Here is a 72,089-nt window from a genome sequence, read left to right on the forward strand (position 1 = left end):
GGGTATATTGCTATATAAGTAAGGGAAGTTGACAATAGAAAAGTTGAGATTATCACGTTTGTTTTATAGTTTTCTTTTTAGGATACCATAAACGTCTCTTTCATAGTAAAATATCCAAGTATGAAAACAAATGTGTCAAAGTGTATGGTTTCTTTTATTTCAAGTTCACTAGGATGTCAAGTTGACGTATGAATTGAAGTTACTATTTTTAATTGATAATACGTCGTCGATATATCTCAATGTCGAGTTGACGGCCACAGCAAGTGTCTTCTTCAAAATAATGTCCTAACAACTTGTATGAAAAAAGTAAAAATACTAAAAGATAGATTGTATTTGTTAACAATGTCATAATTATAAACAATACTTTACTCATTTTGTTTTATAAAATGGAAAACAAAGGTGTATTGCTTCCTTATCGGCAATGTTACAAATTCAGTCAAAGAGTAAGAGGCTCATTAATGCCAATCATTAATACGATTCTTTTAGGTGTTCAAAAAGTGTGTGAAAACATAGATATTAGCTTTATATATAGCTTTATGTATATCTTAAAAGAAAGGTCAGGTGGTGATCTAAGGTAATCATTGGATAACCTAGGTTCTTCGGACCTTCCACATACTGATCATGTATACAGTGTCTATATCTAAAGCGTGCAATTCATGATCTTAATATACATTGCAATTTAAATTTGAGATGTTTGACATGTCTAACAGAAGAGTTCATTATTCAAACTTTTCTAAACATCGTGGTTTACGTAAATATTATATGTACCAAGTTTTGCGGATTTTCTAGTTCTATGAAGAGCAATTCAAATATCTAATACCTAGTAATCAGTAAGGTTTTTGCATTTTGTATATAGAAATATTTGTGTCCTTAGGTTAAATTTTTAGGAAAGGGAATTTAAACATTGCTATTACAACCTTTATTTACACACACTATTATCATGAAATCCAAATATTGTAAAAGTTTAAGTAAACTGATGTAATTTATCTTATTTAAATGGGTTTGTTACAAGAAATTTATATTGATTATTGCCCTGCGTAGTCGTTTTTTAATAAACATCCATCATTAAAAGTAAAAAACGAAACCATTTTGGAGCACGTATTGCTCATTATTATAAGATAAAGGAGTTAACCCCTATGGCCTGTACCTATTTATTGTGTATACTGGATTTATGAAATCTGTCACTGTTCGTTAACTTTACCTTTTACATTTAAATTTCTTGATAACTTTTCACTGTTTTCATCTTTCTATCATTATACATAGACTGTCGATTATTTCTTAAAAAGGGTATGTAGAATTTTAATACAGCCATGGCCAATTTGTCCAGTCCCACAGGGATTAGGAATAAATAGTGGATGAAATTTAACTTTCTTATTGTTTCCACACACTTTGTTCGTTGTTTTGTTATCATTAGATAAATGCAGTTGTTGAAGCTTACTCAAATGAAGCAAAATCAAGAGCATGAGTGGTAATAACGATTTCCGTGGCAATTTGAGTGTTGCAGGAAAACGCTAAATACAGAAGAAAACACCGAAATCAAAAAAGGGCTCCCTTCTTAAAACTGAGTGATTTTTTTTTATCAAGACAGATTGATCAGAAAAATTATAAGTACGGATTGTGGATTATGTATAGACAAAAACTTACACAATAAAAAGTAAACAACAGGGGTTAACCAATAGGTGAGAATATTACAATCAACACTCCATATGCCAATTTGATATAGATACACTTTACAGAAATTAACTTTATTTACAATATTTTATAAACATCTTACCCTCATTAAAATTTTAATTGATGGTGTACACAGTGCTTTCAAAAGATTATTTGGACATTTTACAGAAATTCCAAATGTTTTATCTATGTCTGATCTTTAAAGAATCAAGAGAATAGACTACATTAAAGGATTCATATTCTTTCACAAAAATAGATTCAATATGTGCTTATCATGTCTTTAAATTGTTTGTTTGAATTTCTTGAATGCAAATACTTATTTGTTGTAAATGTGTTAAAGACAATACAAAGACGACAGGACCGTTCCATCGACTTTCTACCGGACTTGAATGATTATAAGCTAGGATTTGAAGAATTTTCTGAAAACTTCTTTTTCAGCAAAAAACTGCAGAGCTGAAAAAATTAATAATATCTAGTTACGTGATATTTCCAAAAGAAGTAAGTTAGTTTGGATCATATATATGTTCAATCAGTATATATTTTATAAAAGAAACAGAGACAACGTATCATAATGCATCTATCATTTCTTTAAAAATATGTGGTTTTTGGAAGTACTCCAGAATTTCATAAATCTCTTAATCACAAATGATTAATAAAACCTCTTTATATACTATCGAGGTAATTAGTGGGAAACATGAAACTCTTTTGGTACTCATTTTTATTTAAATTACGTGATATTATAGTTATATAAAATCATTTACAATACCTGCTTTTAAAACACTTTGCTCTTTAGGGTCCAGCAGGGGTCAAACGTTTAATTTACAATGGCGAAGATACATGTATTCTCCTAAATAAATATAACCTACTATTTATGCTTGAGAATAAGACAATTTTGTAAAATATATCTCACCAAATACTAAGAAAAGTTGATTTGCTGTTCTGAAAAATCTTCTGCTATTACATGTATTTGGAAGAAAAACTTGGATTGACCACAGAGGTATAAGTCGAAGAGGTTAATAAATAAAAGATGTGAGAAAACCATAACGTTTCACATTAGAGAGAGAGAGAGAGAGAGAGAGAGAGAGAGAGTCGTTCTCAATGGTTCTCATACATGTAAAAACATAATTAAGTAAATAAGGCCTCTCCTCCTCTGATATCTTTTTCAATTACCAAATTTTATATCATATTTAAACCTTACGATTTTTTTTTTTGCAATTATGACCTAGTAATCATGCTAGGGCATTTATTTGTAATTCACTACGAGATAAGATTTTCACTTCAAACAAGTATTAATTTTTAATATGAAAATAATCATGAAATACCCGTCCCAAACATTTCACGGGATTGTCAAGAACTGTTTCATTTAGATTTAAGTTTTTGATGGAATTTGATAAAAATTAAATTTGTTGATAACAAATCAATATTTCAACTTTCATGTTTTCAGCGATAAACGACTTAATTACCATAAACTTTATATACTGCTTAGATTACCAACAACCGGTGCTGCACTATATAATAAACAGTTCTCTTATACATCTGGAAGTACCGACAGGATGAGAGCCTTACAGCTACTTTATTTAATTTTCTCTATGCACATGTATGGATCCTTTGTCAATTTATCTTTACTTGAAAACAAAGCTTCTGATAAAAATGGTTTCATGTCTAGTATTTTAACATATAGAGCGTCCAATGTCCTACGTGACATTCTGAATCAGGAAAGTTTGGTGCGCTTCTCTATGGTACAAAAAATGCAAGATTTAGTGATGGATGCAATCGACAATAAAAACAATAGGCATGTTATAAAGACCAGGCTTAGCGAATTGGCAAAGGAGTTACAGGATCTGGAGACTAAAAGCGAAAAAGTGAGTGAAGAAAATGTTAAACAGAAAGAGAAATTAAATGTAGTTTTCGGGACAATGAATGACAATAGAAACTTTACAAAAGAAGAAATTCAAAAGCTTAATCAAACGGAAATATCTTTTCTAAGAACCCAAACTTTGGATATCAAAGAGGAATATCATCAGTTAAATATAACCAACTCAGACATTCAAAAACAGTTTTTTGTTCTGAATAAAACTATAGGTCTATTAGATGTAAATTATAAAGACCTGAAAAACGAATTTCATGAAGAAATGCAGGCATTGAAGAGAGATATTGCAAAAAACAGGAACAATACTCAAAATGTTAACCAAACACAAAGTGGCTTTAGAAAAGTTTTACAGACGTTACAGACAAGCGTCAGGAGCACAATGGAGAAAATGAAAACATTAAATGAATCACAATTAATTTCCGTTAAAAATGACGTCCAAAAACTTAAACAGCTTGATGAAATTCGAAACGATAGTTTGGCCCTTAAAAGCCATGATTATTCACTGACTAGAGAAACTGAGGTTCTGAAGGACCATCTCAGGGAACTGAATGTAACTTTGCAGGAAAGCGCAACAGACATCACCAAAAGGGTTAGAAAGACAGAGGAAAAAGTAGAAAGATTATTTCTCTCGGTAAATGACTCTCTATACGATGTTTGTAAGGATCTCAATGAATCAACTATCACTTACAACCTGGTGAGAGGTATGTTCAATGTTTCTTCAAAATCTAAAATACTATATCATTTATAAAAAGTTTGTATGATGTTATATTTTTCTATATTTTTTCCTTTTTAAAAAAAAATTTTCATACAATACATATCAAATTGTCGATTCTCGTTATGAACATATGATAGAAACTATTCATTCACATTTAAAAAAAAATACTACGCATATCTTTCAGGTAAAATGTGGAGATTACGAACAGTATTCAAGCTCAAAGTCCATTCAAACAATACAAATCAGGAGCAGAGCAAACACGGAGCTCTTAAATATCAGAGCTGGGATCAGGGGTCATGGAGGAGTGAGCATCCCCTGCCGACTAGTCACACCCGGCATATAAATCGAACTATTGTTCTGTGAAATACAAAACAATACAATTCGAAAAGTTTGTCGACGGTGTCAATTTTTGTTATATTCAAGACCACCACATAATCACATGTAAAATTATATTACTTCATTGATGTGTGAAGTTTCATTCTATATGATTAAATGAAAATCATCTCGTGTTACTTAATTTCAAATAAACATGTTTTGTTACAACCGAACAAACTTATAAGCATCGTAAGGTCCAAAACATAATGTAATGAGTTTCTCAAAAAATCTTTCCATATGCATGAAATATATGAAGATAACAAACAGTATTCAAGCTCAAAAGTCCATTATACAATACAAAATAGGAGCAGAGCAAACACGGACCTCCAAGCATCAGAGGTGGGATCAGGTGCCATGGAGGAGTGAGCATCCCCTGCCGACCGATCACACCCGCCGTGTGCTCCTTGTCATGATCGGAAAATAACGGAAAAATCCGTCGACAATTCAGTGTGTAAATAATGGCCTAGCAATTAGTATGAAAAACGTCAGTCAGCATTTGACTCAATGAAAAATTGTATTTGCTGACAAGGTCATTGTATCGACCATAGAACTTACGAAATGATGACTTTAAACGAGACAGCTGATATTCTTAATTCATCAACTTATTTGTCAATTATTTACCTCGTTTTAGAAATTGTACATACGTAGAGCATGCTCTTGCGTATCGAATCAACTGAGAGATATATACTCCGTATGCAGGTGATGAAGGTATATTGATGCATAAGTAAGGGAAGTTGACGATTGAAAAGTTAAAGTCATCACGTTTATCATAAAGCTTGGTTGTTAGATTACCATTAACGTCTTTTTCAAGTAAATTATCCAAATATGAAACAGATGTTTCAGACTCTGTGGTATGTTTTATCTCAAGTTCACCAGGATATATCGTATCGACATAAGAATGAAAATAGCCATTGTTAATTGACAATACGTCGTCGATATATCTAAATGTCGAGTTGAAAGCCACAGAAAGTGTTTTCTTCTTTTCACGTACAAGATTTTGGACAAATTCTGCTTCATATGAATACAAAAAAAGGTCTGCTAATAACGGGGCGCAATTGGTAACCATAGGAATTCCAATAGATTGTTGGAAGACCTGGTCTCCAAAAACCACGTAAATATTGTCAATCAGAAACTCAAGCATCTTTTTAATGTCAACTTCAGAGTACTTGTGTGTACAATCAGAATGTTTTTCACAAAATAGTTTTGCAAATGACCAATGAGAAGGTAAGTATATTTACGAGTTCCATTTTTATTGAAAAAGCAGCTGTCAATGATATCAAAAAGCCTGGACTTTAATTTATCGTGGGGAATGGTTGTGTATAAAGTTGAAAAGTCACAGGCACAGGCAGTACTAATCTGGCCCATACCCACTTTTCAGAAACTTTCCGTATAAATTGCATTTAGTTGTCGTGCTACACATGTATTATTTCGTTTGTCAGTATTTTTATCGATTCCTTTTTTATGGGATCTACTTTCACAAGATCCGCAACAGTGATCAAATTTCTTTCCGTAACGTTTTAAACTCTTTTGATAAGATTTTTACTAATAATCCATTTCCTCACAGACCGTATATAACCTGAATCAGAGTATTCAACACAATAAAAACACCTGTGTCATTTATGCACATCTGCACAGCTTATTTTGACCTATTACTGTTTCCTCCAGCATTTTCAAAGTTTATTCCGGAGTTTTCCCAAGTGTAACACAAAACTGTATTGCTTGAGCATTGTTGCTCTGTGATGTTCTACGACGTCATCGTTTTTGCATTTTAAATATGGACTACATAATATTATCCTCTGAGGTCGTTTCCTTCTCAACGAAGTAAATTATTAAGTCACAATTTGACATATACAATAATGTAAAATTCTTCTAATAAAGATATCTCTCTCTCTCTCTCTCTCTCTCTCTCTCTCTCTCTCTCTCTCTCTCTCTCTCTATATATATATATATATATATATATATATATATATATATATATATATATATATATATATATATATTGTGCCATTTCATAAGGGGGTGACTATAATCATAATCAAATGCATTATTTGTAAACTATTAAATTTTGACCTGCTCCGTGTTCCCATTTCATTTTTTAGATTTTGAAATATATCATAATATCTTAGAAATTTTAAATTTGAACAATTCGAATTTACTGTTTAAACACATCTACAATTTTTAATATAATATGACGATTAGTAAAGAAGTTATGACAGAAGTCAGCGCTTTTCGAACAACCCTTTATATGTAGTTGATTAATTCAGACCGAAAATAAAGATGAAAAATAAAAGAGTAGCGGATGAATGATCATACAAGTCCAAGAACGAATTCAATGTTCATATCGACGATATCTATACTATTATGTCGATGTCATATTGATATCGACCCTGATCAGTGCTATAACATTAAAAATACTGGATACCATATATGTCTCAGTGATCTGTCGATATTGTCGATATAGACAATATTATCACGATATTGCATCAATATCGATCCTGATTTGTACATTTTATTTTCCAGTTGAGGTATAACATAATTATACACGGCGACAAGCAATGTCGATATTGATTCATTTTGGCATGAATCTGTATATAAATAAGGTTGACAAACAAATCTAAGGTTATGGATTGTAAATGTCAGGGGTTAGGGTTATGATAATATATTAGTATGTTGGGCTTTACAAATTTGCTCCAACATAAAGAAAATGCATTACAGATATAGATCCTACTATGTTAGAAGCAGGGTATGTAAAATGTGAGGATAATGAACGATGGTCAATGTCATACATGAAGTACAAACAAAACGAATAGTGAACAGGGCAAAACATACATAAAGTACAAACAAAACGAATAGTGAACAGGGCAAAACATACATAAAGTACAAACAAAAGGAATAGTGAACAGGGCAAAAACATACATAAAGTACAAACAAAACGAATAGTGAACAGGGCAAAACATACATGAAGTACAAACAAAACGAATAGTGAACAGGGCAAAAACATACATAAAGTACAAACAAAACGAATAGTGAACAGGGCAAAACATACATGAAGTACAAACAAAACGAATAATGAACAGGGCAAAACATACATAAAGTACAAACAAAACGAATAGTGAACAGGGCAAAACATACATAAAGTACAAACAAAACGAATAGTGAACAGGGCAAAAACATACATACAGTACAAACAAAACGAATAGTGAACAGGGCAAAACATACATAAAGTACAAACAAAACGAATAGTGAACAGGGCAAAAACATACATAAAGTACAAACAAAACGAATAGTGAACAGGGCAAAACATACATAAAGTACAAACAAAACGAATAGTGAACAGGGCAAAAACATACATACAGTACAAACAAAACGAATAGTGAACAGGGCAAAACATACATAAAGTACAAACAAAACGAATAGTGAACAGGGTAAAAACATACATAAAGTACAAACAAAACGAATAGTGAACAAGGCAAAACATACATAAAGTACAAACAAAACGAATAATGAACAGGGCAAAACATACATAAAGTACAAACAAAACGAATAATGAACAGGGCAAAACATACATAAAGTACAAACAAAACGCGAATAATGAACAGGGCAAAACATACATAAAGTACAAACAAAACGAATAATGAACAGGGCAAAACATACATAAAGTACAAACAAAACGAATAGTGAACAGGGCAAAACATACATAAAGTACAAACAAAACGAATAATGAACAGGGTAAAACATACATAAAGTACAAACAAAACGAATAATGAACAAGGCAAAACATACATAAAGTACAAACAAAACGAATAGTGAACAGGGCAAAAACATACATAAAGTACAAACAAAACGAATAATGAACAGGGCAAAACATACATAAAGTACAAACAAAACGAATAGTGAACAGGGCAAAACATACATAAAGTACAAACAAAACGAATAATGAACAGGGCAAAACATACATAAAGTACAAACAAAACGAATAGTGAACAGGGCAAAACATACATAAAGTACAAACAAAACGAATAGTGAACAGGGCAAAAACATTGACCCCTGGAAATTACAGAGTTGGGATGAGGTAGATAGGAGATGTGTGCATCCCCTATTGACCGCTTACACCCGCCATGAGCCCTATGTATTAATCATGTATACGGAGTTCTCCGTAGTCAAATTTATGTGCTGCTCGATTACTAGTCATTTATTACAATTATTTTATTATATAATCAGGACTTAATTCATTATTCAGTGGGTTTAAGTGTAATTTCCAAAGAATAGTCAAATGAATAAAATCCATCTTCTGCAGTAAGCTCTGCATTTATTTCAAAACTTTTTTTCATTCTTATATACCACAGAGTCTGACACATCTGTATCATATTTGGATATTTTACTTGAAAAAGACATTAATGGTAATCTAACAACCAAGTTTTATGATAAACGTGATGACTTTAACTTTTCAATCGTCAACTTCCCTTACTTATGCAGCAATATACCTTCATCACCTGCATACGGGGTTTATATCTCTCAGTTGATTCGAAACGCAAGAGCATGCTCTACGTATGTACAATTTCTAAAACGAGGTAAATTATTGACAAAAATGGTTGATGAAACAAGAATATCAGCAGTCTCGTTTAAAGTCATCATTTCGTAAGTTCTATGGTCGATACAATGACCTTGTCAGCAAATACAATTTATCATTGAGTCAAATGCTGACTGACGTTTTTCATACTAATTGTTAGGCCATTATTTACACACTGAATTGTCGATGGATTTTTCCGTTATTTCCCGATCATGATAAGGAGCACAGGGCGGGTGTGACGGGTCGGCAGGGGATGCTCACTCCTCCATGGCCCCTGATCCCACCTCTGATGTTTTGGAGGTCCGTGTTTGCTCTGCTCCTATTTTGTATTGATTAATGGACTTTTTAGCTTGAATACTGTTCGTTATCTCCATATATTTCATTATATTCAACTAAGACGTTTTGTTAACGTGCATGATCAGGAAAGAGCTTCAGCTTTAGTCAGAAACTAAACACTGTGTTGATATTATGTAGAAGTCAAATTGTTCAAAAATTAAAAATTTACATTGCATCAACTAACGACACACTTGTTTTTCTGATTAAATATTGTATATTTAATTCAATGCTCTCAAACAGCGCTTTCAAAGGATGACCATGGTTGCTTCGACATTTAACGGAAATTTCCGAGTTTAAAGGGAAGATATGGAGTTTACAGAATATCCGTAGCCTCTGTATTTAAGTCTGTTTACTGTGACATGAGTACTGATGGCGGAGGCTGGACGGTAAGCACAACTAGGCAAAAATTGGGGGGAAAAAAACAAACGAGATTTTACAGAAAGGGACAAAATCAACAATTCTTAAAAAGTAATTTTCTTTCAAAATAAAATGTTGAATTCATGATTTGTAGTTGTCATTATTCGTTTAAAAGATACATTAGTATGTTTTTATTAACTCTAGCTGAGTAAATTTTGAACCTGTAAAATGGATTAATTTGTTAAAGGCAATACAAAGAAAACAGGACGGGTCAACAGACTTTTACAGGACGTGGGCAGAATATAAACAAGGATTTGGTGATCCCTCTAAAAACTATTGGATTGGTAGGATTTCTATTTTCATCGTAGATTTTAACATTACCCCCCCCCCCCCCCATACTCTCTAGTTAAACATCATTTATATAATATCCAAGGTGTGTATTCTAGTGGTGCTCTTTTTTTGACGAAGAAGAATTCCAGTGTCGTCTATTTATTTATTGTAAAATACAATATTCCTACAGAAAAGTACATGATGAATGGAATCGAAGAACAAAAGAAGCTATCCGACCATTATTTATTTATTTCATTTTATTCCTTCTTTTATTTTCATTTAGTAATAATGCTCGAAGTTAAACGATCAATATGAGTGAAAGAGGACATTTTTAATCTTTTATATTTTTAGGGCAAAAGATTGTTTTTACAAGACTTGTCATCAATATCTGCTTTTAGGTATTCAATTTTAAATTCAACAACCTATTAACATTTTCTTTACGTTTAAAGATAATAAAATCATGGAGCTTTAAGAAGATGAAGTTAGCATTTATTTCTAAAGCAATATCACATCCAATCTGAGCTCACCAAACCAGGAACTCTTGAAAACTTATTTGGTGCAACATTGCCTGGTTCTATCCGATGCTAATTCCAGAGAGGAAGAAATTTATTATTTTTGTTAAACAGCTACCCTTTACCACAGAATGGCAGAAAAAAGTAACATGAATAGGATCCAATGTGTGCTCATGTCACATTATTTTTTTTTACTTAGGAATGAATAATTCCATCTAATTACATGTAATTCTTCTCTTTCTTTAAAAAAAAAACCCAGCTTAATATCACCGAAAATCCTGATAATAAAGAGCGTTTAACAACACAATTTGTCAAAAAGTAGCATTAATCATAGAGATAATCTAAACAAATGTTTTGATAAAATGTATGTCCATTAAAAAAGTATGAATAATAAACATTATGAAAAATCATTACCTACGTTTATCGCATTCTATTAAAATGAAATGACGCAATCTACAAGATGACAAAGAACAAGAACCAAGAACTCCGGGTTGAACTACAAAGTCTTTATGGAATTGAAACATACGCCCAGTATTCCACATTTAATGTCGGTAATGAAGGCAGTAAATACAGACTCGCTGTGTCGGGGTATTCAGGAACCGCGGGTAATTTTTTTTATTTATTGCTTTACAAACTTCACACATAACATGCATGTTTTATACGTTTTCACACATAATTTTAACGTTAAGAAATAAACTATATATCAGAATGAATTTTATTATTTCTTATTCAAAACACAACGTATTATGAATGAATAATCTTTAAATGTGGTGTAAATGTCAAATATTTTTTTTAAAAACAGGGCTTTTGATATCACAAATCGTTAAATAATCAACTTTACCTCTAAGTACACGTCCCTCCGTACATACATGCAACAAATTATAATCCAGAGAATTTTAAAACAAGCCTTTTTTCTAGAATGTGTTATATGTTATAAAATGTATAAAGTTGTTACCAATGAAAGTTATTAAGATATTGTACGCTAAAATCCAGATAAATCACAACTACATTGGAGGATATTATTATGCTGCCTCCATAAATTACAGCTAAGTAAACCGTTTTTTATCTTTATTGAAACTCCATAGTTCAATAATGTGGTGATGCATAATACGTACGGTGAAAAGCTACAATAGACAAAATAATAATAAATGTGATGTACAATGCTCAAATTTAAGAAATTTATGAAAAATCTGAAAAATACCTATATTCACATTATATAGAACATATTACTGAGATAAATATGTAAATTAGCATTATATGAATAGAAACACTTTGCAAATATCAGCAAACATGGATAATAGATATGACAAAGTTAGCTACTCTGAATTCCCGGTAAAAATTAACAGTCAAATTTCACATACGATAGAAGAAAATAATAAAGAAATTCATTGCCGAAAATTTATAAGCATAATATAAGTAACTCTAAGAAGATAAATATATGAAATACTTACATTGTGGGCAGTGTAAAAAATTGTAACAACAGGATGACTGTACATGTACTGAGTAAGGCGACGAGTGACGAGAAAATATCTCGTGCTGCACGCACGGAAATAACAAGTGTGAACAAAAAAGAAAAACCAAAGCGTACCGAAAGAAAAAATTCCGGCTTACAAGACGGCACAATTATGTTAAGATAATTCATTGTTTCCATAAGGAATAAATTCTAACATTATCAATATTTTAATACAGGTGTCAGTTTGATATATCCTCATAATGGTATGAAATTTACAACTAGAGATGATGACAATGACAACTGGTCTGGTGGTAAGTGTGCTGTATCAAATCACGGAGCCTGTTGGTATAACGGCTGTCACCAATCCAACCTGAACGGAGAATACGCCAAGTCAGCCGTGACGGGTAGTAGATTCCCGATATGGTATGACTGGAAAAGATATGAGGCACTACGAAAGACTTTGCTGATGATTAGACTCAAAAACTAAATTCACTGTATGATCAATCCTTGGAAGTAATGCTTTTAGGATTTTCTTTTATCAAACAAACGATATATAGAACTTTCTGCCATTAACTTATCTAAGTATACACTTTATTAACGATTAGCAAATGCTTTTCAATAAATATGGAACTAATAAATTTAAATACCTTGTCATTCGACAAATACAAGCCTATTTTGTTAAAAAAAAATCTGATTCTACACACTACTTCAAGGTTGATTTTAAAAAGATACCTGGGTTTCTCATTTACAATATTAATGTGATCTTTGGACAGATCTGCCAAAAATTTGTTGGATTTCTCATGGTACTAATTGTGCCCAATTATCAGCTATAGAAGACTTGTATCTGTATTCCCATAAAGCATTATTTATTTAAAATATTTTACATGAAAAAGGAATAAAATATGAAGATAAAAACAGTGCTCATTCTCAAAAGTTCATTTAAACAATACAAATTCGGAGAAATACCTCTGAAAACAGAGGTTGGATCAAGTACCATGGAGGCGTAAGCATCTCCTGCCGAACAGCCAATCCCGTATCGTACTCTTTGTGATGACGTTAAACGAAAAAAATCCTTTGACAATTCGGTGTGAAAATAATGGCCTAACAATTTATATAAAAGACGTCAGACAACATTGGACTCAAGGATGTACTGTATTTACAAACAAGATCTTTGTATCGATTATTGAATTTGCAAAATGTGGACTTAAAACAAGATATCCTTGAATCGTCAACTTATTTGTCATTATCCTGCCTCATTTTAGAAATTGTTGATACTTACGACATGCTCTTTTGTACTTTTGTATTGAATCAACTGTACGACATGCACCCCATATGCAGGTGATAAAAATGTATAACTACATAAATAAGAAAAATTGACGATAGAAAAGTTAAATTCCTCACAGATACGAGTATCTCGGTATCTCGTTTAAAGTCAAAATTTCGCAAATTCAATGGTCGATACAATGATCCATTTTTTACATAAAATGTGTCATTGAGTCGAATATTGACAAACAAGTTGATGAAACAAGGATATCAACAATCTCGTTTGAAGTCAACGTTTTGAAAGTTCTATGGTTGATACAATGACCTTGTCAGCAAAAGTAATATATCATTATGTTAATGATGACTGACGTTTTTCATACTAATAGTTAAGCCATTACTAATACACTGAATTTTCTTAGGATTTTTCCCGTTTGCTCGATCATGACAAGAAGCACACGGCGAGTGTGACCGGTCGACAGGGGATGCATACTTGTCCAAGACAACAGATCCCACCTCTGATATTTTTAGAAGTCCTTGTTTGCTCTGCACCCGATTTGATTGCTTCAATGGACGTTTGGGCTATATTACCTTTCGTATTCTCCATATTCTATATATAGCACAAAGAGCATATATAGTACCCATATGCAGGTAATAGCGAAGAAACAGATGTGTCAGACTATGTTTTTGAGGTTAATGTAATATATCGATTCAACGTAGGAATGAAACTAAATATTTTAAATTGATAAATCGTCGTTGATATATCTATATGTAGAATTGAAAGCCACGGCATTTTATTATTTAACTAAAAATACACTAATGGTAAACAAAAAAAAATTAACTTAATGTTTTACTTGTAGGATTCAACATTTCTATCGTAAACTTCCCTTATTTGTGTGACAATTTACCAATACAACCTACATATGGAGTTCAATGAAAAATTAGCGGAATATATCGTGCAAAAATAAATACCTTTTTAAGGAGGAGCAGGACCTTAAGGTAAAAAAAAAATACCATCAATCGTTTTTCTTTCATATTGTTTATATATGTCCTAAATATCTAAAGCATTTTTCTAATCAGACTTCTTGACTTATTTAAGAAATATCGCCGCACAAATAGTGCTCCGTAACGTGTCTATTTGAAGTCTTGATTCTTTACGTTTAAAGATCCATTACCAAATCCACAGCGTGAATTTTTAAGTACAAATGAAATGATATCTAAAAGGACATGTATTTCTTCAAATATTTTACAATACGAATTGAGTTTAACATTCTGTAAGCAAGAATTTTATTCCACACTGCATATGGATTGAATAAATTACGGACTTCATATTGTACATTATTATGGAGATCAGAGGGCACCTTATTTTGTTCATCATTAGGGAGACCAGGGGTCACCTTATATTGTACATTATTAGGGAGACCAGAGGTCACTTTACATTGTAATTCATTCGAGAAACCAAAGGTCACCTTATCTGTTCTCCACATTGGTGTCCTCTGGTTACTGTTTTGGAACTTTTGTCTCTTCATTGATATACCATACTAGATGACCTCTGGTCTTCGTTTTCATATGACACATTATTACTAGTATATCATCCCGTATACAAGAGGAAGCTTATTCCTAGACACCTGATCCCATCTCTGGAATTTAGGGATCTGTGCTTTTTACCCTTGTTACATGTAATAGCATTTTTTGAGATCCATCCCTGTTTGGTATCTAAACCTTTTTCATTGTTTAGCATATGTTTGTAGTTGAATATCAGTTATAAAAACTTTTTGAAAATAAATTCAAGATATTAAAAAGTCCAGCTGCGAACAATTTCTGAAACGAGGCGGAATATTGACAGGCAGGTTGTTGAAACGGGGATGACAAGAATCTAGTCTACGATCATCATTTTGCAGGTTCTATGGTCGATACAATGACCTTGTCGGCAAATACAATTTATCATTAAAACGAATGCTGGCTGACATTTTTCGTGCTGGTTGTTAGGCCATTATTTAAACGATGAATTGTCAACGAATTTTTCCATTTACTCGATCATGACAAGGAGCACAAGGTGGGTATGACCGGACGGCGAGGGTGTTTGCTCCTCCTTGTCTTCTAGTCCCGCCTTTGCTGATTTAAGGAGGTCCGTGTTTTCTCTACTCCTGATTTGTATTGTTTCAAAGGACTTTGAAATTGATTACTATTTGTTATCTTCATATTTCATTATTTGTTTATGATATAAAAGAATGAAAGTTGTAATCTTTGTTTATGTAAGGTAAGAAGACATCAGAGAATGAAATAAGTATTTTTTTTCTTCACATGATTAAATGTTCAGATGCTTATTTTCATACTTGTTGCCTTTTTTTGAAAAGTCTTTTAGTTTAGCAAGGTCCAGTTTCTTTGTTTTCTATAGTAAAGAATATACTGGCAAAAGTTTTTTTTTCGGGGAGGGGGTGAGGGGGGATTGGGGGCATTCGACACAGATTCTTATGGGCCTAACCAATTCACAACTTGTCGACTTGTGATTAAACGTTATAAACATTACTTTCCATTTGTGCTAATCTATTAGAAGGTATATAGATGTAAAGTTATTAATATGATTGTATATGAGTAAGATTTTTAAACTATGTTAAATAAAATAAAATTAAAATATAAGGTGACCTGCACTCACCGTATTGATATAGATGAATTTACATTTGTGCCTTTAATGCCTGAAAAGTTCATGTAATATTTTATTACTACGCAAAATGACGAACTATTTGCGGGTAAGCCGAGGTCCTAGTTGAGCGTACGTTTTATCCTCCTGCTTGGAGTACCGGAAAAACAATATGACGTCACACAAAAGCCTTTGGAAGCGATAAATTTTGAAGAGTTCCAATTTTCTGACTGGTTGTCTATAATCAACAAATTAGCATATTTTAAGACGATATTTCGGCGAGTTTGCCAACGGATGATGAGTAAAAGACGAGATCAGCCGTGGATATCCGACGCTGGGGCATATCTAAATAATATTAAAATTTAAATTGATAATATGATTTCTGAGATCTGATAGTTTTTAAAAAGTGCTTTTGCTTTACATAGAATTTGCATGTAATTAGATTTCGTGTAATGGTCCTCCAGTTGAGATATGTGTGATTATTAGCAAATATTAATGTGTTTATTAAGTAATGTTCTCGGTATCAATAAAACAGCACCATCTTTTAAAGTTAAATAGCATTTTCTTTATTTCATTAAAAATGGTCATTATCTATCTAAGTCTTTAACAATGCACCTAGATGTTAAATATGCCATTCCTGTACATAAACCATGATAAGAAAAATTCAATACACATTTCCCACAATAATAAGATAATGGCAAAAAACAAATGTTACTCATTGGTATAAATGGTCGAAAACATTTGTAGATAATATTCTATAAAATGCATAGTTCTCTGTGAAAAAAAATTAATTGATGCGCTTCTCAATGCACATAAAATGCATCAAATTATACCATGTTCACGTATTGTCGACAAGTTCATTTGTAATCAGTTATTTGTTTTGACTTTGTTATGTGGTATCTTACTAGAACAAAATTAAAAGCAGTAGTAGGTTTTGATGTAGTTAAATATTTTTTTGCAGTTTAAAATCGTATATTATTTTATTTTGTTGTATTCAGAGGAATTCTTATTTTTTTGCGTGATTTCAAAGTAAACATTTCCCATATTACCTCACCTTCTTATGCAGCCTTAACAGTGCTATGGATATAATGATCTTGTTTGCAAATACAATTTGTCGTTATAGGTCGAATGTAGACTGTCGTCTTTCATACTAACACGAGGCCATTATTTTTATTCTGCATTGACAAAGGAGCTTTCTGTTTACCCGATAATAAATTAGGGCGCACGGCAGGTATATCTGATCGACAGAGGATGCTTACTCCTCCATGGCACCTGTTCCGACCTTTGATGTTTTCAGAGGTCCGAGTTTGCTCGGCTCAAAATTTGTATGGTTTCTCTGGAATTTTTAGCATGATCAATAAACGACAAATATATTAATATACCTAAATCTATCAATTAGGGTTACCATGAAATAAATTCCACTGAATCAATATGACTTTTTTTAAAAAAAAATTTCATAATTCTATTTATATGATAATATATTGTATGATAAAGTTAATCTTGAACTTCCGCGGAATAACCCTGTTTCTACACAGACAATTTAAGAGAATGATATAAAATCACAAAATAATTTTTTTAGAAAGCGGATGTAAACCTTTAAAAATTTAGGGAACAAATGTGCGTGCATAATATAAGCCATCAGTATTTAAGTAGCACTGATATAGAATCGATGACTTTATAGATTTGATTTAAAATATTTATTGTCTCATATTTAGTCATATACACTCTTGATACTGAATTTGTATGGCTTCTATGTAAAAAAAATCCAAAAATGTAATTTTCAATTTAATATTTAAAAATAACATCATAACAATGTTGAATAATACAACTTTCATGGTAAAGCATTTTTTTTTTAAATCTTGACAGCTAGTTGAGGCTGTCCGAGACATCAATTTGCATTCAAAACGTATTGATTACTTTTCCAGCTCAGTTTTGAATTCAGTATGTTGACTATAAATGTAATACAAACAATTTGCACAAAGGGACCTTTCAAATACAAACAAGAACACATTGATGTTGCCATCAATTCTCTCTCGGGAAATAAATGAAGTAAAATCTTGATCATCAAACCGCTTCGATTTGTGTGATAAAGGCATGCGTCAGAATGATCGAGACTTAAGTCCAGAAGATTTACGGAAAGCTTCTAATCGGATGAATCCGAACAAAAACGATACCTTTTAAACGTTATCATATCCTCAAGCAACTGTTGGCTGCATGAATTATAAATTAGAATCAGACACATGTATCAACTATCATCAAAAATATAGTGTAACGCACGTTTTATGCGATAAGTAAAATTTAATGTTCTAAAAAAGGGACCCGTCGTTTTTTCAATAGTAAATGGTAAGCAACTTTGTACATATTACATATGAAAACATATATATTTTTAAAGATGTACTTCATGGAAGTAAATATAATGTGTATCTCGTAATTTATAAAAGGGAAAGAACATTCTGATGTACACTCTTTAATGAATAGTTACCCTTCGTCCTGAATAACTTATCCCACCTCAATTCCATATAACAAAACTTAAACATATGTATAGTGCAGCCCGGTCCCCCGGGCTGCACTTTATTAACATTTTATTGCGTAAATAAAACTATTGCATCCTAATGTAACCTGGAAAATTGCTTTGGACGAGCCATAGTATTATCAGTGTACGATAAATTTTATGAAAATTTCAATTTACCTTTCACATTGAAGGTTTATGTCACACTCTATCGTAATTTATATCAAAGCGAAGCGATTACACATCCATCCGAAGCAAGATTCCTGTGGAGAACATTATACTCTTATGAATTTTCACAAAATATTTAAATTTAATCTTTATTAATCACTTGCGCCAGACTGTTTACATACTTATAATTTCCATCTCAAACCACGGTCATATTAACGGGGCATTTCGAAGTCTAGCTTTTGCAATATCGTTTTGAATACTCTTAATTTCATTCTAGAGAAATTAAACAAAGTAATACTCTAGTAAGTGCACACCCTCAGGCTTAAAGCTACAATCAAGATCTGTGAATTTTATATTTTTACACTTTAGAAAAAGGGGGTTTCTTATAAGTTCATCTTATGATTTAGTCAATGTATTTAAAACGTAAATGTTAGCAGCGCCAGAAAAAGTCATATTAAATCATGTTACTTTATTTGTATATTTCACTTATAAACAATACATTGTACAAAAAGTTTATGCTGATAAATGTTTCCATTTGTGTTTTTATAGTTACATATTAGAAAGATTGTCACTTTATGACACCTATTGTTGTGATACACAGGGATTATCTTACCTTTTCCTTCGAAATAAGTTACTATCTTATTTTAAAATTATCTCATATCAATCATTATATCTATTTAGAATAGTTTCCATCCTGCGAAGGACGATCTTCCTCCACCGTCGCTATAAATAACACCTTTATTAAATGACGCATGTGTGCGCACAAAGATATCATCTCCTGCATTGACGTGTGCCACAACAGTCCCTGTTCCTCCAAGATTTCCTCCACCACCTGCATTAACGTGAATTACCCCCAGTACATCTGTATTTACCATCAACTGCGTTGAGTGATAATTATCACCAAGAACTCGTATTGTCCAAGTGAATACATAAATCCCAGTTTCTGGAACAATAAATACTCCCGTAGCGGAATGGTAACCGTTTCCAACGTTTGTTTTCACCACATCAAACCTCAAAGAATATTGAACAGATATTGTCGGTGTTTTCTGAGACATGTAGGAGTAGAAAGCTATGGAGTTAATTGTTGGAGGAGACAACAATCTTTCTGAAAGAGATGTGGGGAATATATAATGATTTTATTAAAAACAAATTAAAGATGGTATTTTAAAGCAAAAAAGGTATGTTATAGCTACCGAAGTAAGTTGCTTATAATTTTTGTGAACAAGAATGCTGTTATGAAAACTACATAAAATTATAGAACTGTTTTAAATAGAACATTTAGAAACAACGCAGTGTTAACTTATGATGGAAATGCAGCGCAAAGTCGAAAGGTCGAAATCCCAGTCCAGGTCATTTTTTTAACCCTGAATATGAGAACAATGACCACGGCAACTTAATATAGAGTAAATAGATTGTTATATATTGTTTTTATCTTGCTGTTTCATATAATTTTTAAGGTTATCGCCCCCTATGTTATAGGTTTACTTTAGTTTTAGACTGTGAAGTGGAAAGCTGCAAGCGCAATATCTAGTGCATACATTAATACTAGAGAGATTTCCTTGCATGGGTGATGATTTTTAAACAGTTATGTGAAATTTTCGTTTTCTTGTTGTTTCCAACTTGCATCTGTAGCCATGAATTAAGAAATTTTAATTGACACTACATACGATCTTTTCGTATTTTTAGGTTATGCATGACGTTGTGTAAAGCGTAAGTTAATTTATAATTTTCTTTATCCCTATGTAAAATTTAAAACTTTGAACGACGATAGTTCCAAATGTCATCTTGTATAAAACTTTGATCAGTGAAGCATTCTTGTGATGAGTTAATGATATAAGAAAACATCAAACGCCCTAGGAAATAAATGTGTAAGATCATGATGTCTTTTCTTTCAAGTCTACTGGGATACATCGAATCGACATATGGATGAAAATGACAACTCTAGTTTACTGAGAAAACGTCCTAAATGAATCTAAACATCAATGTGGAAGCAAAAAATTTATTTCTCTAAGTTGGATGTTTTAAAATACATTTGCCTTCACAAGAATAAAGTAAAAATCACGTTGGCTCAGAAAATCCCCGATTTTTTTTTTTTTTTTTTTTTTTTTTTTGTATAAACACACCCTATTTTTACTATCTATCAACAATCGCCTCTTTGAAGAAAGCAAGGTTCATTCTAACGGTCTTCAACACGCTTGATCCGTATATTGCTGTATATACTTTTATTGACATTGGCATTTTGCTTCTGAGGGAGACGAAAATTAGAAAAAGAAAGGTTTTCCCTGGATATACAGGAACAGAAATTCATACCGATATATGTAAGGGGATAAAAAAGATATAACATAAATTTTACTAAGAATTGTTCACGTCTTTTTCGGAGATGAAGTATAAAAAAAAACAAGATATAAATATGAAGATAATGAACAGTAATCAAGCTCAAAAGTCCATTGATACAATAAAATTGGGAGCAGATCAACCAAGGACCTCTAAAAACATCAGAGGTGGGATCAGGTGCCATGGAGGAGTAAGCATCCCTTGTCGACCGGTCACACACACCGTGTGCTTCTTGTCGTGATCGTTGAAATGGAAAATATCCATAGACAATTAAGTGTGAATATAATGGCCTAATAAATGGTATGACAAACATCAATCAACACTGGATGTAACGACATATTGTATTTCCTGAAAAGGGCATTGTATTGACAATAGAATTAGCGAAATTAGGTACATTCTTTACCAATACTAGGCTTTGAATAAGACTAAAAAATCATGAGCGATTCTTTCACTTTATTTATATCTTAATCTAAATTTGGCCTTCACAATGTTACAGTTGTAGAAAAAACGATAACGTCAATCAGGAATATATCTGTCATAATTTAGAGTTTCACTAATTCGATTTATTTGTGTTATCTTTAAATCATGCATGCTGAGCATTTATTGCGCTGTACTGATATTCTATGGGTAACGGGATATGTCTGTCAGCATCCATATCTGCCTGGTCGCTGATGTTCTCATGGGAATATGGGGGTTCATTGTTTAAGGTTGGTCACTATCGGTGCTTTATGATTTTGGCTGGGAACCTTGAAGTGAGGAGTGAGTTTTGCGTTAGAATTTAACGCAGACGGATGTCAGTTCTGCACTTTAACGATGTTTAAGGAGATGGACTGATGTATTGAGTCAACTGAGTATTTGATGTTATACAACATAAGTGTTGTCTGTAATATTGTGTAAATAATTATGTAAATAAACTGCAAATAAAACATCTGCCTTATTCTTGGACATTATTACGTTATTCTACAGCTTTAAATTACAATTGTAATATGTTCCTATTATGAAATTAATCTGATTTTTTGAGGTAAATAAAAATTCAATACATTTATTACTAAAGTTATCAAATTTTTCATAGCAAATGTTGACCCTGTGTAATAAAGAAAGTGTACGAGGGCTGTTCGGTAATTATTGAGACATTGTGTATATTCTTCTTTCTAATGAACGTTTTACGGTGAAAATTTGCATATACGTTTGACAAACTCTAAGAATTCAAAAAAGTAAGAAATATTTCAAAAATATTTTATTTCTTTTTTTTTTCAATGGTATATTCATGTGTCAGTGGTAGGGGTACCCGGTGCAGTCACGAAATCAGATATTGAAAATATGTAACACCAACGTAAAAACTCCCAGTGGACCCATAGTAAGAGCGAAAAAAATAAAAAATTTGTATATAATTTTTAAATTTAATTTTGACTTCATTTTGTGCTAGTTTGTTAGAAATTCGATCAAAAATACGGAGATCATTAAAAAATTTAAGCGCGGTATAGCGATCTGGTAACGACGACAAAACGGATTTTGACGTCAAAGCGGAGCAGCGAGAATACCCCAAATTTTGTGTAGCGGTATTGAGAACTCTTGTCCAGACTAACCGACCTACTAAAACAATAACAATGCAATAAAACATGTCTAAGGGTTTATTTTTTCATTGGTATATTTTTTCTTACAAATAATTCAACCAGAGTAAAAACAAAAGCTCCGGACGACCATCAATTATTTACGGTCTAAATACCGTTGACCCGCGTTGCATAACTCGGTAATGCATGACACTAAGTCAACCTGTATATGACACTTCGTGTATATTTTACATTGGGGTAGCAACGGCACACATTTTATTTTATTTTATTTTATTTTTGTAGAATCGTTTAAGAATTATAAGAGACAGTTTGAATTTGGGAATGTTATATGTAATGACAGAGAAAGTAGATTGAGCGCTTCCCGATCATTTCACAATGAGAAAATATCGGCTGACGTGACGTTAAAATGACGTAGCGATGCTGCTCCAGGTCAATAGACATATGCTTGTTTATAAATTCAGCGGGACTTGTCTAATTGTCCTATAAATTAGAAATTTTGCACATTTATTTTATTCGTTCTTTATAAAATGTTGACGATTTTTCATGAATTTATCTCTGTCCTTTGTGGAGTAAAAGTAATTGTCTCAATAATTTTCAAACAGCCCTCGTAAATACCTGACAATTGTGCAGAAATACTCATAAGTTTTTGAGTAGCGTTATTTTGATCCTGAAGAATACGTTCCATTGTTCGATTGACAAAAGCAGAAAAAGTCATCAGGTTTCCCTCTGCTGTCAGTATCCGTGCGTATAAGTCGTTTGCGTTTCTATCTTCGTTTATTGTTTTGTTCATTTGAAGTAATGTTTTCTGCATTCTTTCGTTTTCGTGTGACAGACCTTCATATATCTGTTTAAGAAACAAAGTTTGATTTTTCAAACTTTCTAAATCTACTTCTTTGATTTGTTCAGTTACGTATTTCCTGATAAAAACCTCCAGTTCTGCTTTTATTTCTGTATTTTCTTGAGTTAATTGGTGATTTTCCTTATGTAGAGAAGAAATTTGCTTCTTAAGAAATGGTATATCTGTCTCATTTAAGTGAAGCGCATTGTAACCTGTAAGATTTTTAGTGACACCTATTGTGGAACGTAAGATTTTTAATTCCTCATTAAGTCTTGAATTCTCCTCTTCACTTTTCCTCTGTCTTTTCTCCAAGACATGAAATTTTTCAGTCATATCGTCCAGCCTTTTCATCAAACTTTCAGAAATATTTCTGTTGCCTATGACATCCATCATTAATATCTGAATTTTCTGTATCATGGAGAGGCGCACCAAGCTTTCCTGATTCAGAACATCCCTAAGAACACTTGAAACTTTTTCAGACGTGTTACCCTGTAGGAACTGGGAATTGTCTGATAAATCATTCCCCGTAATAGAAGGAAGGCAATCAATTCCATTTACAGAAATCAAAATCCCAGCTAATAGCCACTTCACGTCTGTTAATGCCATCGCGCAATAGACTAAGTTTTCAAGTTCTTCATACTTATATAAGAGATTAATTTACATATTGAATGGCAAAATGATTGACCCCATTATGAGGAGTAAAAGCACTCATGTTTAATTATCTAAGACTACACGTTCAGCTTAAGAAATGAAAAGAAAAAGTGTCAAGAGGTATAAGTGGGGATTATAATAAACATATTATGTAACATTGTTTTAATTGTCACCGAGAAAGATTTTTTTTATTAAAGGGGAATACCCACATTTTCCTTGCCGTTTTGTTTTCAGTTTTGAGTTTCTTTGTTTATTAGAACTGTTTTAAAAATTCCTATAATATATTTTTTAGTATTCTATGTTCTTTATAAATTCATAATGATGGAGGATATGGAGACTTTCGTTAAAATACATTCTGTGCAAAACTATTGGTAAGAACTGTTTCATTTGATGTTTCGAACTATCGCAAACAATACAAATAAATAAACAGAAAACTCCCATTTAACTCTTTAAGAACTCGTTCTAAATGATAAAGGTGAAGATAACGAACAGTGATCGATCTCAATAAACATCTGTGAACAGTGCAAAAAACACGGACCCCCGGAAATTCCAGAGGTGGGATCAGGTGCCTAGGAGGAGTACGCATCCCCAGATGACCGGTCACAACCGCCGTGACTGTATCCTTGTTTCCACACATTGTATAAAGAGTTGGAAATACTTCTAGAAGAACAGGATATTTTATTTTATTATACTTTCATGTTAAATACTAAAATCTGATTGGTTTAGACGCATTTAACAATCCGTAATGTTACCCTCAACGTTAGCAACACACTTGACAACGGGTAACATTACGAAAATATCACATGCTTTCAAATCATGCGCGTACGGTTCACCGTAGAATTCGCAAAACGTCGGTTGTGCGTTTGAAAGAAGCCGAATAAACGACGTCAATAAAAGCTTGCGTCCGATATAGCTTACTTGAAAACAACAAACGACAGACGAAGCATCCTTGCGAGTGCAAACTTTAGATGATAAAGGACTTTTTAAGTAGCAAACAAACAATAAAGAGGTTGGTAAATCTTTTCCGAAGCTTTCTTATTGAGAAAAATAGAAGCGGGGAGTTTGAAAGCTTTTTAAGCGTGACACCCGAAATCAATAAGACATTCAGTATAATAAAATAAATAGTGCACGTTTTTGAGGGTAACAGTTGAAATTGACACCCCTCGGAAAACCATTGTCAACCTCCGCTCACGCGTCGGTTGACAATGGTTTTCCTTGGGGTGTCAATTTCAACTGTTACCCTCAAAAACGTGCACTATTTATATAAGAATGACATCGGGTAATTACATGCATAAGCATTTCATACATAGACAATTCAAAATATATGATGCATTGGATGTCTATAATTCGGGGTATCTTTAAATTGCCTCTTTGTATACCGTACTTTAGACAAATAGTAAAATTATAGCCTTTCTTTCTCTCATTGAAACCAGAAACACAACGTGAAAATAATTTAATGAACTCATAGGAAAAAATCCATGTGCTACAAAATGAAATGTTCATTATTCATCAACCTTTTCTAACAGAAGATAAAAATGAAAACAAAATTTAGGTCAAGTATATACACTATAACGGGGCAATATTTAGATGATTCTTTATTGATGAAAATTTATTAGGGAAAGAAGGTCAGTTATAATTAGAGGTTCATCTCTTAGACGCGGATATGAGTTTTACCTCTTTTTATTGAATCTTTATAATCCATTAAATGCAGAGGTCGTCTTTAAATTTAGGAGCGATAAAACATATGTCACTGTAGGTACTAACAAATGAGAAATGTGAAACAAAGGAGAACTGCAGGATAAATTTCAAAGTCTGTTCCACTATACTATTTGTATCGTATCTTAAAATACATAAATATCTTAGCACTTTACTACCTTAAACAAATAGAGAATATTTTCTGAAATTTTCTGCTTGGCAAGTAACCCTTTGTGTATAAACAAGGGACTCAAGATTCTTAAGGCTCACCTGGTTATATAATAGTTATATAATAAAAGAATATAAACTGATAGAGGAAAATTTGTTGTCTAGAGAAATAGGATGAACAGGATCAACAAAAATTGTTAGTATGGTAATCAGCAACAACTCAGAAAGTAGGTCTATTTACACTCTTTCGTTAGACTTAACGGCGCAATAGTGCTTAAGCATGCATCACTACTTTTATGATAAAGAAAAGAACTTCTTCAAATAACGTTGTATCTATTTTGCTCCTATTTTTACTCTGCTTCTATTTAGTAATGTTTAATGGACTTTTGAGCTCGAATTCTGTTCGTTATATCCACATACTTCATCTACGAGGACAAGTTAAAAAATCATATACGATCTCAAAATTATTTTTTGAAAACGGATGTAAAACTTAAAAGATAAGAGAACAAATGTAATCGCACAATCTAAACCATCTGCTTTAAATAGAATTGATATAGAAATCTATGACTTTATTAACTGAGAATATACAGTTTTATAACGTGTTATAGTTATTATTACTCAAATTTGTTTGAAACATTGAAATGATATTTATCGAGCTTTAAGTAGACCCACAACTTCACATAGGTTGTTAACAATATTGCTTACAAAGCAATCAAACAAAGATGATAATTACTCCCAGTAAAAGTACATGACTTTGCTATAAACCGAGATAACTGGTTTAAAAAATCGCCGATTTAACCTTTCAAAGATAAACACACTTTTAGTAGTTACAGCACTTACTAGTTTCTCATTTCAACAATGTTGGATTCTTAGAAAAATTATTTTATTTCATTTTAGATTTTTAAGAATTTTAAGGACTTATATCAGTATTATTTGAAAGTTGAAAGGGAAAATTAAACTGTCTGAGTGCCGTCTAATTACGTAAACTTTTCCGTTTCTGTCACAATTACCGGCTGTTGACCACTTAAAAATGCTCTTGTCTAATTCATGCTACAAAAACACTTCCTGAAATTCTTTCAGTCGACGTGTATTCATTTAGTATCAATTGGTAAAAATATGGCAGTTTCATTGCTCTATAAAAAGCTCTGTAGAATTTTCATTCAGCCGTTTTGTCCACTCTCACAGCGACCAGGATTCCATATTGGTGGGCAGATTATTAGTGTCTTATTGTTTGCATATCTTATTTCCGGTGCTTTTGTCATCATTGGAATAAATGCAGTTGAACAGGCTTATTCAGATAAAGCTAAAACAAGGGCTTGGGTTGCAATGATGATAGCTGTGACTCTTGCATTGATCTCTCTGATTATTCTCATTGTGTCTGGTTGCAGAAAAAGACTTACCACCGAAGGGAACCTCCAAAACAAACAAGCTGATCCATCCCTGAAACTCAGATTAATTTTTCTCTGGATCTTTGGACTAGCCGTTATGGTACATGTTTCCATTTATGCTGCTATTTATATGGAATGCATCGTTTTGTTTTCCTTACGAACAGCTGAAATGATTTTTTCAATGATGAGTAATGCAATTCTATTACTTTTCCTTCTAATTGAGTTGAGTTTTATATCGTATTACCGAAACAAAACGTTTGTAAGAAACTCCCTAGTGAGCTTTTCAAGTATTTTTATTCTTGTGGCAAATTTCGTAATATGGTTTAATATTGTAATTAGTAATATTTATGTATTTCAACTTGGAAACAAAACCTTCCCTAGATATAGCAATGAGTCCTATTGTTTTCGAACATCCAAAATACAACAGGGATTAGCAGAGCAATTATCACCTATCTTATAACCAATGCGAATGGAATTTTGTATTCTTGGCTCAAGTTTCATTACTTCATTTTTGGGTTTGCCATTTGACAATGCAATCACTGGCTCTAATAGTCAGAGAAATCAAACTTTAAAGGAGACTCTTAATTGTAGATCGAATCTTCAAGAAGAAAAACGTCGTCTTATTGGAGGAAATATTTGTGTAGCAATATGTGTGGAGTTTTCATCAATATACCACTAAAAATTTCGACTGTATTGCTTGTATTTGCGTACGAATGGAATAATGATGGTGTCATTCTTCTCCTTCAAATTGGCGAGTGTGTGAGCACGTTCAGCAGTATTCTAACATATATATCCGTAGTTATCATCTGAACAAACACTACAGCAACTCTTCTAGACAAGCAAAGTTGACCATCAATGAATACATGTATATCCTAATTCTGACTTCCACTGGTATGGTGACTTACTACATGTTTGGATTAGTGACCGCTTTCTCGAATCCCTCCACTCCGTTAAAAATGTTTCTCTGTAGTCGTGTATTTTTCCTAATGGAGACTTTTCTGCAAACACATTTTTTAATCAAAGTCAGGCGCTATCCTACGAAAGGAAAATCTTAAAATCTTATTTCCTCTGGAGGAATTATTTTGATGTCGACCAATCTTATTCACTGGTGTCTAAATTCTTATAACCAGCAAAAATTTCATAAAGAATTAGAGCCTGGGCTAGTTGGACGCGAAAGTTGGCTGTATATCCGAAATATACTTGTTCCACTAATGCTATTCTATAGGTTTTATTCTGGCATAAGTGCTTATTCTTTGTATATCACATTCAAGCCAAAATGTTGAAAGGATTATGAAATTCAACACACAAAGTGCAAGGTCTACATACTGAGTATGTTTCTAGATTATTTTATTATTATTTTGGTTTTGTTTGCTTGTTTGCTTTGGTAGGCTACTAACAAATAAGTTAATGCTACGAAGCTTTTTTCTCATTATAGTGATCATTTCGCCAGTTCTATGGTTATTATAACGACCTTGTTTGCAAATAAACAATGTCTTTGAGTCGAATTTTGACTGACACTTTTCCAAACAATGTAATTGTTTCTACATCAATCTGTCAACTGGTCAAAAGAGGATGCTTACCTCTCTTGGGCACTGGTGCCATATTTTGTATTTTCAAAGGGTCGTTGTTTTGCCAGGTTCACAAAAACATTTTAAAAATTTAAGAATTAAAAAAAAATCGTTCCTGTAATTACGAATCTGATCACTGCTCGTTTTCTTTATCTTATTGACTACACATCCTTTCGAAAAAATAAATCACTCATGTAGAAAAGCTACCAAGTCGAATGCTTCAGATTTCGACCTGTACTCGGCATTAATGGCTATTGGTCCTTTTCGTGTCAGTACCTTCTGCGACAGGGGACTTCAATTTACAGGTAAACTTCGGTACATGTACCTCGAACACAGATATGTTTAATACCCCGGATATGTCTAAGTAAGACCTCGGTCTCGGCCTTATTTACCATATACATATGTATTATAAATCATTTAAAAAGCCTTGGACACAGAAATCTCGAATACTCCAGTTATCTCGAAGTAAACTTCAGGCCCGAAGCGCTATTTTGACTTGGTTTTTGTCAAAGTTGGTCAATTTTCAGCTCTGTTAAACGTAACTGTTCGCCAGGTGCATGACCGTCCTTAAAAGCTCTAATTAATCTCTCCGAGGTCGGCTGAATTCACAATTCACACCTTTTAAAGCAGGTAATAGATAAACCAGGTTTATAGATCGATAATATCAGATGAATAAAACATCAAGTTTAATTATGAATTTATTTTTTTTAATTGACTCAAATAATTTCGTTTATAAATGAAATGATAAATGTGTGTGCAGTCTGCTGACTTTTATAAAACAAAATCACAGTCATCACTTTACAACTTGATTAATTTTTTTTTTTTTTTTAAAAAATAAAAAGCACAAAAATTCTAAGTTAAAGATTATGGCTTATATGAAGTTCGTCGTAAAAAAAATGATAAATTTTATCGTCAAATTACACCACGTCACGACACTTAAGTAGTCGTTGAGAGCAATCCACTGAAGGACCAGGTCTAAATTCCGGGGAATAGATGGATTATCTATGGGTTGTAAATAAAATAAACGATACACAAAACTGGAACAAAGTTTCAAGCTCTCTCGGAAGTAAAAAAGAATATGCTGCCTATGGACACCATTGCCAAGAATTACGGCATTCCAATCAACGCATTATCAACATGTTAAAAAATGTATACCTTTATTTATTATCTCCTGTTAATATATACTAATTCTAATGGTTTGCAATGTTACGCTTAAAGATTCATTTCTTGATAAAATAATTTGCATGAAATATTTTTTTTTTAAATTTAATCCGGCATTTAATCGTTTTTAACGAAGGGTATCGTTTCACGTGTAACGACGAAAAGTGACCCCCGTAGAATATTGACCGGGGGGTCAAATTTCTCCGTAGAAAAATGACCCCCCGGTCAATTATCTACGGCAAGTAGAGTCATTTTTCGACCGTAGAAAACCCTTCCAGGCCGGTAAATCTACGACTCCACACACGTTGAAAAATGACCCCCATAGAAATCTGACCCCCTACTTTTTCACTATATTTCATAATTAAACCTTTAGATATGAGGTGTGAAATGAGTTAATCCGATGTTGGGGATGGTCGGTGAAGGCCTAGAGTCTCCTGATTTTTTTCTTTCAAATGTATATTGGAGGAGGAGCAAAGTACCTTCCCCGCCTTAACGCCACTTCTCAATACTAGCATGATATACAATGTATATAGTATGGTTATTTTTGCTTGTATCCCATATATATAATCCGTTTTGTTTTTTTCTTGTTTTTTTTTTCTCACAGGTTTTGTTCCAAAAATGACATGATATGTTTCTGACAACGATATACCTGTATGGAATGGATGTTATCGGAAACTATTTAAAGGACAAGTTTGTGACCCCATACTTCTAGCTTAAAATTTGTGCCCGCTTTCAACCTGCCTCCACCCCAGCTTTTACATGTATCAGTTTCTGGATACACCAATTGCATTGAAACAAAAAACGTATTGTATTATTATTTTTAGACAAGGAAAAAATTAGAGAAAGCACGGCATATGAAGCATCCAATATGGAAATGCTATCATTAACTGTAATTGCTGTTTCATATTTAATCATATAATATCTTTTTCCCTCTTTTAGGTTCATTTATCCTTATTTATTACATGAATATTAATACCTCCGCTTCGAAGGAAATGGGGGTATATACCTTGTACCCTGCGAATCTCTCTGTTGTGTGTGCGGGGTAAGTGTTTGTGTATGTCTGTCCGAAACATTTTTTTCGTTGCAGTTTTCTCTGCAACAACTCATCGCAGATGCTTGAAATTTTAATACACTCTTTGGTTCGGCATGCTATACAGTGATATTCATTTTGGTACAAATCTTCTCCGTCTGTCTGTGCGGGTGGGGTATCACTAGAAAGCACTGGCTCATAGATTTGTTGTTTCCCCTGTAATTTGTGTACTTACAGTTATTGTCTGTAGAATTATATTATCTCTATTGTAGGGAAAAACGAATGTATCTAAATAACGTTAACTATGAAACACTATATATATATATTGTTTGTATCAGGATCGCTATATGAAAAACACTGATAGTCTCTAACAAAAAACAAAAAAAAAACCCTATAGTTTACAAAGTTAACTGTAGTTTAATGCAGTATCAAAGGTTTTACTATAGTAAATCAAAGTATTTTTTTGAAAATATGATTGTGGTATTTTATGTTCTTAAATTTATATGTGCACATTTTTTCTATATTTTAGGGAACTAAGAGGGGGTAATCAAAAAGTTCGTGAACTATCTCGTTATTTACAAAACCACAGTTCAGATCAAAATGAAATATGGCACACATTTAGTCATAAACATGTTCTATAAATAGCAGATATGTGCTACACGTTTGGACGTCACAATATAAATATGACTCAATATGTAGATGACGTAACAAAAAATGGTTTACTCAGTCGTACTTGATCAACGAACGGCTTAACATTTATCTTAGAAATTCCTTTTCAGTATCATATAATAATTTGTACACGATTTATGAAGACAAAAAGACATGGCAGAAGTTCAATCATTAATTGGATTGATTGTTTTAGTGAAGGAAGGGAGGTGGTAAAAATTATTTTGTTCTGGTGCCCAGTGAAAGCAAGCTTGGGCAGAGATGTGTCTTTAGTTGAGCAATCTGTAACGAAAGATCGCCAAATTACATTAAGAAAAATAGTTGAATATCTTAACAATAATAAAATTATTGAATCCCTAAAATATCGTTTACCTTAGATTTTAAACATATCATATATGATTAAAAGAAGGCGCCCATACTTTATCCATAATGGATAAACGACGCACCCCAATATAAAAGAGTCGGGTTGTGATGGTCACTATGCTCATTCTGGGAAAAGATATCCTAATCCACCAATCTTATTTGTGACTAATGGGCTATTCTTGTTATAAAGAATAACTTGCATGGTAAGAAATATAAAACTCGGAAAAATCTATTAATTTCTGTGAACAGAACGCTACGGAGCATGTCACGTGAACGCCTGGATCACATGATTCGCGCATGGGCAGATCCATTATAATAAGAAAACGTGAAATAAGATTTCTAAGTTAAAAAATAAGCCGATTATCCAATAAATAGATACAACAGAAAGATTACTGAAAGGCCACTGAAATGTATATGCCATTCAGTCGACTGAATGATAACTGACAGACCACGGAAAAGTCACTGGAAAGGAACTTTTCAGTGACCCCTCAGTGGCCATTCAGTGGGCATTCAGTTACCATTTCGTCGACTGAATGGTGTAATTTCATCCTGTGAGAACGATAGCAGATGTGCATTCAAATCGGAGAGGACCACTTTAAAAAATAATAAACATCGAAATGTGATTTTATTTCTTTTATGGAAGTTTTTAAATTAGTTCGCGAACTTTTTGATTACCCCTCGTATTTCTTGTTCCTTAACATATCATCCCAAAATTTTACATTACTGATATCAATTTCAGAAAGTTTCAGCTTTGAAATCTCAAAAAAGTTCCAAACAAAGTTTCATAGTTAATCAAAGTATTTACTATAGTTAATAATAGTAAACTATAGTTAACTACGAGGGTTGATCGGTAAAATGTGGACAAGTTGTCTAGAGTAAAAAATAATCATCACTGCGTTCTAAAATTTTCACTATTTTCTAGTACACTTTTCATCAATATACATGGCAAATTTCCATTAGATATGTGCTCAAATAAACTTTATGTTATGTGTGGTATCGCCTTACGGCGCACGTATGATAACGTCAAAGTGTATAAAGCAGCGTAACGTTTCCTCTTTGCTAAAAAAAAGTTAGGTAAGTCTCACTTAAATTCGGAAATTTCATTGGTGCACATACTTGAGTTCCCCTTTATTCCTCCATAAACGGTCAAGGAACCAATCTCTTACTCACATGGAACTTTCTGAAGATTTATAAATAAGTTATGGACAGTACTCTCACTATTATTCAACTAAATAGGCTGTATTATATCGATGGTCTACAGTGACAGCGTCTAGTTCTCTTGCTATTGCCACCGTTCACGGTAGCTCAGTCGGTAGAGCGCTCGCTCCGTGATCGGGAGGTCGTGAGTTCGAATCTCGGCCGCGACAGACCTAAGTCGATAAAAAATAGGTAGCAACTGTTCCTTCGCCATGCGCTCGGCACTTTGAAGTGAAAGTTGTATCAGACTTTATTGTAGATATACATGTAATTGATGCAATTTTATTTTAAAGTTATTATTCATTGACAGCATTTTCAATCAAATTGATCTTTTGCAAATGCATCGACTGACACCTTTGATTGCGATATTTCCGGTGGGCAGTTTAGATGGGATGCTCCCTCGTATAGCTTTCGAGCTCTACTCGACGCCATAAAATACATTGGCCTCACACATAGAAACTCTCAGTTACTTAACAAATATTAACCAAAATTCACATTGAATGATATCGATTTACTAATTTTGCTACAGTTGATTGGTTTTGATTTTTAGGTCACCTGAGTCACTCAGGTGACCTAATGCTATCTGTTTTCGTCCGTCGTGCGTCGTGCGTCGTCCGTCGTGCGTTAACTTTTGAACATTTTTAACTTCTTCTCTAGAACCGCTCAACCAATTTCAACCAAATTTGGTATATAGCATCTATGGGTGAAGGGGAACAAAAATTGTGAATTTCATGGTCCCTGCCCCCCCCCCCCCCCGGGGGCCTGAGGGGTGGGGCTAAAACCACCAAAAATAATGCAATCTTTAAAAATCTTCTCCTTTGCTCCTGGACATCAAGCAGTCAAACTGTTGGCATCATTGTAATAAGCATTGAGCTCTCTACCAAAATTGTGAAATTCATGGCCCCAGGGTCAGGGGTTCTGGCCCCAGGGTGGGGTTATATAGATCATATAGTAAAAGTGCATTATTTCTTTGAAAATCTTCTTCTCTGCTCCTGGGTATTAAATAAAGTTACTAAGTACATAGTTATGATGAGCAAGAGTGCCTCTTCCTAAATTGTGAAATTCATGGCCCCAGGGTCAGGGGTTCTGGTGTTAGGGCAGGGCTCTATCAACTATATAATGAAAATGTATTAATTCTTTGAAAATCTTCTCCTCTGCTCCTGGGCATTAAGGTGATAAACTAAGTACATTGTTATGATGACGAGGTGGGCCTCTTCCAGAATTGTGAAAGCCATGGCCCCTGGGTCAGGGGTTCTGGTGTTAGGGCGAGGCTCTATTGATTATATAGTGAAAATGCATTGATTCTTTGAAAATCTTCTTCTCTGCTACTGGAGACTATTTAAACAAACTAAGTGCATGGTTATGATGCATAAGGATGCCTTTTCAAAAATTGTGAATTTCATGGCCCCAGGGTCAGGGGTTCTGGTGTAAGGGCGGGGCTCTATTGATTATATAGTGAAAATGCATTGATTCTTTGAAAATCTTCTTCTCTGCTACTGGAGATTATTTAAACAAATTAAGTGCATGATTATGATAGACAAGGATGCCTCTTCCAAAATTTTTAAATATATGGCCTCAGTTTTGGGGGTTCTTGAGGAGGGGGGGGGGCTCTATTAATTATATAGTGAAAAAGCCTTAATTCTATTAATTAATCATTAATTAATCCTGTCAGCTCCTTAGTGTTGAGCTGATAAATAAATTGCTTAGCTATGATGAAAATGGGAGCTTCAAACAGAATTTTAAATCTTGTGGTCCTAGGGTCAGGGGTTCTGGCATGACGGGGGGGGGGGGGGGGGGGGGCTTTTGATAATATAGTGGAAAAGTGTTAATTCTTTGAAGTCCATAGTTATGATGATGAGGGTAACTCTTCCAAATTTGTAAATTTCTTGACCCTTGGTCTTGGGTTCTGGTGTTAGGGTAAGGCTTTGTTGAATCTGTAGTGAAAATGCATTGTACCTGTGAAATTTTTCTCTGCTTCTGGGCATATCGGAAGCAAACTGAGTAAAAGTTTAAATGATATGAGTAAGCGTATTTCTACCAGATTTTTAAACATCTGGACGATTCGTCTAAGCATTCTGGTCCTGGGCAGGGCTCTATTAATTTGTATTCTACAGAGAGAAGTTATTCCCCTTTTCCATTCATCTTTGATAATTAATCACTGTAAATAATGTATTTGAAAGGTTAATAGAATAAGATAATTATGCAAGAATGTTTATCGTATAATTAAAAAAGTACTTTCTTAGTTTTAATAATCAGGTAGACCTGTAAGTAATAGATAAATAAAAATGAGACAAAAAAAAACTTATCTTATTAAAATATCTTCAAAGACCATAAGAGAGGTCAATGCTAGAGGTTTTAATATGGGTTTAAAAATAGTACAGAAGCGCTTATAGTTTGTAAATAGTCTGAATGGTCATAGTGTTAAGTGGGGGACAGATTAGAACCTAATTTATGAGTTGATACTAATTATTTTGTTGATCCTGATCTTCCTACTTCTCTTGCTTTAGGGCAACAATGCTTCATCTATCAGTGTATTTAACTTCTAAATTGTTGTATTATATTCAGGTGACCGTTAAGGCCCTTGGGCCTCTTGTTAAAAATATATTTAAAGATATTTAAATTAATTTCCATCCTGCAAATAAGGATCTCCACCCAAAGTCACTAGAAATCCCATTATTCCTGGAACCATGTACCCTCACAAAGATGTCATCTCACACTTTGACGTGGGCCACGACGATCCCCATTCCACCAACGTCTAATCCAGAGGCGACACCTCACGGAAAATTATTTCCAGTTATCCAGTTCACCATGGAGAGATTTTGTTACCAACTCATGGAATTTTATAGTTAAAACAATTGATTGTTTATTTCACAATTATCAAAAGCTGGATAAATCATTACAATGTAATATTCAATTTTGTGTCACATCAAGCTTAAATCTATTTAGACAGAGGCTATCAATAAAGGATCCCTTTAGCTTTTCTGTTGAGTTTTGAAATTTTCAACATTAATTTAATCTGTAGAAATAAACATAGGAGTAGACTTGCAGATTTGTGATTCTTCGGTTCTTTATATTCTTAGACAAGAACAGTTTTACAGTTTACAACACGAGCGAGAATGACAATATTTATTTCTATTTCATCTTTCTCGATGTCACCTTATAATGATTCAATAAAATTCTATACACCTGGAACCACGTAATTTTGGTTCTAAAATAAACTTATGCTGAATGGGAATGTTCGCATTGAAATGAGTGACGCTTTCGGCTGAAATATTAAAGCCCCCTTCCTCAAGCTTTTCCCAGAAATACATATAAGTCCAAAGTAGCGAGGGATATGCCTTCTGATTTTTTAAAAGTTTTAAACAATGGACAACAAGCTTAACTTAAAAAGAAAGGAATGAAGAGACACAGACGAAAGAGGCCGGAAATGCTTCTGGCCTCCAAACTTCCATGTACAAATAAGGGATGTATTTAAAAGAGTTCAAACACAACAATAAAGCAAATTGAGTGATAAATGCACAGTTCCTGAGTAAACTGCATAGTCTGTGAAAAACTTTTATAAGATGGACATGGTAGGAAGATGAAATGTATTATTTCTTAATAATATTTGAGAAGAATATTTATTTTTCATGTGTATTCTCTGCCCCTTTGCAGTTATCAGCAATTGTCAAGAAAGTCTCACAATGCAAATAAGTACATAAATCATTAGGAATAAAGATTTGGAATTCATGCTAAGAAAAACAATTGATCTAAAATAAAAATGAAACTCGAAATAAGATTTGTGAAATCAGTCAATTTTGAGCAGTGAAAGAACAAAGAGAGTAATAGACTATCGTACTTTGTCGAACAAGGTCTCTTCGCACAAAGAAATGAAAACGTGATTATAGGGAAATAATTAGAGGTCCAACCATCGGTTTTTATGATTATGATTGGAATTGCCTTAAACCTGGTTAATATTTATGAATATTAATTACATTTTTTGTCTAAAGAACACATTTTAACTTTTATTTTGTGTAAGAAAGTAGGTTGAAAATTAATAATACAGATTTTCAAATTCCGTTCAGTCGGAATTTTTGCTAATGTTTAATAATATGAATTTTTTTTTTTATCATTTTTACATCTTGAATTGCAAGTTTATTCGCTAAAAAAAAATCACGTAGACCGGGAACAAAATATTAATATTCTTTTCAATTAGGGCCGTTCTTACATTTTTCTTAATTCATACACATCGTCTATGATGTCAAAATTAGAAGGGAAAGAGAATAGAAATCTCTAAAATGTAGTAAAGCTCATAAAATGAGGCATAAATTAATCCATTTGTGATCATTTTTGTCTTTCTAATAAAAGAATTTACTAAATGATATAGAAATATCGCAAAGTGTTTTTTCCAGAGAAAAAAGCTTTTTTCTAGTGTTGATCATAGACTGTTCCTTAGAGGGAATTCGGAGTCAGAGGTTTCCTTTTCAAACTCTTGTATGTAGCTGGTATTTTTACATCAGATGTTAATGGTTCCCATGGAACATGTAAACACCGGATGTAGGGATTCAAAGCAAGGACTTAAACAACATCACTCTACGTTTCTTTAAATTGCTCATGTATTATGGATCTACGGATTCTTGTTTTTATCACTGGATTGATTGATTGATTGTTTGTTGTTTTACGTCCCATTCGAGAATTTTTCACTCATATAGAGACTTCATCATAAAGCGGTGAAGGGCTTCAAATTTTGACCTTTACTCGGCACTCAGGGCCATTGAGCAGTGAGGGATCTTTATCGTGCCAACGCCTGCCGTGACACGGGGCCTCGGTTTTTTAGGTCTCATCCGAAGGACCCGCAACTTTCACTTCAAAGTGCCGAGCGCATGGCGAAGGAACAGTTGCTACCTATTTTTTATCGACTTAGGTCTGTCGCGGCCGAGATTCGAACTCACGACCTCTCGATCAGGAATTTTATCACTGGAACTTTAAGTTATATTTCGTGCACAAATGAGGGTAATTTCCGTTTTCAAAAATATATGATTTTAAAGAAGAATAAGGTTATTAGAGTTCTGATATTTTTGAATTACATACAAAAATAAGTATATTTACTTCAGGAATAATTATATTATCGAGTAGAGGGTACCATGTCTTAACAGTTTGAAGTTCTTGATTTCAAACCAAGTTTAAATTATTAATAGTACTCCAGATAGTTATGAGTCTTTCCATTTACAGAATGTTTTGAGTTTGGTATCCCATACACAGGATCAGTGAATACAACAATCTCACAATGTCAGAGATGGGACAAGCAATATCCGCATCCACATTACTTTATTTACAGGCCTGGCACAGATGAAAATTTCTTCAGGACGTTCGACGCAGATCTGCCTTGGTGTTACACGACAAATTCAAAAATAAGATACGAATTCTGCTACGTTCATATTAGTGGTGAGTCAGTCAACATGAGGATGTTACATCCTTATGGGAAACACCTATCTTTTTAAAAATGTAATTTCATTTTGGCCTTACATTCAAATTTCCCTATAACGATCGTTATATTGAGGTAAAGAAATATGACTTTGTCAATAAAAAAAGTTGGTTATACAAACAATGATATTTGTTAAAATAAATGTTTCAATGCTCTTATGTCATTACAATATGTTGGTTTAATCCCTCACAGCAATATATTAACAATTCACTGATCGCAATGCACTTGTCAATGTGACGTCATATCGGAAAATTTGACGCAGTTTGTATGCCGTGAGGAGCGGATCAAGTTATATTTTATACAATTAAAAATGTATTTGTAAATAAATAAAATATTATTTGCAGATATAAAAAAAGGCCATTAACTTGGATGCGATGTCTATTTTACGATTTTAATCATATACTTCCTGTAATTCCATAGAAAAGCGATACTGCTGTATATTTTTATGCAGATTCATTGAAGGGTAATAGAAGGGTCGTAATAAATTGATATATTGCAAGGGCATGCCCTCAATGAATTATGACAAGCTTTAAATATATACTCAAGAAGTATGAAGATATATGAAAAATGCTGCGAATCTGATGAAATCTTGCAAATGAATTAATTATGTCTATATTTAATGTACTTGACCTGCAAAATATCCAACATACGGTCTAACAAATGTAATTTTAGCAGTTAGATAGTAGAATCTATATAGGTTCGCAGCACTTTTTACAAACTACAAAGGGTGTTGAAAATAATTATGAATTAAACTTAGATTTTTAACTTGGTTATGCCCTTGCAATATTGGAATTTATAGGTGACCTCAATACTGCAGAAATATTTGCTAAAATCACGTGACTGACACATCACGTGATAAGTCTAAATAAGAAATCTAATCGTCCTCAACATTAAGTTTTCAACCATATTATATTTGTCCGATAATAGTTAAGTCCTAAAAACAATCGCCCATCCTTGTAAAGTATGCATTTTATATAAAAAAAAATCGCCGAAATATCCATTTGGCACCTTAACTGTACTGCGTGTTCAATCAGTATATATTTCATAAAAGAACAGAGACGACGTATTATAATACATCTATCATTTCCTTAAAAATATGTGGTTTTTGGAGGTACTCCAGAATTTCTTAAATCTCTTAATCACTAATGATTAATAAAACCTCTTTATATACTATCGATTTATTTAATTTTCTCTATGTACATGTATGGATCCTTTGTCAATTTATCTTTCCTTGAAAACAAAGCTTCTGATAAAAATGGTTTCTTGTCTAGTACTTTAACATATAGAGCGTCCAATGTCCTACGGGACATTCTGAATCAGGAAAGTTTGGTGCGCTTCTCTATGGTACAAAACATGCAAGATTTAGTGATGGATGCAATCGACAATAAAACAATAGGCATGTTATAAAGACCAGGCTTAGCGAATTGGCGAAGGAGTTACAGGATCTGGGGGCTACAAACGAAAAAGTGAATGAAGAAAATGTTAAACTGAAAGAGAAATTAAGTGTGGTTTTCGGGATAAGGGATGGAAATAGAAACTTAACAGAAGAAGAAATTCCAAAGTTTAATCAAGCGGAAATATCTTTTCTAAGAACCCAAACTTTGGATATCAAAGAGGAATATCATTAGTTAGCTATAACCTACGCAGACATTCAAAAACTATTTGTTGTTCTGAATAAAACTATAGGTCTGTTAGATGTTAATCATACAGAACTGAAAAACTAATTTCATGAAGAAGTGCAGGTGTAAAGACGAATAATGACCCCCGTAGAATAATGACTGGGGGTCATATTTCAACGACAAGAAATGACCCCCAGCCGTAAAAAAAATTAATTTTTTGCAGAAAAAGAGACCTAGGGGTCATTTTTTATGTGTGCGTCCTATGAAAAATTGACCCCCGTTCAAAAATGACCCCCTTTCCAACAGAGTGCATGATACAAAATTTATAACGGGTGATTGATGCCAAGGTTTGAACCTCAATGTTTGATATTCTTCTTTAAGCCCTTTTTGACCAACACTGGACGAACACGCAATTAAAATGCAATAAATCCGCATTACATTTACCTGCATATTGTTATCTTTTAAGCCTATTGTGTTCTCAGCACATATTGAAAATCGCAAAATGGCTACTATTGGTTATAACTGTTAACGTAATTTCCCTTTATGGCTGTCTTCCATTTGTTTCATATATGGATATTTGACTGATTATAGACATCCATAGCTAAATAACAAACAAGCGGGATGTTCAGGCTTTTCATTGGTAAACATGTCTCCCAAAGTAATCAGCATGCTTTGAGTAGAATCAACTTTTTTTTTTAAAAAAAAATGAAGGAAAAAAAAGAATGAGATAGGTTTTCAGAAATAAATACGGAAAATTATGCAATGTAATATATATAGGTATATTTTGAATGGCATAAAAAGTGGTGCAAATGAGGTAGAATGTATCGAAAATGACGTAATAACTCGTGCGAACGACATAGTGTGGATATATATATTTCTTTAATGAAAAAATTCGAATTTACTGTTAAAACACATCTACAATTTTTAATATAATATGGCGATTAGTAAAGAAATTATGACAGAAGTCGGCGTACTTTTCGAACAAGCCTCTTACATGTAGTTGATTAATTCAGACCGAAAATAAAGACCAAAAATGAAAGAAAACCGGATGAATGATCTTACAAGTCCAAGAACGAATTTAATGTCCATATCGACGATCTATATACTATTATGTCGATGTCATATTGATATCGATCCTGATCAATGCAATAAAATTGAAAATACTGGATATCATATATGCCTCGAGCTCAGTGATCTGTCGATATCGTCGATATAGACAATATTATGAATATACTGCATCGATATCGATCCTGATTTGTATTTTATTTTCAAGTTGAGGTATAACAATTATACAAGGCGACAAGCGATGTCGATATTGATTCATTTTGGCATGAATCTGTATATAAATAAGGTTGACAAACAAATCTAAGGTTATGGATTGTAAATGTCAGGGGTAAGGGTTAGGGTAATATGTTAGTAATATGTAATATGTTAGCATTTTGGGTTTTACCAATTTACTCCAACATAAAGAAAATACATTACAAATATATAGGTCCTTCTATGTTAGAAGTAGGGTATGTAAAACGTGAGGATAATGAACGATGGTCAATGTCATACATGAAGTACAAACAAAACGAATAGTGAACAGGGCAAAAACATACATAAAGTACAAACAAAACGAATAGTGAACAGGGCAAAAACATACATAAAGTACAAACAAAACGAATAGTGAACAGGGCAAAACATACATGAAGTACAAACAAAACGAATAGTGAACAGGGCAAAACATACATAAAGTACAAACAAAACGAATAGTGAACAGGGCAAAAACATACATAAAGTACAAATAAAACGAATAGTGAATAGGGCAAAACATACATAAAGTACAAACAAAACGAATAGTGAACAGGGCAAAAACATACATAAAGTACAAACAAAACGAATAGTGAACAGGGCAAAAACATACATAAAGTACAAACAAAACGAATAGTGAACAGGGCAAAAACATACATAAAGTACAAACAAAACGAATAGTGAACAGGGCAAAACATACATAAAGTACAAACAAAACGAATAGTGAACAGGGCAAAACATACATAAAGTACAAACAAAACGAATAGTGAACAGGGCAAAACATACATAAAGTACAAACAAAACGAATAGTGAACAGGGCAAAACATACATAAAGTACAAACAAAACGAATAGTGAACAGAGCAAAACATACATAAAGTACAAACAAAACGAATAATGAACAGGGCAAAACATACATAAAGTACAAACAAAACGAATAGTGAACAGAGCAAAACATACATAAAGTACAAACAAAACGAATAGTGAACAGGGCAAAAACATTGACCCCTGGAAATTACAGAGTTGGGATAAGGTAGATAGGAGATGTATGCATCCCCTATTGACCGCTTGCACCCGCCATGAGCCCTATGTATTAATCAGAGTTCGTAATCAAATCTATGTGCTGCTCAATTACTAGTAATTTATTACAATTATTTTAGTATATAATCAGGACTAAATTATTCAGTGGGTTTAGGTGTAATTTCCAGAGAATAGTCAGATGAATAAAATCCACCTGCAGTAAGCTCTGAACTTATTTCAGAACTTTTTTTGTTCATTTCTTATATTCAACTAAGACATTTTTTTTGTAATATGCATATGAATAGAGCAGGCCTCATGAGAGCTTCAGCTTTAGCCAGAAACTAAACACTGTTGATATGATGTACAAGTCAAATTGTTCAAAAATTAAAAAAAATTAACATTGCATCAACTAATGACACACTTGTATATCTGATTAAATATTGTTTATTTAATTCAATGCTCTAAAACAGCACTTTCAAAGGATGACCATAGTTGCTTCGACATTTTACGGAAATTACCGAGTTTAAAGGGAAGAGATGGAGTATACAGAATATCCGTAGCCTCTGCATTTAAGTCAGTTTACTCTGACATGAGTACTGACGGTGGAGGCTGGACGGTGAGTACAACTGGGCAAAAATGGGGGAAAACCAAACGAGGTTTTACAAAAGGGGACAAAGTCAACAATTCTTTAAAAGTAATTTTCTTTCAAAAGAAAATATTGAATTCATGATTTGAAGTTGTCACTATTCGTTTAAAAGATACATAAGTATGTTTTTATTAACTCTAGTTGAGTAAATTTTCAGCTTTAAAAATGGATTAATTTGTTAAAGGCGATACAAAGAAGACAGGACGGGTCTACAGATTTTTACAGAACATGGTCAGAATATAAACAAGGGTTTGGGGATCCCTCTAGAAACTACTGGATTGGTAGGATTTCTATTCTCATTGTAGAATTTAACATTATTTCCCTCTTATACCCCTTAACATCATTTATATAATATCCAAGATGTGTATTCGAGTAGTTCTCTTTTTTTTTTGAGGAAGAACTCCAGTGTCGTCTATTTATTCATTGTAAAATACCATATTCCTATAGAATAGTACATGATGAATGGAATCGAAGTACAAAAAAGATATCCGACCATTATTTTTTTTTATTCCTTCTTTTATTTTCATTTAGTAATAACGCTCTAAGTTAAACGATCAGTATGAGTGAAAGGGGACATTTTTAATTTTTTTTTTTTTATTATTTTTAGGGCAAAAGATTGGTTTTACAAGACTTGTCATAAATATCTGCTTTTAGGTATTCCATTTTAAATTGAACAACCTATTAACATTTTCTTGACCTTTTAAGATAATGAAATCATGAAGCTTTAAGAAGATTAAGTTTGCATTTATTTCTAAAACAATATCACATCCAAATTGAGCTCACCAAACCAGGGCCTCTTGAAAACTTATTTGGTGCAACATTGTCTGCTTTTCTTCAATGCCAATTCCAGAGAGGAATAAATTTATATTTTTTGTTGAAGAGCTACCCTTTACCACAGAATTGCAGAAAAAAGTAAAATTAATAGGATCCAACGTGTGCTAATTTTGCGTTAATTTTTACTTAGGAATGAATAATTCCATCTAATTACATGTTATTCTTTCCTTTTTTTTTTTCTTCAAACAAACAGCTTAATATCACCTAAAATCCTGTTGATATAGAATGTTTAACAACAGAATTTGTCAGAAATAGCAATAATCAAAGAAATAATCTAAACAAATGTTTTGAAAAAAAATGTACATATTAAAAAGTATGAATAATAAACATAGTGATAAATTATGACCTACGTTTATCGCATTCTCTTAAAAGGAAATGACGCAATGTACAAGATGACAAAGAACAAGAACCAAGAACTCCGGGTTGAGCTACAAAGTTTTTGTAGGATTGAAACATACGCTCAGTACTCCACATTTTATGTCGGTGATGAAGGCAGTAAATACAGACTCGCTGTGTCGGGGTATTCAGGAACCGCGGGTAATTTTTTTTTTTTTTGGTAATTTGTTGCTTTACAAACTTCACACATAACAAGCATGCTTTATACGTTTTTACACATAATTTTAACGTTAAGAAATAAACTATACATCAGAATGAATTTCATTCTTTCTTATTCAAAACGCAACGCATTATGAATAAATAATCATTAATTGTGGTGTACATGTTAACGCTTACAGTTTTCTTTCAAATATTTAAAATAAACCTTAGGGCTTTTGATATCACCAATCATTAAATACTGTAATCAAATATACCTACACACGTCCTTTCGTACATACATACAATAAATTATAATCCAGAATTTTTTTTAAACAAGCCTTTTTTCTAGAATGTATTATATATTATTAAATGTATAAAGTTCACATTTGATTGTTACCAATGAAAGCTATTAAGATATTTTACACAAAAATCCAGATAAATCACAACTACATTGGAGGATATTGGGTTAAGATAATTCATTGTTTCCATAAGTAATAAATTCTAACATTATCAATATTTTAATCCAGGTGACAGTTTGATATATCCTCATAATGGTATAAAATTTACAACTAGAGATGATGATAATGTCAACTGGTCCGGTGGTAACTGTGCTGTATTAAATCACGGAGCCTGGTGGTAAACCGGCTGTCACCAATCCAACCTTAATGGAGAATACACCAAGTCAGCCGTGACGGGTAGTAGATTCCCGATATGGTATGATTCGAAAGGATATGAAGCACTACGAAAGACTTTGCTGATGATTAGACTCATAAAATAAATTCACTGTATGATCAGTCCTTGGAAGTAATGCTTTTAGGATTTTCTTTTATCGTGCAAACGACATTTGCAACTTTCTGCCATTTATTTTTCTAAACATACACTTCATCTCGTTAAAGACAGACAACTGCTTCATCAAGAAAAATGGAATTGGTTAATTTGCATACCTTGGCAGTGGACATATACAAACTGATTTTAATATTTCTTTAAAAAAGAATTCTGATTCTACTGACTACTTCAAGGTTGATATTAAAAACCATTTTTTTTATTTCTTTTTTTTTATTGACAACTTCCATGTGATCTTTTGACATGTCCACAACTAATCTGTTGGATTTCTCATGGGTGCTAATTGTGCTCCATTATTAGAAGACTTGTATGTGTTTTCTTAAAAAGCAGTAGTTATTTAGAAACTTGAACATGTAAAGAGGAACAAAATGTAACGATAACAAAGTGATCATTCTCATAAGTCCATTTAAACAATACAAATTATGAACAATGCCAACATGGACCTCAGAACACAGAGATTGGGCCAGGTACCATATGCATGGAGGCGTAACCCTTCAGGTTACATCCGATGTGTGCTCTGTGTTTTCATGAAGTAAAAAAACCCGTAGATCATTCAGTGTGGAAAAAATGACCTTAAAATTTGCATGAAAGAGTCACAGACATATTGTATTTACAAACTGAATCATTGTATCGACCATAGATTTTGCGAAATGTTGACTTTAAACGAGAAACCACTGTATTGTCAACTTATTTGTCAATAGTGTGCCTTTTAGAAATGGTTTTACGTAGAACATGCAACTGTGTTTCGAATCAATTGGGGGACATACACTCTATATGCAGGTTAAAAATCTGATCTGCTCTGGAATATCGAATAAGTTTGGAGACAAAAAATACCATATGTAGTGTTATGAGGTGTTGTGTTGTTGAGATTTGTTTGTATTGCTTCATCATATATATATATATATATATATATATATATATATATATATATATATATATATATATATATATATATATATATATATATATATATATATATATATATATATATTGCGTAACATAAAAAGAAAAAAAAATCTGGAACATTCCGGAGTGGTCAACATGGTCAACAACGCAAGCACCCTCAGGTGACAACCCTACTCAGATCTGATAATTGGTAATGTCTTCCTTCATTGTGAAAAAATTACTTGATGCGCCTTTCAATACAAGTAAAATGCATGAAATTATCCAACGTTTACGTCATAGCGACAAGTGAATTGCAATCAGGTACTTGTTTATACTTTTTTTTGTAGCAACATACCGTTATCAAATGCATATGAATTTTATATCTCCCAGTAATTCGATATGCAAGATGGTGGATGTGCTTCACGTCTGACTAATTTCTAAATTGAGCCATGCAATTGACAACAAGATGATGAAACAAGGATATCAACAGCCTCGTTGAAGTCATCATTTCGTAAGTTCTATGGTCTATACAATGGCCTTGTCAGCAAATACAATCTATCATTAAGTCGAATGCTAACGTACGCTTATCATACTAATTGTTAGGCCATTATATATACACTGAATTATCTAAAGATTTTTACTTACGTTTTTCCGATCATGACAATGAGCACAACGCGGGTGTGACAGGTTGACAGGGGATGCTTACTCCGCCATGACACCTGATCACACCTCTGATGTTTTTAGAGGCCAGTCTTTGTTCTGGTCCCAATTTGTATTGTTTCAATGGACTTTTAAGCTGAATTACTGTCGTTATCTCGATACTTAAATCTATTTTGGGTATCATTAAAAATTGCTTTGAAACAATGGTATATTTCTTAAAATGTCATTATTCTAGCTTCATGATAACGTTAAGAACGTCCTCGGAATAACTACGTGTTTATAAACACATAAAATGATACAGGATCACTAAATGATTTTTAGAAAGCGGGTATAAAACTTAAAAAAGAATAGGGAACAAATGTGTATTCATAATGTAAGCTATCAACTTTGAGAAGATGTGATATGGAAAAAGATGAGTTTAAATTTATTAGTTTAAATGAAGTTATTAATTGTCTCATATTTATCCATGTAATTTTTTAAAAATATTTATTTGATATAGGTTTCTCTCAAATTAAAATTGAAAATGTAATTTATAAATTAAATATTAGTAAAACAAATCAAAACTATATAGAACAATACGACAATTATGGTTAAGCATTATTATGATATAAATTCACATTCTTTGGTTTAACAGAGAATATAGTTAATTGAGTATTTACCTGTATTATTATACCATAAACAATATGTATATTTAGTATGTCTCTTGTGGATGCATTTATCAATGATTATACAATGAAACACTGCTTTCATCATATTTAAGAAAGGTTTCTCCTATCATTTGGATCCTCCTCCTTCTTTTGTTTTATGTTTCTAAATCTGTTTTGAACATCCGGGGGACCAAACTGGACTAATAAAATCTTGTATCTTGTACATGATTTTGCTATAAACCCATATTACTTGTTTAAAATCTCGCTCACTAACTCTTTCAATTATAAATTTGTATTTCAACATTGTCACCGAAATCACACTTTAAAGGCGAGCCTGAATTACAGAAGCTATCTTCAAAAAAAAACTTCATCTAATTGGACGACATATATGTGTAGCGACGACTGGAGTTTTCGGAGTTTTCAACGATATACCAATATGTATTTCGTCTGTATTGCTCGTCTTTGCTTACGACTGGAATTTTGATGGCCTTATTCTTCTACGTGAATTTGGCGAGTGTGTGAGCATATTTAACACTATTCTGACTGTTTACATGCATTTATCATTTGAACAAAAATTGTTCAAAACAAGCAAAGCCGACCACCAATGGAGGTGTCCTAATTCTGACTTCCATTGGTGTGGTGATTTACTACATGTTTGGATTAGTGATCGCTTTTTCGAATCCCATCACTCTGCTCATGTTTCTCTGTAATCGTGTATTTTTTCTATAGGAGACTTTTCTGCAAAACATATTTAAATTAAGGTCAGACGCTATTCTATTAAAGAAAAATCTTCAACTCTAATTTCCTCTGGAAGAAGTATTCTCAAAACCACAAATCTTATTCACTGATTTCTAAATTCTAATAACCAGCCAAGAATTCATAAAGAATTAGAGGCTGAGCTAGTTGGACGCAAAAATTGGCTGCATATACGTAATATACTTGTTCCACTAAAGTAATTCTATAGGTTTTATTCTGGCATAAGTGCTTACTCTTTGCATTGTCTATACAGTGCAGGGAACTAATTTTATTACATAAACCAGCATCAGCATAAGCATTAGTAGCATCAGGATCGAGCTAGCATCAGCATCAGCATTTAAAAAACAGCATTACCAGGATCAGCATCAGCAAGCAAAGGATAAAACCAGCATTGACCTACATAAAATCAGCATTATCCTATTAGCATCAGAAAATCAATGAGTTTTAATTCGGTAAAAAATTAAAAAAGAAAGAAAGAATATTGGTTAAAGTATTCACATTATTGATATATAGTGAGATATTATGATCAAATAATTGTAAAAGACACTTTTATTGCTTTAGACGGCAATGCTGAAATTCATTATCTACTTCCGGTAGCATGATGCTACTTCCGGTAGCATTGACCTAATTATAAAACAGCATCAGGATAAGGATTACTAGCATTAAATCAGCAAGCAAAGGAAGCATTCAAATCAGCAAGGAAAGGAAGCATTCAAATCAGCATCGATGCTGTAACAAAATTAGTTTCCTGCACTGTATATCGTGTTTCAACCACATGTTTTAAGATTATTCCTTTTTTGGTTTTATTTGGTTGTTTGCTTTGGCAAATTACTAACAATTGTTGATGCTACAAAACTAATTTGATTTAAAAAAAAAAAAAAGGTAGCAACGGTTCCTTTATCAAGCGTGCGGTACTTTGAAGTATAAGTTGCGGGGTTTTCGGACGAGACTTTAAAACCGAGGCTTCATGTTACTGTAGGCGTTGGAACAATAAAAATCCCTCACAGTTCCATTGCCTTGAGTGCTAAGTAAAGGTCTAAATTTGAAGGTCTTCTCCGGTTAAATAGATATGGCGGCGTCTCTATACGGGTGAAAAGTTCTCGAATGAGATGTAAAACAACATACAATCATTCAATTATTAATATTACCAAACATATATGTATGACTCAAAAATTTAATTTATTTCAAATTCATGGTGTAGGGAAAGCTGCTCCTTTTTATGTTCCAGTCAGAATTAAACTACTACTAAACTTTATATAGGGAGTTTTCTTATTTTTTGTGTGTTTGTTTGTTGTTTTACGTCCCTCTCGAGAAATTTTCATTCATATGGAGACGCTACTACTTGCCGGTGGAGAAATTCAATTTTTGATCTATGCTCGGCACTCAGCGCCATTGAGCAGTGAGGGATCATTTTCGTGCCAGCATCACCAGACAGGGAGCTTCGGTTTTTAGGACCTGTCTCCACGTCCCATAGTGGGATTCGAACCTGCGACGAAAAGATCAACTCATTACTCCGCGACTCTAGAGCAGACACTCTACCACCGCGCCACGCGGGGAATTTTATAATACTTATAAGTAATATAAAATTATTATTTTATAAAAAAAAAAACCAATAATAGCAATATTATACTAGAGAAAGACATAGATGGCAAACTTACAACAATACTTTATGATAAACGGGATGATTTTAGCTTTTCTATCGTCAACTTCCCTTATTTTTGTAGCAATATACCATAATCTCCTGCACGTGGAGTTAATGTCTCCCAGTTGATTCGATATGCAGGTATATAAAGGAAGTACCCGTATCATTTTTAGGCGAATTTAGACTTTTTTCGTAAAATGTAACATTGATAAATCGGAAAAACCATAGATAAAACATTTAGTATTATTATTCATTGAATAGACGTCATTGAGTCTTAGGCTAAAAGAAGCACTCCAATACGACGTCATCAAATGACGTCTATAAATAGAAAACTTCCCTTAACGAAAACTGAAAAGTTCAACACTACCCCGGGGATAATTTATTTCTTTTTGTGAAAATGATTGTGTAAAAACATCACTGAGTCATTCAAAGTGCTGCTAGAATACTACTCTCCCGAGACAGAAAAAATATTCCAAAGTTTCGCATGAAACCTTACAAAAATATTTTCACATTTTGTACATACGATCAAGGAATTGTGATCAATTCATGTTAACCAAAACGATTCTAGCAGCACTTTCCGAGAACTATAGAATGCAAGCTTTCGATACAAACAAAAATTATGTTTCAAAGTATGTGGCGTAGTATTGAACTTTTGCATCTTTATTGTTAGAACGACAGAGGAAAGACTGATCGGGATTTAAAAACACTGTCTGTGTTCATCATAAGAAAACATGATAAGTGCAAATCAGCATACCTGATTCTTAATCTCTAATCACACACGACATTCATGGTATATGCCTTAAAACTGCCATTTCATGTATTTGTTTACACGAATTCTCGTCACGTTTAATTTTCACTCAGCAAATATTTGATCCATAGTTATGACGTCATGGGTTTGGTTTTTAACCTCCGTGATGAATACTAAGCTATTACATGCAATAACACCCCAAAACGACAAGATTTAGTTTATATTACGTTTTTGAATGATTCCATCTTTAAATATAGATATTAAGAAATCATTATCTCTAAAGTTCACGTCATACAGTTTACAATATACTGTATAGGCAAGTAGGCAAGTAGGATATCTGAGTGCAGCCTTAACATAAATGTGCCCTTGTACGCAGGCGCTTGCTATAGTTTCTAAAACGAGACAAACTATTGACGAATAAATTGAGGACACAAGGATACCAACAGTCCCGTTAAAATCAACATTTCGCAAATTCTATGGTTGATGCAATGACTTTGTAAGCAAATACAATCTACAGTTAATTCAAATGTTGGCTGTCTTTTTTCATACATATTGTCAGGACTTTTTTCACACTGAATTGTCTCCGGATTTTTGCGTTTACCCTATCATGACAAGAAACACACTTCGGGTGTGTCCGGTCGACGGGGGTGCTTACATCTCCAATGCACCTGATCCAACGTCTGATGTCTTTAGATGTTCGTGTGTTTGCTCTTCTCCAAAATTTTCCGATAGACTTTTGAGTTTGATTACTGTTCGTTATCTTCAAATTTCATCAATATTAATAAATTAATGTTTGTGAGGAATTACTGAAAAAAGGATCTCCCTTAAATGATAACAAATTCCCTGTGTAAAAAAAGTTTCAAATTTATCAGGATTTATATTCTATAAATACCTGTAAACATGCCTTAAAAACTCGAAAAGGGCGACTTTATATTGGAATCCGTATCTTTACATTTTGACATGAAATATGACTGATTGTATGTTGTTCTTAGTCCCATTCGAGAATTTTCACACATATAGAGACGTTACCATTTATCGGTGATGGGATTCAAATTTAAACATATGCTCGGCACTCAAGGCCATTGAGCAATGAGGGTTCTTATCATACCAAAACCTGCCCTGACACTGGACCTCGGTTTTTAAGACCTCATCCGAAGGACCCGCAACTTTCTCTTTTAATACCGGGCACATGGCGAAGGAACAGTCACTACCTATGATTAAGTGTTAGATTTGACTTGGCGCGTCAAACGAGGATCGAACAAAGGGCCTATAAATCACGACACGAACGTCCTACTGCTAGGCTATCGTGACCGGTACATGAACTATGAAGATAACGAGCAGTTATCATGCTCTAAAGTCCATTGGAATAATACAGATTGGGAGCAGAGCAAACACATGCATGGACATATAATAGAACCCAAGGTGATTGCGTGTTTTTCTTGATATTAATTTTACCAAGTGTTGTATGTTTGATATGTTTGATAGTAAAACTAAAGATTCTGTACGATTGAGGACGGACTCGAATTAAAATAAAGCTGATAAGGTAACATTCTGTCCATCATCTCGTACATGTATAGTGTTCAGTCCCTTTCACAGCGCCAATGTATTGTAGATTGTAGGTTTGTCCGGTTGACAGAAGATGTTTACGTTCCATGGCATTCAGTTGACAGGATGCTTACTCGTACTAGGCCCCTGATCCCATCTCCGGAATTTCCAGGTGTGCGTGTTTTATTCCCTGTATCGTCTAGATTATCGATATTTATCATTGTTCGTTATATTCACCTTTTTGTTATCTTTGTTATCGTTGTTAAAAATCTCTCAGAATAAAAGATGTATTAATGAATTTTCGATATTCTTTAAAAAAAATATTTTTATGTTTTGCTAATAATGTCACATCTACACAAAGAACAATTTTATTAATGTATACAATGCTTGCTGAATTGGGCATTACATGTACTATCCATATTTGTTTCAAAATCATATTTAACTAGAGGCCCAAGGCCTTAACAGTCAAATGAGTATAATACAACCTGTATAGGATCCATAGAAGTACAACATCAAGGAAAACTGATAGAATGAAAATATGTTGACCAAACGCAAGAGAAATAGGATGATCAGGGATCAACAAAATAGTAAGTCTAGTATACAGTAACATGTCATAAAAGTAGATCGTAGATCTATTTATTTGCTTGTACTTGCAAGTGCTAATACACTCCCATTTGTCACTATCACCTCGCAAACTAAACTTTGGTGCTTGTGCACTTGTAGTATATCCATTCCCTCTCACATTGACTGTTTGAAGAATATTTATTGTAAAAAAGATAACGTATTTTGTCTCATTTTTATTCATCAATTATTTACAAGTCTACCTGAATATTGAAACCTATGAAAATAATTTTTGTATTATATATTTTTGAATTCATGTTTAATTCATTTTATTCAATTGACTTATCAATTACTTTATCTTCACTGATTAATTATCATAGGTGAAATATATGGAGAATAGCAAATGGGAATAACTTCTTAGTTGAATGCAAATTAATTTAACAACAAGATATATAGAATTCATTACAACGTTGTACTCCTTTTGCCTTCTAGACGCCAAGGAGCAAAGAAGAGGATATTAAAATCATTGATGCATTTTCACTTAATAATGAGCACCACTATAACAACAGTTTGCCTGAATTTCATAATTTTGGAAGCAACACTATTGCTCAACATTACTATATATTAGATAAAAAAAAAACCAAATAGGGCGTTAAATCCACACATTTCTTATTAGCCTTATACATAAAAAGGTCAGTTTATAAATAAAGTCTGAAAATCAAATTGAATGATTTTGATTTTCTAAAGATATTGAATCCAATCCTTAAAATAGTTTCCATCCTGCAAATGACGATCTTCCTGCATTGTCACTAATAATATTTCCATTATTCCACGAAGCATGTGTCCTGACGTAGATGTCATCTCCCTTATTGACATGCGCCACAACAATCCCTGTAACTCCAACGTCTGAACCAGAGGCGACACTTAGGTAAACTACTCCCAGTTCATCAGTATTAACCATCAGTTGTGTTGAGTGATAACTACTATAACGAACTCTGATTGTCCAAGTAAATACATAAACCCCGCTTTCCGGCACCATGAATACCCCTGTTGTAGAATGGTACCCATTTCCAAGATTGGTTTTCACGACATCGAACGACAAGGGATGCTGAATAGTTATTATTGGTGTGTTCTTCGACATATAGGCGTAAAATGCAATAGGTTTAACCATGTTAGAAGGATAAGGTGTTGTTGTCACAGGGGAAAGCATTCTCTCTGAAAGAATTACAACTTGATTATGAATTTAAAAAAACCCTTCAAAAATGAACTTCTGAAGTAAAGTAAATACCATTAAGGAGGCATGAATTATAAATTTATTGATTATAATTTTAAAATTTATTCCAGGGGGTGATACTGTATGTTGTATGAATGATTTTGTCGCCACTCGACATAGACACAGATTACAGTTAGCTAATTTGGATGAGTTTGAGTACTTTGTTCATGAAAATAAGAAGATAATTTACAGTTTCAAAATGAAATTAAGAGAATGTAAGGGAATGTCTTGAATATTATTGCTAAGAATATGGCGAGATTTTGATATCAACTTAGAATATTATCTTAGTTGAAACAGTTCATTTTTATTTTTGGAACAATAATTAAAAGCTGGTTAAATCATTACACTATAATATTCAATCTTGTGTCATGTCTAACTATTCTATTTAGACAGAGGCTATAGATAAAGGATCTCTTGATCTTCTCTGTTGAGTTTCGAAATTCTCAGTATTTAATCTGTTGAAAAAAAATATGTGGCATAAGAGAAGGTGGAGATAAATACAAGTTTCAATATATATGGAAAAATCACCTTATTTTGTTTGTTCGCTGGCATCGTTAGAGAACAGGATGATCTGAATTTTCTCATGGTTTGAAGAAATTTTCAAAGAAATAAAATTAAAGAATATAAAAAGAACAATTACACGAATATTGTTCAGATTTCGATATATTTTTATGATTTTAGTTCTATGAAGCGAAGTTAGTCTGCTATAATCTTATAATCATTAACTAATCAGAAGTGATTATCCTATCTTATCAGAGATAAGAAGAGCAATGTTTCATGTTTTTATAGAAACAAAGTGTTCTTACAGGCTCTAGGAATGCCTTCAGAAATTTCTCTTTTAGAAAGTTTTATTTATTATCAACTTTAATAATAAAGACTCATTACCTTGATAACACCACTTTATACCTTTTCTACTGTTAATTCATCAGAATATCATGGAACGCTATGATAATATTTGTGAACACGCAGTTATATAAATTCTACTGTTAATTCATTAAAATAAAATTGAAAGTTATGATGATATTGTCTTACTTTTGTTGATATTTCCTTTGAAATGGCTGTTTTTCTCATTGGTATCTCCAGTTCTGATTTCGGATATTCCAGATTCATCAGGTTGAGATGTGTTAGATTCTTGAATTTCTTTGCCCTTAGATGTCATTTCTTCATTTTCAAATTTTTGAACGTGAATTTCATTTTTTGAAATGATTTTTCTTAGTTCGGAAATGACTCTTTCTTGCTCATCAACTCTCGCTTCAAGTCTTTGAATATGTTGGATATTATTTGCCTGACCTTTGACAAGCTTTGAAAATTCACGAACAGTTCTCTCTAAAGTCAGAATTCGATCATCACAAGTTTTAAGTTTTGAATCGTTTGTGTCCTTGCCTAGTACGTGTAATTTATTTTCCTGAATACGTAGATTATTTTCCGCTTTGCTAAAATTTGGATATGGAATATGTTTTTTTACCTCCAAATTCATTGACTGAAATTCTCTTTGTACTGAATTCAGCTGTTCTTTTCCAATAGTTTTTTCCAACAGGGCCACTCTAAGCGTTAACATGCGGAGTTCATCAGTATATTAAAAAGCAAAGCAGATTTGATGGTATAGCAGAAGACTCAGTAAAATCAACATTTCCAGTTCTTCAATAGGACTGATAAGAACTATAAATTGCCCAATATTTTATAGGTAGCTCTTATCTTGTTTGTCTTAACTTTCGCACTTTGAAGCATACACAAGAAAAAAAAAGTTTGCTGGAAAGAAGGGATTTTTGCACATAAATAACAATGTATTTGTCCGTGCTCCCATCAGTCTGTACAATGTTAATTGTACAGTAGTAATTAAGATCGGAGCAAACATGAAGCCCTATAAACATTATGGTAAGCCTAGGGGCCTAATCTATGTAAAAAAAAAATACTGCTTTCTCCTTTCAATATATTTATTTTATCAAAATACACTATAAAGCCAAAACGTATTGACATTCCCATTTTTTATTGACAAACGTAGACAATTATAATTACTGACAATATACTGTCTTTGCTGTAGAACAATTACTAACGTTTTTATTACTAGTGCTGATAAACTTTTAAAAAAGTGTTGATTATCTTAGTCGGTGCTGATAAACAATTAGTGACCCGTTTACTGTCTCTTCTGAAAAAAAAAAACATAGACAAGTACTGACATTTACTGATAAGTACTATCCCTATAAAACTAGTATTGTTCTTGTTCTAATGGAAACTGCAGAGGTATGAATTTGAATTTCTTATATCCAAAAAAGTTTTTATTTTCTTTCTTGTTTTAATTTCTACGGAAGCCGGTAGGTGCCAGGTAGAAAAATATTTTATCTGGCGGCCGCCAGATAACTTTCTGGCGGCCGCCAGATCTTTTTATCTGGCGGCCGCCAGTTATTTATGTGGCGGCCGCCAGATAATTATTTGGCGGCCGCCAGATAAAATATTTTTTCTACCTGGCACCAACCGGCTTCCGTAAATTTCAAAAATGAAACATTTTATGACAAATATACAGTAGAACTGTTTTTTTTTTTTTAAATATATTTCATAAGGGATACATATGAATTATCAAAACCTTTAAACAGATAAGCACTTTGTCAGATATTTGAGTGACATTCTGTTTCATACTTTTCTCATACCAGTTATCCGAGGTGAGTTCGATCTACACGTACACTACCTGTATTGGATTCCTAAATTTCATAAAAATCATTACAAACAAATATACATTCATGGGCCAATGGTCTCCCAAGTTCTTATCTTTACTTCTTACAAAAATAGTTACTGCTGTAAGGGAAAAACTTCAAAAGTAATGTGCTATAGCGTATTATAGAAGTTGTGTAAATCAAACTTGGATCCTCAAAAACTCTAAAGAAATTTTAATAACTTCAAAATCACCAAATATTTCAAAAGTCTATAAAATCAAAACATAAGACTTTTTAACACTTTTTACAAACAGTTCCCACAATAAATTAAAAACTAGATGCTGTCATGAGACAGTAATACCCGCACTAATGTGTTTGCCTCTAAATGCAGGCACGTAGCATCGGGGGGGGGGGGGGGGCAGAGGGACCCCCCCCCCACTTTTTTTCGAAACATAACTTTTTACTATTGAAAATGTTCATGAACGGGTGGTCCCCCCCCCACTTGTTGTTGCATTATAGTCAAATAAAGGTAATGTAGTAGTGTATATATAAAATTGGGGTACTGAAAGAAGTTGGAATCCACCCCCCCTCCCCACCCCGAGAAGGATTTCTGCGTTTTGAAAAAAAAAATTTTGGCCTGTCAAATTTTTTCGGGTAAGTTGAAATTTTTTTCTCTGGCTACCCCCCTCCCCTCCACTTTCAAAAACGTTGCTACGTCCCTGAAATGTGCTCTGACTGCTCTCCTTCAAATTCTGGTAACCAGGGAAGAAGCAACATTTAAATCAAGCATAAAATACTCAGGTGAACATGCAGCCTATATGGGCCTCTTATGTAAAAAAAAAAGAAAAAAAAGAAAAAAAAATCACTTAAACTCCTTTCCCAAATGTGAAAACCTATTTCATGGTGGTGGTGGTTGGGGGGGTGGGGTGAAGAGGAGGGTTGGCCGCTCAGTTTTTAAGCTTCATATGAATAACTTTTCATACCAACTGAACAGGGGTCGGTGTTTTCTGGGGGGGGGGGGGGTCCAAGGTAATTTTTCGTTTTAGTTGCTTTCGTATATAGATTCCGTGTATAGGTTCCGGATCCCCCCCTCTAGATCCGTGCATGTACGAGGGGTTATCAAAAAGTTCGTGGACTGACGCGATAAAATTAATAATATTTAGTCTCTGCTTACAAAATTTATGCGGAACATAAAACAACAAAAGTTTAAGAAATGTTGAAAATTTTAGCTTGATACGTTGAAAATTTGCCAAATTATTCTGAAATTAAAAAGACTTTATGTGATCACCCGGCGCTGTCGCCGTTTAGTGTCATGACGTCCGCTTAACGTCATTGTTTCTTAATGTCCGCTCTCTCTACCTCATACACTTATCTTGATGAGATTACCTGGAGTTAAGTAAGGACTTAAACCCGTCTTATTTATATGAATTTAAAATGTCATGAGCAGCTTTTTTCAATGCATATAATATTGTAAATGGATCTTTATATGGGGAAAGATCCTCACTTGATTATGCCAGAATACTTAGCTTGTTGGAGTTCAATTTCTACCACACATGATCAACGTCACTTTTCGACGTGACTGACTTTTGACACCCTGACTACAAATCGACACTAACTGTGCATATTTCATCTCTCTGAATCTTTTTGGGCATTAAAAAACAAGTACTCTGGATGCATTTTATTTTTCTGTAGCCAGTTTAACATTCCTTAGGTCAATACCAGTTTTTCCAGGAGCGAAACTCTATAGAGTGTTTGAAAAAGAAACCCCTCCCCCCTTTTGACGTTATTTTCAAGCCCATAATTGTTTGGACACTCCATATAAAATTTACGATAAAATTTCATAGAAATTACAGAATGGGGTAAAAATTGCAAATTTTACTGAACAAATGTGTCGTACCACATGCCTGAATTAACGAGATTTTTTGATGACAAATACCCATATCTAAAGAGTTTTTCTCAGTTACAATCAGGTAGAAAAAAACGTCATATTAGAGGTTGCGCCGCCTGGACATACCTTTGCTTACAAAAACACTAACAATTTATTAAAAAATAAAAATTATGATTTATGGTTTATTCTATAGATAGAGAAGATGATGCTAACTTAATGTGTAAAAATTCATTGATGTACCTAAAGCGGTTTTAATTTTATGACGCTAGTCCACGAACTTTTTGATAACCCCTCGTAAATAATTCATTACCAGTCTGATATTACCTAATAATGTAAATTCTTATAAAGAGAGAATTTTTGAAAGATTTGTTTAAAAAAAAGTGCTTAATTTTCTACCCATAATTGGAACTTGTTGAATTTATTATCAAAACAACTGAACAAATATCATAATTTTAGTGCATAGCTTTTTTGATGAACTTAAAAAAAAATAGATGCCAAAATGACAACTTCTGCAAATTTTTTATCAGTATTTGGGTAGGACTCGGAGAACCTCTTTCCAAATCCCAATCAACTTTGTCAAAAATCAACCCCCACCCATGATTCACCCGTTTTCCTGTCATATTTAGAATAGATAACACAAACTTATGAAAAAAAAATTGTATGTAATTATAATATAAATTTTACAAATGTACACCTTTCTGGAAAATTTCTAGACTATGCGTGGAATTACGTCACACTGCGAGCACTACTTTTACCGTTATCCTTATTGTTTTGCACATGGTGTATGTACATCATTATTACCACTGGGATTATAATATTTAGTGTGTGTTTTAAATGAATTTATTATTCTATCAAGTTAACAGTACCTATAACTGGCGGTAAGTACATTATGAATATATTATTTTAAACTTTTAGTATAGAACGGGGTTTGTTTGTTGTTTAACGTCCTTCTCGAGAATTTTACACTCATATGGAGACGCCACCACTTGCCGGTGGAGGGCTGCAAATTTTAACCTATGGTCATCACTTAGGGCCATTGAGCAGTGAGGGATCTTTTTTCGTGCCAACAACTACTGCAACACGGGACCTCGGTTTAAATACAGTCTCATCCAAAGAACTAGTCTCCACGTCCCGCAGTGGATTCGAACCCGCGACTTAAGGATCAACTCCTTACTCCACGACTCTTAGAGCAGACGTTCTAACCACTGCGCCACTCGGGCGTTTAGAACGGGGTAAAATAATCAGAAATGAAAATGGTTAGGGACCTATAGTTGGAAAAGGGTCAAAGATCATTGGAATGCCACAATTATACAAAGTATACAATGAGGCAAGTCCCTGGGGTCATTCCGGAAACTCAAATTTTTGGAACCGGAAACAATAAAATAGCTTTCATTAAAGCAAAAGCCCCTAAGTCATCTTTGTATTATAACACACTAAATAGGATATATGGGGTCATGACCCCCATAGGTCATTCCCAACCCCTAAAACTTCAATTGATCATATACATTGTATCTTGAAAATGGTTGAAAATCTCCCCTTCAACATATATAATATTGTCCTTCGATTCATTATGCATTAAATGGTATAAAGGTTATGACCCCTTGAAGTCATCCTTATCCTGCAACTAGAAATGAACACAATATGACCTGCGTCAAAAGTGTGTTAGTGATAATCTGCTTGACATTTTATTCAGGACCCCCTAGGGTCAGTCCACCCTACTAGAATTAGAAAATGAAAATCATTCAGAGACCCGCCATTATACTTTGTGTACATGTACATTTCTGTATTATTCACAATTTATTTTATACCAAAACAAGTTATAAATAATTTGTATAAATAAATGAGCCTGGGGCTGGGAAGGGGGAAAAGGGGAAGGAGTTATGTGTGCATGGTCTTAAATGTTGAAAACTTCAAAATTTGTGAATATTAAGCCGGCTGTTTCCCACTTGTCATCATTATTTACTGATCTTCCCACAACATACATGTGTCTTTATTAAATCAATGGATCATGGACTTTTTTGGTCATATGCCTAGCTCTCCCTTGAATCAGGAATGGTGACGTTTTTCATATTAATTGTTAGGCCATTATTTACACACTGAATTGTCGACGGATTTTTCCGTTATTTCCCGATCATGACAAGGAGCACACGGCGGGTGTGACCGGTCGGCAGGGCATGCTCACTCCTCCATGGCACCTGATCCCACCTCTGATGTTTGGAGGTCCGTGTTTGCTCTGCTCCTATTTTGTATTGTATAATGGACTTTTGAGCTTGAGTACTGTTCGTTATCTCCATATATTTCATCATAAATATTTTAAGAATGATTAAGAATTAAAACAGGTCTTGAACAATCTCTTAAAATTGATTATATTAACGCTCTGTAGTTGAATTAATTAGTATACTGGTATAACTTGGTTTTGCTATTCAAAACACTTTCATTTAGCTATTTAATCATACTTTTTTTATGTACATTTTTATCAATATAGATAAAAGTTGCACTATTTTGACATGGGTATAAATTTTAAATTTTCAGCTTTGAGTTTTCTGAAAACAATGCATGAAGGAAAATTGCTTTTTAAAAAAATTGTGTCCTGAGAATTTGCTATCACAGATATATATATCTATATATATATATATATATATATATATATATATATATATATATATATATATATATATATATATATATATATATATATATATATATATATATATATATATATATATATATATATATATATATATATATATATATATATATATATATATATATATATATTGCATGGGGCTATATACCTGGAGCAATCTCTCTCTCTCTCTCTCTCTCTCTCTCTCTCTCTCTCTCTCTCTCTAACATCTACCTGAATCAGAATTAAAGTGGAATTAAAAGACATTTTTTTTTAAATTGATGACTTTTTAGGATTTTACTCTTATTCATACTGCAGCAAGAATGTTATTCCTCCCAGAAAAAAATAAGTTTACTCACTATTTTGTCTTTGATCTATATCTATAATTACAAAAGGACACAGCCAGAAGTCTTTTAACATGGTTTGTTACAAATTTCACTTGGAACTCCTATTAATTTGCTCAAGATCAGTATTTTCAGTAGGCAGAAATGAACTTGATCAATTATGCTTGAAAAGTACTCACTGTGAACAATCACCTGATTTGTTGAAGATAGGTATACATACCCCTCAGGGTATAATTATCATAGAAAGGCCTGTACAAAATTGAAGTCATAATTAAATCATCATTATCTTAGTTAAAATAAGAAGAAACACACTAGAGGTGTTATGAAATATTTAGAAACACAAAGAGTTTTATTTCTCCTGCAAAATATTCTTTCTTGTGTAAAACATAACAATTGTTCAAATGAAGGGCCAAACCATCTTTTAAGGAGAAATAAGAATGAGTGAAAATTTAATGTTACTTCAAAAATCTTCTGAAGAACCACTGGGCCAGAAAAGTTTAAAATTATGTGAAACTTCATTACTTGTGTAGATTCAACTTTGTCCAAATCATGACCTTCAGGGGTAGGGTGCAGCCACAATAGGGGATCAAAGTTTTGTAAACATTAGAATGTACAGTAAAACACGCTTATAACAAAGCTTTGTTATAAGTGAATTGCTTATATCCATTAAGTTTACAATATATTTTAAAGTCATGGGGAATGAAAATCGCTTTGCTGTAAGTGTCAATTCATTACAGGCTTGTTTCGCTTTAGTGTATAAGAAAAAAAATTCCTTCTTAAGAACCACTAGGCCAGAAAAATTGAATCTTATGTGAAAGTTTTATTACATAATGTAGAAACAAAATTAATTTGTTCTTTCAAGACTACTCCTCCTACAGGTTTGATGCAACAAGTAGACTATACTAGTCTACATATTGTTTTTGTCAGTTTTCTTCTTCAATCAAATTTTGTCCGAGCCTTAATTTGACAACCCTTTGACATTCATTTTAACTTCAAACTTGAAACATGGAGAGGTGGTATGGAATTGGGGTTGAGGCCACCAAACTTTTTTTACCTTGACCTTTCAATAAGTTCAAGGTCAATCTTTACATAAAAATATAGTCCAGGCTATAACCTGAGAACCCTTTGACATTAGGATTTCAAATTTGTAACATAGAAAAAAGACATTTACAAAAGATGCACTGCACTAAATTGTTGACCTTGACTCCTTATTTCATTCAAGGTCAAATTAAGAAAAACGCCTCCAAACCATAACTTAAGAACCTTTTGACATTAAAACTTCAATCTTGGAACATGGAGAAAGGGTGCATGCAAACAAAATTTTTTACCCTTGTTTTTATGCCCCGCCATGAATATGGTCGGTGCATATAGTGTTTTTCATGTCCGTTCTCTGTCCTTTCATCCTTCCGTCCTTCCGTATGTCTTTCCGTCACACTTTGCATTTAGCTCTGTTCAAAGCTCAGTTTCAAAGAAACTATCGAAGATATTTTTATCAAACTTCAAATGCTGATAGATATTGATGAGAACTATGTAACTGCATCAACATTTGTTGACCTTGACCTTTCCTTTGACCTTGACCTCACTTTTTTAAATTGGTGTTTAGCTTAGTCTTAAAGATACCATTCAAGATAGTGTAATTAAACTTCTTTATTGATACATACTGATGTAAGGTATTCAACTACATCAGCATTTTTGACCTTGACCTTTCCTTTGACCTTGACCTCACTTTTCTTAACTTAGTGTTTAGCTCAGTTTTAATGAAATCATTCAAGATATTTTTATCAAACTTCATATGTTGATACCTACTGATGAGAGCTATTCAACTGCATCAATATATTTTGACATTGACCTTTCCTTTGACCTTGAGCTCACTTTTCTTAAATTAGTGTTTAGCTCAGTTTTAAAGATACCATTCAAGAAAGTGTAATCAAACTTCATATTTTGATACATACTGATGTAAGCTATTCAACTGAATCAACATTTTTTTTACCTTGACCTTTCCTTTGACATTGACCTCACTTTTTTTTAAAATTAGTGTTTAGCTCAGTTTTAATGAAATCATTCGAGATATTTTAATCAAACTTCATATGTTGATACATACTAATGAGAGCTATTCAACTGCATCAATATATTTTGACCTTGACCTTTCCTTTGACCTGGACCCCACTTTTCTTAAATTTGTGTCAAAATTCATATGCTGATACATACTGATGTAAGTTATTCATCTGCATCAATATTTTTTGCCCTTGAACTTTCCTTTGACCTTTACTTCATTCATTTTTAATTAGTGTTTAGCTCAGTTTTAAATAAACCATTCAAAATATTTTTATCAAACTTAATATGCTGATACATATTTGTGAGAACTATTCAACTACATCAAAAATGCTTGACTTTTAACTTTCCTGTGACCTTGACCTCACTTTTTTTAAATTTGCAGTTTGCTTAATTTTAAAGAAACCATTTAAGATATATTTATGTAAGCTTATGCACTTATATATAATTTGGTGAAAGTTTATCGTCTATATCCAACTTTTTAGATTTCAGTTTCAATTTTAAAGAAACTATTCAAGATATTCTCATCAAATTTCATACACTAATACAAATTTTCATGTTGCATTACTAATAAACCCTTGGCGGGGCATTCATGTCCTATGGACATATTTCTAGTTGTATAAAAACCGTCATTTTTACCCCCATTTGATCCCAATGGTGAAAATAAAAATTCCAAAACCTTATTGCACAACTACAAGACACCACCAACAATCTCCCAAAAGATGATTAGGCCACTGGGTAAAATGTAAGAGGAGTTCAGGGAACCAGGGGCTTTTTTGCATAAAATAACGTCATTTTTCGACCCCCATTTGATCCCAGAGTGAAAATGAAAATTCTGAAACTTTCCTGCACATCTACAGGACACCACCAACCATCTCCCAAAAGATGATTAGGCTACTGTGTAAAATGTAAGAGGAATTCAGGGAACCAGGGGCTTTTTGCATAAAAAATTTCATTTTTCGACCCCCATTTAACCCCCAAGGTGAAAATGAAAATTCCAAAACCTTACTGCACATCTACAGGACACCACTAACCATCTCCAAAAGATGATTAGGCTACTGTGTAAAATGTAAGAGGAGTTCAGGGAACCAGGGGCTTTTTGCATAAAAAACGTCATTTTTCGACCCCCATTTGACCCCCAGGGTGAAAGTGAAAATTCCAAAACCTTACTGCACATCTACATGATACCACCAACCATCTCCCAAAAGATGATTAGGCTACTGTGTAAAATGTTAGAGGAGTTTGAGAAAGAAGAGTGTGACAGACGGACGGACGGACGGACGGACAGACATGAGTAACAACAATATACCCGAACTTTCTTTAGAAAGTGCGGGTATAACAAGGCTTTTTGATAACTGCTTCTTCAATAAAAGCGGAACTCAGAAATTTTCACATCATGGTTGGTCATCAGCAAAATTGCTTAGTTAAAAATTATTCTGATTGTACACAGAAGTACTCTTTAATTCAAATTAAAAGGATGCTAAAGTTCTAATTGACAATATTTATGTCGTTTCCGGAGACCAAGTTTTCCAACAAACTGTTGGAATGCCGATGGACACTTATTGTGGTCCTTTATTCGAGGACCTGTTTATCATTTTCCTAGGAAACAGAATTTATCCAAAAACTTCAATTCCACATTCAGATATATTGACGCCGTTTTATCAATTCACAATATAATAGCTTTTTTCATTCACATGCCCATGAAATCCCGAATGTACATATCTAATGGACGTCTCATTGTCTATGATAACCTATAAAACATGAATTTTTTATGTTTTTATTTTGTATTACTTGTAATATTGTGATCATAAGCATATATATACATGTAAATATGAACTGTAATTTAGAAATGCTCATTTTTGCTTGAGGAAGCATTTAATTTTAAAATGTGGCCTACACTAGAAGTACTTGCTCCAAAGCAAAAGGAAAGCATTTGATATGTTGGATAATACCTTAGCCATATAAATGTCATTAAAACTCTATTTTCTAAACTCATTAACTACCCATTTCTCATAATTTCATGCATTCTAGAAATGAATCAACCTTCCCACCACTCTGTATCCAGAACTGAAAGGGCCTCGACTTTAGGTCTCGGTAAGTATCCCTTGGAAACCACATACCAGGATTTTCTGGTGTACTCTGTAATTTTCTGGACTCTATCCTGAAAGTATCGTTGGAAGGAGGTAGAGGTGAGGAAGCCATATATTGTCGGCACAAATTTAAGACAAGGAGGAACCCAATCCTTTCTTCGTTTTCCGTGTAAGGAAACGTTACCGTCCACTGAGTTTTGTACTGAAGAAACATTAGCTGAATAATTAGAAATAGCCCCTCTTAACTATTTTCGTGAATCATGGGAATCAAAGTATTCCGTCTGTACTGAAGAAACAAGAAAGCTATCAGCAGGAAAAGCTGTTTTCTTTCGTCCATGTTTACTGTTGGTGTTTTGTAAGAAAATGTATATTATTGTTTGTTTTAAATGCTCTTTACAACATCAATTTTCCAATTTATATCATTTAGCAATGATACTCAAATAGTATTGTAACAGAAAACTTCATTGTTTCCCTTTAAGTATAACTTTATAATTAATAAACTCATTGGTTCTTGATTATTTAAAAACCCATATGTGAATAATAAAGGAAACAGTACACACAAACAACTGTCTGGCCCTATTTGCTACACTCACGGTTTTGCTCCAATGATTTTTCTTTATTATAAATCGAACACCCTTGCATCGAGATGGCCATTTTCACAAAACGTTTTAAAATATGGGTAAACGCGAGGAACTGCTTATGATATTTAGGAGTTATCTTATTCATAAGTTACCTTAATTCTCTGCTTATAAATGCAACGAATTTATAGAAGGAGGGAACATTCGAAAATCTTAAGAAAAGAAAGACGGATCAAATCCGACGGTTCATGAAGGACAGCAGCGTCAAAATTGAAAATCCAGAATTAATGTCCATTGTTGCCACATTGAGAGCATTAGAAAATTCTGCTGCCTATTGAAGTAAGCCAGATAAGATATGAACACCTGCTAAGGATACCGTAGCTCTACTCCAGCATGCTAGAGGTTCACGGCGAGATACTTTTGACTTGGCGCAGCGTAACCTCTAGCATGCATTGTAAAAATTCTCGCCGCTGAAACTCCAAGTAGAAATAAATTGTTTAATAAAAAATTCAAGCTTTGAACATTAACAAATGACACTAAACAATAAAATATTCATTATTTGCGATAAAACTTACACACAAAATAATGATTATCTGTCGTATTAGCGATAAATTCAATATTTTCAAAATCGAAGCAGGAAACAAAACAAATCATCTGTTTAACATTCGGGAATGGAATGCAGAAAATCGGAAGAAAAGAAATAGTTTTCCGCTATGAAATAATAGAAATTTTCGTTTTCTGACTAGCAATCTGCAAAATTAACGTGAAATCTTCTGGTGACAAATTGAAATAATTAATTTTGATTAATGAACAGTGATGCATACTGAATGAAGTAGATTTTATGATTTCTTGTGACTTTGATACCCCATGCAAGCATGTAGGTACCTGAGAATTACTTGTTTACAATTTATTGCTCACGTTATATGTTCCGCCCAAAATTTCAGGCGGAACGAGCTCGCTAGAAAATGGTCTTCGGATTAAGAGTCAAAGATATATAAGGAACATAGGGACGTTAACCGAGGCTCTTACTTGTAGGAGTAACTGCAGCACTAATCAAAAATCCCTCATCAACAGGAAGATCATGATTTTGTATTAGAATGATATCGGGTTAATACATACATATACATAAGCATTTAATACATAGACAATTCAAAATATATGATACATTGGATCGCGTATGATTTGGGGTATCTTCGAATTGCCTCTTTGTATAAAGTACTAGATGAAACCCCGCCCCGCGCAAGCGCGGGGATTAGAATTTATACCACTACCGACAGAAAAATTCCAATAATATATATTGTAGTTTCTACCATGCACGGATCTAGAGGGTGGAGGGGTTCCAGGCCACCCTGGATTTTCCAGAGTTATTTTAAAGTATAAAAAATGACCCCCCCCCCCCCCCCGAAAACGTGGACCCCACCATCACCACAACGAAATAGGTGTTTATCACGATTGGGATATGAGTTTTACTTATTTTTTGTGCTTGTTAAGAAATTTTTGGGTTGGAATTTTTTTTTGGGACTGGAGTGGACCAAGCCCCCCCCCCCCCCCCCCCCGGAAAAAAATTCCTGGATCCGCGCCTGTCTACTGACAGCCTACAGGCTTATAGCAGGAAGAAAAACTTTGTTCAAATCCCGCATTTAGCTTTGGAGCAGAAGTTAGTAGATATACGTCACTACCCCAACCCCTTTCGTATAAACTTGAAAAATAACAATTAAATTAAATGACGTATATTGTGAAACCTGCTTTACTCCATGTATGTTATGAATATTATACTTATTATTGCTCTTATTTCATTTCCGTCAAGGATAAAAGCAGCGAATATGCACATTTTAATGATAAATTGATTTTTTTCTTTTTTCTATTTTTTTTTAACATTAAGTTTTAACGCCCTATGAATAGGCTGAGTATTTGATACAACAGACTGTATTCAGAAAAAAAATACCTGAAATGTGTTGGTTAAATCACAAAGTTTTAACAGCTTTAATTGTATTTGAACAATACTTTATTCATTAATTTTCTCTTTTCATGTAAGCAAATTTATTACGAAGTACAAATAAATTTGCCACTATGCTCTCATTGAGGAATATACAAATTTTACCCATAAATTTATTCGGAAAACCTACTAATAGTCTTTCAATACATAAACATATTCACAACTTAAAGTGTTATCAATGATTAACCATTATTTTAATGACCATTCACACAATTTTTTTATGTTCCTGCAGCTATAACATCGGGCTCGATGCTATGTGATGTTCTAGAAGTTTCCGTTAATATTAAGATTGATGAATGACGAAAATAATTTGTACATTTCCCTTTTTAATCGGTTATCACAACTTATTTCTTTTATATCATTTAAAATCAAGTTTTGATTGATAATTCAGTGATGACGTTTAATGAATTTGATAAACGAAAGCTTGTTGTCAGTTTCATTAAAAATTGCTAGTAATTTAGATCCGCTAACCGGAACCGCCACCTTACTCACGTTTTTGCTATTTCATGGTTGTTTACAGAAAATGAAAGTAGACTTTTAATTTAATGTACGATACTTACTATGCGAGTGAAATCTGAATTTAGTTTACGGACATCATCTTGTATCTAGTATATTCATAGAGGAGTTAGTAAGAACTCTGGTGCACCCGTTTCGGAGTTTATTTGCAAAATCTATTAATTTATAAGTATAGATTTGAGAGAAATATTACAATTATAGCGCTAGCCTTTGTTTTCCTCATTGGAACCATAAATACAACGTGAAATAATTAAATGAACTCAAAGGAAAAAACCACGTGCTTACAAAATGAAATGTTCATGTAATCATCGACCTTTTCTAACAGGAGATAAAAATAACAAAAAAATATAACAATTAAGTATATACACCATAATGGGGCAATATTTAGATGAATTTTCAGAATCTTTGTTGATGAAGATTTATTAGTGAAACAAGGTCATTTATGATCAGAGGTTCCTCTCTTAGACGTGGATATGTGATTTTTTACTTCATTTTATTGTATCTTTATAATCCATTAAATGCAGAGGTGATCTTTAATTTAAGAAGCGATTAAACATATGTCAATGAATAAATTAATGAATTAGAAATGTGAAATAAAGGAAAAGTGCGCGTTACATTTCAAAGTCTGTCCCACTGTACTATTTGTATCTTTTCTTAAAATACATAAATATCTTAGCATTTTTACTACCTTAAACAAAAGAGAATCTTTTTGTTAATTTATCTGCCTGGAAAAGTAATCCTATGGTATATAAACAAGAGAATCAAGGTTTTTGACGGTCACATGGATATATAATACATGTGTAATTATATAATAAAAGAATATAAACTGATGAATGAAGATTTGTTCTTTTAGAGAAATAGGATGAACAAGGATCAACAAAATTGTAAGTATGGTAATCAGCAACATTTCAGAGAGTATGTCTATTTACTGTCTATCGTTAAACTTAACGACGCAATGGTGCTTAAGCATGTATCACTGTATTCATGCATTGATAAACCCAGCAGAGTCTCCATACGTTTGCCCCTCTTAGTCATTAAATAACAACGTGCAAATATAGGGTATGTTTTCTCATTTTTTAATCTATTATTAAAAAGTCTAATTTTAGCCATTAAAAAATATTGAAGAATTTTCGTATTATCAATTAAAAATGCTTGTTTACTTAGACTTGCATCTTTCATACAAATAATTAGGCCATTATTTTTAAACTGCATTGACGACAGAGCCCTCTGTTAAAGGGTACACGGCGGGTGTAACTAATCGACAGAGGATGCTTACTCCTTCTTGATACCTTATACGACCTACGATGTTTCAGACGTCCAAGTTTGCTCTGCTCATAATTTGTATTGTTTCTCTGAATTTTTTGAGCATGATCGATATATTCACATTTGTATCTTCATTGAACACCATCATACACATTCTAGCTATATATAGTGTATCCATTAACAGGTCGAATATATCAATAAACGTTGATCTATTTATTCTGAGGTATCATTAACAAAAGAAATATATTGAAACAGTATGGAATGTTCCTTAAATTTTCATACATCTAGCTTAATGATAAAAATTATAAGAACTTCCTCAATCCTCAATTAACCCTGTATCTAGGACAAATAGAAAAGGAATATAAACGTTCTCAAAACTATTTTCATTTTTTGAAAACGGATGTTAAACTTAAAAAACAAATGTGTTTGCATATTATAAGCCATCTGCTTTAGATAGAATGAAACGAAGACAACGAACAGTATTCAATCTCGAAAGTCCAATGAAACTATACAAATTTGGAGTAGAGAAAACACGGACCTCAAAATTTAGAGGTGGGATTAGGTGCCATGGAGGAGTGAGAATCCCCTGCCAGTGATACAGAAAGCAATGAGCTTATCAATTTAATTCAAAATACTTATTCGTACTTCATATTTACCTGCATGTTTCTTAATCTAAAATGTGATTTACGATTAAATACTAGTACTATTAAAAATCAAAGTACTGTGAGTACTGATAGACGGTGGCATGAATGATTTTGTTTGATTGTTGTTTGCTTTAATTAAAACGACCCTCTCGGGAATTTTTCACTCATAATGAGATACCATTATTGCCATTGGTGGGCTGCAAATTTTATATCTATACTCAGCACTCAGGGCCATTGTGCAGTGAGGGATCTTTTCTTCTGGCAAGCACTTACTGCGACACGGGACCTCGGTTTAACGGTCTCATCCGAAGGACCGGTCTCCACGTCCCGCAGTGGGATTCGAACCCGCGACCTAAGGATCGACTCCTTACTCCTTGACTCTAGAGCAAACGCTCTAATTACTGGCCACCGGCATGAATGAATTAAATTAAATTAAATGATATGAGAATCTGTAAAATGATATGGAAATTATGACAGTTTGTTGCAATTTTTCACAATACATGTATTTGATGAGTTATTTTATATTTGCTTCAGTGTGATGAGGACATGTATTAATTGAAGTTATTAAACAATTTATTGCATGAAATTTCTAGCTTATTATTTAGTTTTATTGTAAAATAATGTTTGAAGAAAAAAAATGCGCTGAAATGCCAGAAACGAAAGCTCGATCATTTCAATCTTTTTTTTTTTCATTAATTAATCCTTAAAACAATTCATTTTACCCTAAATGTTAAACTAAGGGAATCAAAGGTTCTAATATATTCATGTGGTGACCGAACATATTTATTTTAAGATAGCTTTCTATACATGCATGTGTGGTTCCATTTAGGCGCTCTTCCAAGTTAGATGATTGTGCATTTTTTTTTAGCAGAAATGTGCTTGAGATATTTTAGGAACAATTAATAAACCTCTTGTGAGTTGCAGATATGAGCGAGTATCAGTAAATTCCGAATTCATTGTACTTTCTTCGCATAATTTGAAAATAATCTTATCAGCATGCATTTCAGCGATATCAAGTATCAAATGAAGAAGTTAAATTTTACAGCAAAAAGTGTCATGAAATCGTGATGTTTTGAAGT

General features: G+C 33.1%; 3 protein-coding genes across 3 annotated transcripts; 1 reads left to right on the top strand and 2 right to left on the bottom strand.

Moving 5' to 3' along the window:
* The first annotated feature begins 9,798 nt into the window (after positions 1 to 9,798).
* Positions 9,799 to 45,445, top strand: LOC133185694 (ficolin-1-like). Its single transcript, XM_061320998.1, has 4 exons — positions 9,799 to 9,923; positions 43,622 to 43,718; positions 44,644 to 44,808; positions 45,333 to 45,445. The coding sequence occupies exons 1-4, from the start codon at positions 9,897 to 9,899 to the stop codon at positions 45,443 to 45,445; spliced, it is 402 nt and encodes a 133-aa protein (XP_061176982.1). The 5' UTR covers positions 9,799 to 9,896.
* Positions 19,233 to 24,090, bottom strand: LOC133185796 (uveal autoantigen with coiled-coil domains and ankyrin repeats-like). Its single transcript, XM_061321089.1, has 2 exons — positions 23,288 to 24,090; positions 19,233 to 19,872 (listed from the first exon to the last, which is right to left on the bottom strand). The coding sequence occupies exons 1-2, from the start codon at positions 23,925 to 23,927 to the stop codon at positions 19,445 to 19,447; spliced, it is 1,068 nt and encodes a 355-aa protein (XP_061177073.1). The 5' UTR covers positions 23,928 to 24,090; the 3' UTR covers positions 19,233 to 19,444.
* Positions 45,446 to 53,855: 8,410 nt separating the features above from the next.
* Positions 53,856 to 55,524, bottom strand: LOC133185695 (complement C1q-like protein 2). The gene is made up of 2 exons (XM_061320999.1): positions 55,398 to 55,524; positions 53,856 to 54,307 (listed from the first exon to the last, which is right to left on the bottom strand). Exons 1-2 carry the CDS (start codon positions 55,522 to 55,524, stop codon positions 53,856 to 53,858), a joined length of 579 nt encoding a protein of 192 aa, XP_061176983.1.
* Between the last annotated feature and the right edge of the window lie 16,565 nt (positions 55,525 to 72,089).

This window comes from Saccostrea echinata, unplaced genomic scaffold (genome assembly GCF_033153115.1).
Source record: "Saccostrea echinata isolate AGI-Se365-2 ecotype Australia unplaced genomic scaffold, CSIRO_AGI_Sech_v1 ptg000012l, whole genome shotgun sequence".
Taxonomy (NCBI): domain Eukaryota; kingdom Metazoa; phylum Mollusca; class Bivalvia; order Ostreida; family Ostreidae; genus Saccostrea; species Saccostrea echinata.

Coding starts and splice junctions, on each gene's coding strand:
- LOC133185694 (XM_061320998.1), top strand. CDS start 9,897: ATGAGTACTGATGGCGGAGGCTGGACG. Junction 9,924..43,621: donor CTGATGGCGGAGGCTGGACG/GTAAGCACAACT, acceptor AATTTGTTAAAG/GCGATACAAAGAAGACAGGA. Junction 44,809..45,332: donor GGGGTATTCAGGAACCGCGG/GTAATTTTTTTT, acceptor ATTTTAATCCAG/GTGACAGTTTGATATATCCT.
- LOC133185796 (XM_061321089.1), bottom strand. CDS start 23,927: ATGATACAGAAAATTCAGATATTAATGATGGATGTCATAGGCAACAGA. Junction 19,873..23,287: donor TATTTCTGCACAATTGTCAG/GTATTTACGAGG, acceptor CATCTCTTTCAG/AAAGATTGTTGTCTCCTCCA.
- LOC133185695 (XM_061320999.1), bottom strand. CDS start 55,524: ATGACATCTAAGGGCAAAGAAATTCAAGAATCTAACACATCTCAACCT. Junction 54,308..55,397: donor CAAAGGAAATATCAACAAAA/GTAAGACAATAT, acceptor TAATTCTTTCAG/AGAGAATGCTTTCCCCTGTG.